This window comes from Ictalurus furcatus, chromosome 17 (genome assembly GCF_023375685.1).
Source record: "Ictalurus furcatus strain D&B chromosome 17, Billie_1.0, whole genome shotgun sequence".
NCBI classification, from domain to species: Eukaryota; Metazoa; Chordata; class Actinopteri; order Siluriformes; family Ictaluridae; genus Ictalurus; species Ictalurus furcatus.
This window is the reverse complement of record NC_071271.1, coordinates 258,579-330,667: the sequence shown is the minus strand read 5'-3', so window position 1 is coordinate 330,667 and position 72,089 is coordinate 258,579. Positions and strand designations below refer to the sequence as shown.

The window sequence follows — 72,089 nt, the reverse complement described above, 5'->3', positions numbered from 1 at the left end:
AATAATAATAATAATAATAATGAACAGAAGACGTCCCGTGGTTTATTTGGTTTGATCAAACCGTCCTTCCACATTTTCCACAAAACACTGCGAGAACTTTATCCATCTCTTGATCTACTTTATTTCTATCATTTTATTTTTACTGAAAACCCAGCTCTCCAGCATGAAATTCCAGGGAGCGCATTGTGATCATCTACACAAGTTGATGTTTGGTTCTCTGATGATCAGAAAACACCTTCATGTTATAACGGTACAAAAATGAAGTGCACATGCGCAGAAACCCACGTTAACACCAGCACGACACGCTGCTGCGTGATTCGCGCCGCGCTTCCCAGTGGGTCACGCAGGTATTTGGTCCCGCGCTGCGCGGTTCTTCCGAGTTGCCCAGTTTAGACTTCCCATAGTTATCAGAACACCAGTTTACTTATGACGTCACTGGTGTTAGGGGTAGACTCGGTACAGTGGTGGAAGTCTGTCTCCGTTCTCAGTGTACAGTGTACTCACAGCAGCACATCACATCAGTGTTATACTCGTTTCACACACACACACATACACACATACACACACACACACAAGCAGATCAGCTGAAGCATTTTATATTTAAACATTTTACAATGATAAATTATTTAACAAGAAACAGGTGGAAAATATTAAAAGATGAAATAAAAAGGTACAACAGTAAACAATCAGCTTCAGGTGTGTATCTATCATTTACAATGTAAATGTGATCATTTACATTTCCATAAAATATCCAGCTGGTCAGTGATGCATCATCACTATATCGGTATTATACAGCCCAGTCTTACTTATTATACAGCTGCAATCATGTGATTCGACCCCCATTGCAAATCAGGTTTATTGTCAAAATGTACAGACTTTCAGCTGTTTGCGATGAACAAATCAAACAAAAGCAGTTGAAATAGTTCGACACACCGAATGCTTCAAGCGGTTTCCCCAAATTCAACTGAAAATGCAACTTCTAATGATTTCTCCAGTTTCAAAAGTTATTCACCCCTTCATGGCGAGCATCTTTAGTACTTAGTAAAGCTCCTTTTGATGTTCTGACCTGCTGCAAACAAGATGCAGAGCTTCTGTCAGCGTTCCTGAGGAATCTTCTCCCGTTCCTCGTGAGTAACGGCCTCCAGTTCAGTAATATTCTTGGGTTTGCGTGTTGCAACCACCGCCTTCAAATCCCACCAGAGATTTTCTATGGCCTTCAAGTCAGGTGACTGTGATGGCCCTGTAGAATCTTCCAGGACTTCTTCTGCAACCAAGCCTTAGTGGAATTTGAGGTATGCTTGAGATCATTGTCCTGTTGGAATGTCCAATGATGCCCAAGCTTCAGCTTCCTCATAGACGACGTGAAGTTTTCTCCAAGGATTTCCTGATACTTCAATGAATCCATCTCGCCTTCCACACGCTGCAGGTTTCCAGTGCCAGAGGATGCAAAGCAGCCGCAGAGCATCACCGAGCCACCACCATGCTCGACTGTGTACAGAGTGTTCTTTCTTCATTCTTCTTCCTCCAGACATACCGCTGATCCGTCCTGCTGAAAAGTTCCAGTTTTGTTTCATCGCTCCACAGAACAGAATCCCAAAACTTCTGTGGATTATTTATATGATTTTGAGGTGACTTTTCTTGTGCTTTTGGGTCAGTAGTGGTGAACGTCTTGGAGCTCTGTCATGGAAACATTCTGTGTACACGCCTTACTGTGCTCACTGAAACTTCACTGCCTGTTACACCAAGTCTTGCTGCAGGTCTTTTTGCAGTCACTCGAGGGTTTTTCACATCCTGCCTTCTCAGAAATCTGCTTGCAGCCGTTGATAGCTTCCTTTTTCTGCCCCGTCCAGGAATTTCATGTACTTTCTGCCTCTAGCCAGTTCAGGTATTTCATGCGTTTTCTGCCTCTAGCCAGTTCAGGTATTTCATGTGTTCCAGCTCAAGCACACCTGCTGCAACTAATTACACCAGGAAAAATATTCATATTAATATTATAGGTTTAACCCATCTTTATAAAAGTAAAATGATTATAATGCTGTTTACTGTGTAACACTGAATTATTTAATTAATGTGTAAAGTTGTGTTGTAGTTTCAATCATTCTAATATCAGCTTTAATTTATTCTGTAATGATCTCATTCTTTGTGTTTAAATTTGCGATGGGGGTTGAATCATTTTGACTGAAACTGTAACAATTCATGTTGGATTAACTTACTGACATTAACAAATATTAAAACAGTATAACATTAACATTAACTTTATATTATGAGTAATGTTATGTAATTCTACTCTTATTAATAAATGAATCATTGATTGTTTTGTTGTTCAGAGGTTTAAACACAAAGAATGAGATCATTACAGAATAAATTAAAGCTGATATTTGTCACGTATCGTGACGGAGCGGAGATAGGACGGATGCAAGTGCAGTATGAACAGATGTTTATTTTAAAAGAGAGACAGGCAGACAAATCCAAAACGTGATTCATAAACATAATCCAAAACAGGCGAAGGTCAGGCGATCGGCAAACAGGCATACACAGGGTTAAACATGAATCAAGGTCGTGGTCACGGAAAACCGGGTCGATAAACAAAACGAGAAACATGAACTATGACGAGGAACTGAGAGCGGATAACCCAGCGTGAACTAACTCTAAACATGGAACGTGACTATGACTACTCTCCCTCTCTTCATCTCTCTCTCTCTCCATCAGTCCCTCTCTATCTCTCTCCATCAGTCCCTCTCTCTCTAACTTCGTCAGTCCCTCTCTCTCCACCTCTCCCTCTCTTCCTCTCTCTCTCTCCATCAGTCCCATTCTCTCTCCCCATCAGTCCCTCTCTCTCTCCCCATCAGTCTCTCTCTCTCTCCCTCCACATCAGTCTCTCTCTCTCCCTCAGTCCCTCTCTTTCTCCATATCTCTCTCTTGCTCTTCATCAGTCCCTCTCTCTCTCTCCCTTTATCTCTCTCTCACCCCCACCCATCTCACTCTCCCCGTCTCACTCTTGTCATGGGTGAAAGTGGTCCAGTCCTCCTGTGTGTCCTTCACTTTCTTCATCACCACCAGTTTTCCCGCCTCCACGTCCACGCTGAGTGTGTTTTTCTGACTCTTCCCTATTTTAGCCAGTTCAGCCAGGTACATGTCCGGCTTCACCTGACACACACACACACACACACACAGACACACACACACACACACACACAGACACACACATACACACACATACACACACATACACACACACACATACACACACTCCTTGTGAACAGCCCAGTGACATCTGTGGGACATGTTTTTGGTCTCACTTTGACAAAAGTGAGGTACAGCAAGCACCACAGTGCTGTGTGCATGTGCAGGTGTGTGTGTGTACGTGCAGGTTACCTCGAAGGCCTGGACAGGAATGGCCTTGCTGTGGCGTGTCAGGGGGGTGAGGGGAGAGGACACACTCATATCCTGGAGAGCCTTCAGAGCCTACAGACAGACAGGGGGACAGGGAGAGGGAGTGCAAGAGACAGAGAGACAGACAGGTAGACAGAGCTTAGTAATCACTTGTCAGCTAAAACAGGTTTTAAATAAATGAAAGCGAGGGAGCTGGTACCGACTCTGGAGTAGGAACTAAAATCAGCCCTGTAATGGAAACACCTGCAGTGGAAGCCGACTCCCACTGTGGCTCATGGGAAAATAAAAAGCTGTTCTAGCTTTCAGGTGCCAAAACCTGTGCCACTGTGTGTGTGTGTGTGTGTGTGTGTGTGTGTGGGTGTGTGTGTGTGTGTGTATACCTTCTTCTCTATGGAGGACAGTAGGTCCTTGAGGATGGCCAGTTTAGTGACGAGATTCTCCAGTTCCTGATCTCCACCCTGACTCACAGACTGTGTGTGTATGAGAGAGAGAGAGGGAGAGAGAGAGAGAGAGAGTGTACGTACTCCCAATGTACTCCCAATTCTGTTGTTGTCTTAAAAACACTTTTAATTTATTAAAGATATTTGTCCTATCATCCGCTGTATTAGGTGCATAGATATTGACAAAAACAAAAGAAAACCCATTAGCCTCAGCTCTAACTGCGAGTAGTCTCCCTGGTTCAATTTCCTTTTCAGACAGAATTTTTACTTTAGAAGATGAAGTTTATGAAGGACCTGGATTGTGAGATTACTCTCTCAAGCTAGGTGGGGCTTAGTAAGCCCCAGAGGGGGAAAATATATTGAAAATACCTATGAAGTGTAATCAATATGTGTAACTAACATTTGGATATGAGAGAGAAATAGTTTGTATATATTGTAACCTTATTTTTGACAGGTCTAGGTCAAATGTCAAAAAGATACATATTCTTACTCTCTATATATAGGTCAAAGGTCATGATCATAAAATATATATAGTTATGTTAAATCCGGTTCACATACATTCCAGACACATATGTTCCCATACATGGTATGGTCATGTCGGTTCCCATGCATTCCAGACACCCACACACGTAGCACACATGTTCTTTCCATTCACATAGAATATGAAGCATTCCGAGGTAGGTCTAGGTCATAAAATATATGTATAGTTATGTTAAATCCGGATCACATACATTCCAGACACATATGTTCCCATACATGGTATGGTCATGTCGGTTCCCATGCATTCCGGATAAACACAGACACACATGTTCTTTCCATTCACATAGAATATGAAGCACTCCGAGAGTCAGGCCTAGGTCAACGGTCAACACCGTAAAATCCCCGTTCCGATGCATTCCCGCACACACACAGACACACACACACACACACACACAGAGACACACTCGCATGTATACGAACCTGTCTATGAAAGTTGAGCACTTCGAAAGTTTGAAAATCGGCAAAGGTTCGATAGAATTTCCAGAGTCTATCCTCCAATACTTCCAGACACCATGGATTTCTCAGCAGGTAAGAATATGTATTTTAAACAATTAAATAGTTAAATATAAATTGAAATACAATGTTTATGTAATTATCCATTTGACAATGATATTAATATAAACTAAAACTAATCTTTCTGAGTACAACAATCATCATCCTTATCTGGTCATTATGTAATCTGGTACGATACTTTATCTAAAATTTTAATATTCATTACATTTATATTACAGTGCAAGACCGAGTTAAGCTCATCTTATTCTAGTGTATAGGTAATTAAAATTTGTCTCTTAGATCTGTGTAGTGATCTAAAAGGGAAATATTAAGTTATTAAAAGTATGTTTTATTTGTTTTACTGTTTTATTGACAGCTTCATGATTATTTCTGATGATGAGATTCCCGAAACAACAACTCATGACCTTTTGAATCTGAGCTCCACATGTAAGTCATAACATAAAATCATGAATGTTTCATGCTGTAAAGTCTTTCATACGTAATTATAACATTGTTTGTATCATATTCAGAAGTTGAGGGAAACGTGACTAACAGTGCTTATGACGAGATATTTCAGGTGAGTTGACGTATATTTTACCTTCTATTTACCCAGCACAAAAAATAAAACAAAAATAAATAAATAAATAAAAACTCTTTCACATGTTCTGTGACTTATAGATACGAGTGATGCAATAGAAGACCAAGAGGAAATCATCTCGAGTTATTACAATTACAAGAGATCTGTGCAGCGTGGCGTGAATTCTTCGACGCAAAGACTGATTTATTGGAAAACTTTGGACAGATTGATTATACACTTGAATCTGGTCAAGTTACAGATTTTGTCCCTTTACTGTACAACACACTTGAAAATGTGAATAGATGCCTCTCGGTGAACATAAAGTTGATTAGAAAATTGTATGATAGATATGGCGCAGAAACGACCGAAATGCAGTTCGGATATAGAGACTAAAAAAAAGAGAACCGAAAATTCTCCATTATCCCATGATTTCTTTTATGATGGAAACTAGAGTTCTTCAAATGGTCCGTTATATCATGATCTGTACACAACCCTGAACCCATGTTTAACTGAAGCGATCAACTGGCTGAATGAAAGTTTAATTCCGTCACACCAGGATGTTAGTGAGAGAACTAATCAGAGTCCAAATTACGACGTATCAAACACATCGATGACGCCAAACCATATATTTTCTGAATTAAATCAATGTCTGCTAGAGTTACATAATAACCTAAATGAACACGGTCATTCAGTACAATTAAACCCTGATCTAATCGATGCAGTCAATCAGTTGAATGAAAATTTAAGATCGTCAGACCAGAGCAATACTCAAAATGAAAACCCCAGCCGAAATTCCAGTCAAACTGTATCAAGTACGCCGGTGACGTCGCATGACATATTTTTTTAATTGAATCAATGTCTGGTAGAGTTACAAAATAACCTAAACGAACAAACAGAATCTATGCAGATAAATCCTTGTTTAATAGATGTGGTATATCAATTCAATGAAAATATGTCACTATCTCCCGTTCAGAATATCGTCTCAACTCCAGAAAACGCTCAGGAACCTAGACCATTATCTTCTCATGATATGATATACGAACTTAATCAAAGTCTTATGAGGATAAATGATAGTCTGGTTAACTGTCAATATTAAGAGATTTTGAGAAAATATCGAGTAGAAATGAAGCGTTTTTGTTATACAAACAACAGACATGCAGTCTCGCTGAAGATAATAAGGCTGGCAGCGTGGTTCACAGGTGCCATATATATATCATGCGACATGCTTAATTGCCACGTCACCTGATCAATATTCCACAAAATTCGGAAAACGATAATGAGTACAACCATCCAATGGAAAACATGCACTCGCCCGATATCCAAGATTCTCAAATGGAAAACATGCAATCGCCCTATATCTAAAATTCTCAAATGGAAAACATTCAATCGCCCGATATCCAAGATTCTCAAATGGAAAACATGCAATCGCCCTATATCTAAAATTCTCAAATGGAAAACATTCAATCGCCCGATATCCAAGATTCTCAAATGGAAAACATGCAATCGCCCTATATCTAAAATTCTCAAATGGAAAACATTCAATCGCCCGATATCCAAGTTGAGCAATGAGCAAGATGGTGATGAGCAAGATGGTGATGGATTAGATCCTAATATTAGAATAATTAATCGGGAAAGATTCAACAACACTGAGCTTAGGAGAAGAGTGAATTTTTCTTCGATCGCTAATATCGACAGCTTTGCAGATTTTTATAATTATGTTTTAGAGATTTTAAACAGTGTGATTGAAATCACTAACAATTTAATTTCTGCTAAGGATGTAGTCACCGTTGAAATCAGAGGTGATACGATCAATGTTTCATCATGCGTTCAATTAGACAACGGTGTCATCGATTTACATTCTTTTCTGACCATGCTCGAAAATGCAATTCAGAGTGGTGGTGGAATTAGAAGGAAAATAGGCTATATATTCAAATCAGAAACCATACAGAAGAAAATGAAGCATCTATACATTTTTCACAACAGAGACAACACGCGTTTCACCTTGTGTGTTAGCCAACTTTTGAATCGTGAAAAAAATGATTTTGAAACCGAACAAATCGCTAGAAAATTACAACACGATGTGGGATTATCCATAAACACCGCAGTCAGCTTCGCTGACGCACCGAGATTTGAGAGACATTTGAATTGTAAAATCGTAATCGTACACTGTTCTGCTAGCAAAGCCGGATACTCTTTCTTTCAAACTAGCAAGACTCCCCACAATAAAAAAACGATTTACTTGTTTTTGCATGACAACCACTATTATGGGGTTACAAGTATCACCGGACTTTTAGGAACGAGTCATGTTTGTCATTTCTGCCACTCGGGGTTTGACGATTTATGGAAACATAAATGCGCTTATAGCTGCAACGTTTGCATGATCCCGATTGTTACAAACATCCTAAGAATGTTACTAAATGTCCAGAGTGTCAGAGACTGTGTAGCTCACATTACTGTTTCGAGAGGCATAAAGCAAAGATTCAATCGCTCAAAGGCGAATATTCTATGTGTGAAACAGGATTCTACTGCGGTAAATGTCAACGCGTGATACGGGATAAACCTTCTAATCGTGAGAATCACGTATGTGCACATTCCAAATGCATACTCTGTGGCCAAAAACTCGACGAGGATATCGAGCATAGATGTTTTATACAGAGGGCTAGGAACGAATGCAAAAATACGGATTATGTGTTTTACGATTTCGAGACTAGGCAGGAAACAGGAACTCATGTAGCCAATTTCATATGCTGTATTGATTTTAAGGGAGAGGAGTGGGTGGCTGAAGGGGATGATTGCGTCAGTGCCTTCTTTAAGAAGTTTCAGTGTAATACATACAACGGTTATATGTTTATCGCACATAACGCTAGAGGGTTCGATTCATACCTTTTGTTAAACCATTTGGTGAAAGAAGGAATCACACCCGAAATCATAGCGCAAGGTGGTAAAATTTTGTGTTTCATCGATACCGCGTTTCGCCAGTCCTACATTGATAGTCTATCGTTCTTACCCATGAAGTTGAGCAGCATCCCAAAAGCCATGGGGTTTTCGGAAAGCAAGAAAGGCTATTTTCCCCATTTCTGGAACACTGTAGAACATCAGGATTACGTAGGACCGTATCCTGACCCTAAGTTTTACGGTGTAGATGGCATAATGCCTAAGGATAGAGAAGAATTAATTAAGTGGTACAGAACGGTTTCTGACAAAGTCTTTGATTTCAAGAAAGAGATGGCCGAATACTGTATGAACGACATATAAATTTTGAGAAAGGGCTGTATAGCTTTCAGAGAAGAAATTCTGGAAATTACAAAGGTCGATCCTTTTAAATCCATAACGATGGCATCTGTGTGCATGAAAATCTTTAGAACCAAGTTCCTGCGTAAAGACACTTTAGCTATTCCGCCACTTGATAATTACATCACCGGACAGAAATCTTTCTCAACACCTTCCATACAATGGCTCGAATATGTTTCAAAAACGCAAAACCTACCCATTCGCCACGCTTTGAACGAAGGTGAAGTCAGGTTTGGCACCTATTACATAGATGGTTACTGTGAGGCTGGGAAAACCGTAAGGTTTTTGAGTTTCTTGGATGTTTTTATCACGGTTGTGAAAAGTGTTTTCCCTCAATGACCCCGCATCCTCTTACCAAATCAAACGCAACCTTCGGAGATATCCGTCAAAAATCGATGGAGAGAATTAAAAATTTGCAAGACACTCTCAATTTGCAAGTCACTCTGATGTGGGAACACGAGTGGAATGAAATGAAGAAAAACGACAACCGTGTGCTAAACTTTCTAAAAGACTTTGACTTTCCTGAGCGTTTAAACCCTGGTCTTTACGGCGGTCGAACAAACGCGTTACCGCGGTCGAACAAACGCGTTACATTTGCATTATGTAGCTCAACCCGGTGAGAGAATCGATTATTTCGATTTTACTTCTCTTTACCCATTCAGAAATAAGACAAAGACGTACCTGATCGATCACCCTATCATCATTTATCGTGACTTTCAACCTCTGAAATATTATTTCGGTATCATTAGAGCAAAGGTATTACCGCCTATGGGTCTGTGGGCACCTGTTCTACCATTCCGTGTAAAAAGCAAACTCCTCTTTCCTCTATGTAGAACGTGCGCTGAGCATCAGCTAAAATGATGTGATCATACGGCTCAGGAAAGAGCTCTTACCGGAACATGGGCATCTATCAAAATTGAGAAAGCTGTCGAAAAAGGTTACAAAAGTCTAAAAGTGTTTGAAGTGTGGCACTTTGCTAAAAGGTCTGATAAGCTTTTTACGAGATACATTAAAATGTTCCTCAAGACCAAACAGGAAAGTTCAGGTTATCCGTCCTGGGTCGTTAATGAATCCTCTAAGCGTGAGTACTTTCACAGCTATAAGGAGAACAAAGGGATTACGTTGGATCGGAAATTTATCACCGTTAATCATGCCAAAAGATCAGTGGCTAAACTCGCACTAAATTCGTTGTGGGGTAAGATGTGTCAAAGACCAGACACATCAAACACGACCTTAATTCGCGATCCTGCTGAGTTTTTACAGTTCATGTTCTCCGATATTTATAATGTGAGTCAGTTGTCTTTTTTGAATGAAAAGGTGGTGATAGTACAGTAGCGTTACGCAGACGAGAGACTGATTAAACCGCTGAATGCTAATGTATTCATTGGCATTTTCACTACAGCATACGCTAGACTTGAGCTGTACAATTTGATGGATCGATTGGATCAGCGTTGCTTGTACACAGACACTGACAGCGTCATTTTTAAAAGTAAAGAAGGTGACTGGATGCCGCCCTTAAGCGATTACTTGGGTGGTCTTACCAGCCAACTAGATGATGGCGATCAAATCGTGGAATTTGTAAGTGCAGGTCCTAAAACCTATGGTTACAAAACTGTAAAAGGAAAAACAACCATGAAAGCTAAAGGCATTACTTTAAATTGTATCAATTCTGAAATTGTCAATTTGAAATCACTGACAGAACTGGTGGACGAGCGAGTGCAAAATCTGGATCAAACCGGTCAACTCGTAACCACGCATAACCAAATCGTGAGAGATAAAAAGGGTTTTCATTTGAGAAACAAATCACAGTTGAAAAGGTTCAGGGTTGTGTACGATAAGCGTGTTCCCTTTCAAAAGGGCCGAGACGTTGCATTTAGCATAACAGTATGGGACCGCCTTGCGTGCGTGACCAGTATCTGAAGCGTGTGTAAAATCATGCCTCTACTTATAGGCCTGCCATGATCAGGTGACATGGCAATTAAGCACGTCGCATGATATATATATATGGCACCTGTGAACCACGCTGCCAGCCTTATTATCTTCAGCGAGCCGAAGCGAGTCTGGTTTCAGAGCCTCGCGGATCTGGGCCAGCCGCTGCCGAGGCAGCCAGCCGTCTCAGGTTCGGGGGATCTCTTATAGATCCGGAAGAGGAGCCGGAGATGAGTGCTGCTCTATCTCTTGCTTTGTCTTCCGGGTTCGGCTCTCCGCTGGATTTTGGAGCTTGCGTCGCGACTCCTCCTTCCGCTATGGAAAGCCAAAAGGTAATAATTCCTCTCTGACTCCGAGGAGTTAGAAGGATGTGTTAAAAAATGAGAGCAGCATATAAAGAGCTGCTTGAAGTGATTACTAAGGCTGGATGAGCCAGTGAAAGTAAATCCCTCACACTGCAGAAACTCCCCTGTCTTCCAGAAGTGCATGACAAAATATCAGGCTTCTCGGGGAATACCATGCATAAGCCATTGTTGTGGATAAAAATGACATGAAATAAACATGAGGGAGACCTAGTATCCAGTAAAGGGGAGAAGAAGAAATGACGGGCACCTAGACACACAGAAGCGGTATTAGGCGGATATTGACGAATTGGATTCACACTTTAAATATCTTTTAAGAGTAATACACTATGGTTTATTAGTCAAAAAGTCAAAAAGAAGTATAAGAGCTGAGGAGTGCTAACACACACACACACACACACACACACACTCTCGTACAGTCAAGGGCGGGCATGTAGACATAACACACACACACACACACACTCTCTGTCTCTCTCTCTCTCTCACACACATAATATTATAACTTTATAAGAATAATAAAAAGGAGTATTAAGATATTATAAGGGTAATATCTTATAATAATAAAATATATACTCTTTATAAAAATAAAGAGTAGTAGGATATGTAGGATAGTAGAAGGGTAATATAATGATATTATGAAGTAGGAAGTACAGTAAACCATTTTGCAAGCAGTATAACTATATATAAAATAGAGATATAGAGCAAATATGAAAATAAATTATAAACTAGAAATACAGAAAAATGTAACTTACTCATAATTCAGACGGTGAAGATTCTTGTCTCGCAAGGAAGGCCTTAATTTTAAGAGAAAACCATGAGGAGCCATTTATAAGGGTCGCTGAGTCAAGCTGCCACCCCCCCCCCCCCCCCCCCCCCCCCGCGAGATAATATTGAGACCAAGGTCTTTCTAAATTGTTCTGTCTCTCCACTTTTGAACCTAATGGTAACTTGGAAAGTCCTTTTTCAAAACATAATGGTAAACTGGAAAGTCCTTTTTCAAGACACAATGGTAAATTGGAAAGGCCTTTTTCAAAACATAATGGTAATGTAGATGAGCTCTTTTTTAACCCTATTGGTATTGATATCATAGTCTTTCTGAAATATATTGGTTATCTACTGTGTAAATACAGTATAAATACTGGAGCTTGAGCTCCAGGTGTCAGATCACTTCTGAGAATTCTCATTGGTGTGGATCTCGTGTGGTGGAACGGAATCAATAAATCTGGACCCTTGCTTCTTCTCACTCACGGCTGGTGTCTTTTTTTCTGTCTCCAACTGGGTTCAGAGGTAGATGTGAGTATTTGCTTCTATGTTGAATTTTAAGTGTTTTTGGGTAATAGGCTAAATTTGAGCCAGCACCATATTCATAACCCCACGATGTTGGATTATTCGGCCATTGTGGGAATGAACGGCATGGCTATTTAGCTACGCTGAACGTGGAGGAGGCGCTTGCGAGCTACCGCTCTCCATCGATGGCAGGTAATTACGGTGGCCGGCTTTGCATCCAAACCACTGCATATGGCCACTGTGGCATTGGTGGGCAAGCCTATGCAGTAGTAATCTTGCTTGTGGGTCACTGCAGACAATGACAGTGTTGCAGGCCTACCAAGCAGACCTGCTGAGTGAGCTCAACATATGGCGGCATTCAAAAAAACCAATTCCTTCCCTGTTGTCTCGAGCTCACCCAGGCGTCCATGAATGGAGCCTGGGCCAGCACTAGTGTGAGGGAGACCCAGAAGGCAAGTATGGCAGCCCGCCAACCCCCGTAGACAGCCAGGGGAACCGCTCAGCCACAGTCGCGGTCTGCTACTAGGACTGATCTGAGAATAGTCATAAAGGCCAAGCAGGCAAAGAAGAGCGGTCCTGAGAGGCCGTGGAGGGATGTATCAGGGGACATGAGGTTGTTAGGGCAGGTAGCCCCCAGTGCTACTGTAGGGCCTCCCCTAGCCAAGGCGGTCCCTAAGTTTTCATTGTTCTCTCAGCCTCAGTGTTCTCAGCCTTCCCTCCAATAGAATGTGGAATAGTTAACGTCACTAAAAGACCATCGGGCTGGCAGCGTGCAAACTACTGCCAAATGTGTCTCCATGGGTTCTGTCTTCCGTAGAAAAGGTTACCGGGTCCAGTTTATAGCTCGACCCCCCCGTTCACAGGTGTGCTCATCACAGTAGTCAGCACAGACCAGAGCTCGACATTAACGCAGGGAGTAAGTTCCCTTTTGGACAATGGGGCCATAGAACATGTACCCCGTTCCCAAAGGGAGGGAGGTTTACAGCCATTATTTCCTGGTCCGCAAAAAAGATGGGAGTATGCGGCCAATTTTAGATCTGCGTCATCTGAACCGTACTCTTCGGACATACAGGTTCAAGATGTTGACGCTCAAACTTATCGTGCCACAGATTCAGTTTGAGAACTGGTTTGTGGCGATAGATCTAAAAGGTGCATATTTCCACATAGGAATATCGCTAGCTTTATCCCCTCTCACCTTCACAAAGTGCATGGATGTCAGTCTGGCTCCATTGTGACTCCAGGGCATCTGTGTACCAAACTACCTGGATTACTGGTTAATTCTAGCACGATCCAGGGAACTGGCGGTTCAACATCGAGATGTTGTTCTCGCCCACATGAAGAGCTTGGGGCTCAGGTTGAATCTCAGAAAAGTATGCTTTCCCCAGTGCAGTGGACAACTTTTCTAGGGGTTATAGGATTCTACTACGATGAGGGCGTTTCTATCCCCAACATGCGTAGTGTCAATCCTATCAACACTGAGCAAGATAAAGCTGGATCTTGGGAGACTATTGGGGTGGAGTCCATATGGCGAGGTTTGGCCAAGCGGGATGGTGTGTGTTCGCCTCTAAGGAGAAAACACATGGCCCGCTGTGGTTCGCCCTCACTCCTCCCGCACAACTAGGGCTGGACGCCATGGTGCACATGTGGCCGAGGTCACATCTGTATGCCGTTCCCCCCATCGCTCTGCTCCCACAAGTTCTAGCGAGAGTCTGCCAAGACAGTCTGCTAGTAGCACCTTATTGGCCAGCTCGAATATGGTTCTGAGAGATAATATCCCTGCGAGATGGCACTCCTTGGGAGATTCCCGTCTGCTGTAAACTGCACAATAGCTACAGTCCTGGAGCTCTTACAAGAACATTTCTCAGCGGGGTGGGCTCCTTCTACAATCATTTCGGCCAGCTATGCCCCTGTTGATGGAGCTTCTGTGGGGCAACATCCTCTAACTTCGAGGTTCATGTGTGGTGTCAGATGGCTGAGGCCCATCTGCAGGCCACGCATCCCTTCCTGGGACCTTTCTGTGGTCTTGGAAGGTATGTCAGGGGCCCAATTTGAGCCCTTAGAATCAGCCTCTGAGAAGCTTCTGACTCTAAAGTTAGCTCTTTTACTGGCCCTGACATCTCTCAAACGAGTGGGAGGTCTACAAGCTCTCTCTGTTGCCCCTTCCTGCCTTGACTTTACCCCTGGATTAGCCAAGGCCTTCCTGTATCCTAGGCCGGATTATATTCCTAAAGTGCCTACATCGGCTGCCCACCTTGTGGGGTTGCAGGTTTTCTGCCCTCCTCTGTTCCTCACACCGGAACAAGAGAGGATGCACCTGCTGTGTCCAGTAAGGGCTCTCTGTACTTACGTCCACCGCTCCGGCCAGTGGCGTAAGTCGGAGCAGCTACTGGTCTGCTTTGGCAGCGACAGGAAAGGTGATGCTGTATCAAAGCAGCGCATCCCTAATTGGATAGTGGAAGCAATCTCTAGGGCTTAAGACACGTGCGGTCTCGCCACGCCTCTGGGCATAAGAGCTCATTCTACTAGGGCGGTCGCCCCCTCGAAGGCTTTGTCCAAAGGGGTATCCTTGCAGGATGTGTGTGCTGCTGCAGGGTGGTCTACACCACACACATTCATTCATTACTACAGCCTGGATATTCATTCCACCCCGGGCTCGAGTGTCTTGCAGTGACCCTCGGGCTTGGGTATTTTTGAACAGGCCGTACCCTCGGTATGACGGAGTGGGTATTCCTGTTCCCATACTTTTATGCTAAATGCAACATCGAAGTTCCCTTTGAAAGGGAGTGTCGAGGTTACACATGTAACCCTGTTCCCTGAGAAGGGAACGAGACATTGCATAGCACTGTCATACCAGGGCAGGCCTGTGAATTGCGTCTTCGCTTCAGATAATAGAGGCTGGCAGCGTGGTTCACAGGGAACAGGGTTACATGTGTAACCCCGACATTTTATTATCTGATTTTACAACTCTCCCTTACGGATATTAGACTATTCATGTATATATGTGTATATAGTTTCTGTTGATGTGTTTTGTAATGGAAAATATGAACGTGACTGCTTTTGATGCTAGGATGCAACTTCCCTTTTCATGAATCGTATGTGGACTGAGTAATAGTGGAAAATCTTATTTTATCAAAATGTTGTTGGAAAACTGTAAAGAGGCAATGTCGGTAGTTCCCGAAAACATTGTCTGGTGTTAAACATGTTGGCAACCTCTGTATGATGAATTGATGACCAGAATAAATATAAAATTTCTTGAAGGAATCCCTGATTCTTTGTGTGATGACAAACTATTTTCTTCCAATAAAAAAAAACTCGTTGGTAATCGATGACTTGATGGAATCCGCCAGTAAAAAAAAGGCTCTTACAAAATACACACACCACAGAAATCTGAGCGTCATCTACCTCGTTCAAAACTTGTTTTTCAAGGCAAGACCAGTAAAACAATCAACCTGAACACCAACTACATGGTTCTTTTTAAAAACCCTAGAGATAAATTACAGATCAGCATACTGGCTCGTCAAATGTATCCGGGTAACAGCAAACATTTTTTAGAATGCTTTCTCGATGCCGTCTCTAGATCTTACGGGTATTTATTTGTTGACCTGAAAGCACAAACGCCAGAAGAACTTTGTCTCTGGTCAGGGTTGTTTCCGGGAGAGAATCCGGTTGTGGATGTTCCGAAGAAGAAAAAAAAACTTTAAAGTATCGACAACAAATGTCTGATCGATTGACAAACACCCTCCCGTTGCTGATTTCATTACACAGGTCTCCACCCCGAAAGAGAAAAGATATATTACGTGATGCTCCCACAGATCTCAACCTGAGCATATGTGAACTAGCTTTAAACGTACTCAGGGGAAACATACCGCTGACGACAAAACAGTGCCGGGTTTTAAAAAAAACAAAAAAATGGATCAAACTATCTGCGGATAAAAGAGCGTCCGTAGAAAGAAAAAGGAAAGTTATTAATCAATCCGGAGGATTTCTTTTGCCTTTGCTCAGTGTAGCCATTCCTTTTATAAGTAGCTTAATCGCATCACAATTAACATGGAGACCACAGAGAAAACGTATTTAGTCCCTCAACATCAGTTCGATAAACTTAGAAACATCGCCGCAGAGAAGGAAAGCTTAAGAAAGACTGTCGAAAATAACTAGGACGATGCAATACGAGGTATTTTATCAAGGACTGATCTGAACGATTACAATAAGGCGAAACTCTACGCGTTGGTGCTGCAAAATTTTTTAAACTTGGTTAAAGTAGGAGAGCAGGAAACCGCTCAATTGACCCTGTCCCTACCTAAAATATCGAAAAGCAAAACGGAAGCAGCAGTGACCGAACCGCCCAAAGACGAGATCGTACAAGAGGTGTTTGCTAACATTTCTGCGAGAAACAAAAGAAACACTTCATACGTTATGGAAAAACTTTTAAAAGCCGGTGCTTCGTGGAACGATAGCAGTGAATTTATTTTTAAAGGAAACACTATCAAAGGATCTCACATGGTGGAATTAATAAAAAATCTCACTGCCCCTCATCGAGTATCTGACGAATGGAGGCCTTTAGGCTGGAAAGAGTTCTTACAGACAGTAGCCAACCTAAATATACCCTTTTCAGCAATACCTAATGGAGGTGTTCGACGCAAATTATCTGACATAAAAAGATCTAAAGATATCTCTCACCTTGTTTCCCCACCTAAAAGACAAGACTAAGACTCTGAACCAGTTTTCAAATCCCCCGTTTTTAACCATTCTGACTGGTTTGGTTTTTGAAATGACGAGGGACAACGAATGTTATATTGTGTTACCCTTTATTTCAATAAAATAACTTTTGTTTAACAATTTTCTTGTGAAGCATCGTCATTGAACATTCCACTACACATGCAAATGAAACATATCTAGAGAGTTAACACATTGTACACATGTAATTGAATGCTTTTTATTTACTCTAGGGTACATTTTTTTAAACAAAAGACACAACAGCATTATCATTTCTATTTAAATCTTTGCTATACATAGACATAATACGGTTAAACAAATAACCTTTAGCTTTGTGACACAGAAAAAACACAGTGTTGCCCGCAGCAAAATGAAGGAAAGTTTTGAACTTGTACATGGTTATATTTTATTTTACAACAGTTCTTTGTCAAAAAATAATGAATTGATCGAGGAAAGAGTTTGTAGTCTGGAGGGTTTCTGTATGAGTCAAAAAATCCTCCGGTGTTTTTGTCAATAAGGCATAAAGTTAGCCAGTGCTCACCCGGCATGTGTCTCGGATGTGTGTTTACAATGAACAAAGCAGGAAACTTTCCCAGCGTACTCGTAGGTAGCCCGTCATAGGCCATCACGCCGTGAAATATTTGATCTATTTCAGGACAACTTCTCATAACCTCCGTTAGTTCTCTGGTATCCATGAGTTACTGGTAATCGATGAGCACATTTCTTCGATTGTTTATTTCTAGAATACTGTCGAAACTGGTGTACACGATTAGATTCACCGTGCTCGGAAGCACTTGTCGAAATCTGAGTTCCAATCGCACATTTCCCGATTTTATTAATGACAAATGTTGCCCACAATCGTCATCAGGATTCAGGTTGAATGCGAATAAAGTATATCTGTTCAGGTACTCTTCTCTGTATATTGACAAAGCCTGATCTTTCAGCTGCTTTCCTGATGCTAAAATTAAAGAATGGAATTCACGGACCACGTTACCGGACTGAAAAACAGGCTGAAACGGTTTTGCAGGATATTGAGTACTGTCTACGTAGAGCGCAATAAACTCTGCATCGTAATGTTTAAAATTAAAAGGGTTTTTATTGTACGACCTGCTGAAGGCATCGTTGTCTACCATCCCAAAGATAATGGTTTTAGGTAAAGGGCCGAGGAAAAGGTTCTCTCGTGAACAAATGCGGCTCCCTGCAGCTAGACTGAAGGTCTTCAAACAGAATCTTTCGATCGGATACTTGGCTGTGGCGCTGAGAAGAGCTTGTCCGTGACCGATTTTTACAGACGGTGAGATGGTTACTTTCTTCACAAAAAGAGAAGCGTTGAGTATTTTCAGCTTGAAATTTGCATTTCCTTCCTTCATCAAGCAGAATTCAGCTTTGCTGCGAACCATTTTAATCCTCAAATCGATTCTGTTCAGTAAAAGTTTATCCTGAAAAAATATATCCAAGTGAATGTGTCCAATAAGGTCAAAGGTGCTGCTTTCAGAACCGAAACTGGCCCTTTTTTTGAGACCTTCGTTTCGGCAGTCTGGGTCTTTGGCATCCATATGCCCAGCTGTGTCTTTGTAGAATAGCCCGGTGCAAAATTGTGTTTCCAGGGTATCTTTTCCATAGTTGAGAAGACTTTCAAATGTAGCGCGGTATGGGTATGTACTGCTAGATTGAGAAATAAGACGATCCCCGAGCATGACATCCACTTGTGAATAAAGTGAGGCTACCTGATAGTTAACGACCCCAACCTTTGCATCGTTAGCTATATTGGAACTGTCAGGTTTCAAGATTTTACAGGCCAGATGTAAAAAAGTGTTGTTCAAGTCGAGGTTTCCAGCCATGTAAAATGGTTTCCAGCCATGTAAAATTCCAGGGGTCCGTTGTCCGTAAGAGTGGAAAGTGGAGGTATTTCGACATAAGTGTACTTTTCGATACTCGTTTGGGTATAAGGTAATGTGAAAATATCCAATTCTGTCTTGGTACACTCTGAGGATAGACTGTGTAAGAAAGCCATGATGTTAGAAAATGTTCAGCCGCTTTCTCTTGTGAGAGATGGAAGGATGTCTGTTGCCTCTCTGCTCGGTCTTTTTCACACTGGTCTTTATTTTAGTAACCTTACGTCTTTTATTAGGAATCATGTGTCAACGCCCTGGGAGCCTTTTAGATTTTTTATGCGCAATCAACGCAAGCCCCGATCTGTCTTGATTCTGAGTTTGTGTCTTGCTCATAATGTTGTTCACTACGTCGCTTACGACACCTTTAGCCGCTGTTTTTAAATGAGGTTTTGCAATAGCAAATCCCCTTTTGAGGAACGGAACCGCCATTCTAAAATGGTGGACATAAAAATCCACGTAGGTCTGCGGATGAACGTAGCCCCTATCCATCATTTTACATATGGAACGAATGCTTAGCGGGTCTAAAGTGTAGTTTAGTTTAGTTATAAATTTCCTGTAACTAAAAGGTATAGGCTTGTTCTGATCCCTTTTGACTTCGATTACACATCGGTGATATGGTTTTTGGTGAGAGGTACATAATGCAGCTTATCATAAGTAATTGTGACGACTTTGTTGTTTTCACCTGTTATATGTACGCATCTCAGTAACAGGGCAAAACTGTCACCAACTCGTTGATACTCGATAACGTCTGTATATAAGCCTGCGTGAATATCAGCGGGATTAGGCGCGTCTGGTTCTCGGGCCGATATCGGAACACCGGGGTTGGTTCATACCGAGCATATATGCTAATTTTCCATAAACTTTGAACGCAAAATGTTTTTGGGATACGATGTGTATTTTCAATTTTCAATTCAATTCAATTTGATTTGTATAGCGCTTTTTACAGTAGACATTGTCTCAAAGCAGCTTTACAGAAATATCAACATGGTATACAGATATTAAAGGTGCAAATTTATCCCAACTGAGCAAGCCACTGAGTGGCGACGGTGGCAAGGAAAAACTCCCTAAGATGTTTTAAGAGGAAGAAACCTTGAGAGGAACCAGACTCAGAAGGGAACCCATCCTCATCTGGGTAACAACAGATAGTGTGAAAAAGTTCATTATGGATTTATATGAAGTCTGTATGGCCTTAGGAGCAGCCGTAGTCCCAGCAGTCTGGAATTAGAGAAGATTTGAGCTCCATCCAGAGGCAGAAAGGATCTGGATCTCTAGTATCTCCATAAATTCGTGTGGGGCTCGGCGAAAGGAGAGAGGGAGAAAAAAGATTATTATGACTGCGAAGTAGTAGAACAGAATCTAGTCAGGGTAGGCTTGAGTAAACAAATACGTTTTAAGCCTAGACTTAAACACTGAGACTGTGTCTGAGTCCCGAACACTAATAGGAAGACTGTTCCATAACTGTGGGGCTCTATAAGAGAAAGCTCTCCCCCCTGCTGTAGCCTTCACTATTCGAGGTACCGTCAAATAGCCTGCATCTTTTGATCTAAGTAGGCGTGGCGGATCATAGAAAACCAAAAGGTCGCTTAGATATTGTGGCGCGAGACCGTTTAGTGCTTTATAAGGTAACAATAGTATATTATAGTTAATGCGAAATTTTACTGGAAGCCAATGCAGTATTGATAATATTGGTGTGATATGGTCGTATCTTCTAGTTCTAGTTAGGACTCTAGCAGCTGCATTCTGGACTAACTGGAGCTTATTTATATTCCTACTGGAACATCCAGACAGTAAGGCATTACAGTAATCTAGTCTAGAGGTGACGAAAGCATGAACTAATATTTCCGCATCATGTAGTGACAATATGTTTCTTATCTTAGAAATATTTCTGAGATGAAAGAAGGCTATCCTAGTAATATTATCTACATGAGCATCAAATGATAGGCTGGAGTCAATAATCACTCCAAGGTCTTTAACTGCTGCACATGATGAAACAGAAAGACCATCCAGAGTAACCATGTGATCAGAAAGATTACTTCTAGCTACACGTGGGCCTAATAAAAGTATTTCTGTTTTATCAGAATTAAGTAAAAGGAAGTTAGTTAACATCCAACGTCTAATGTCCTTTACAAAATCCTCAACTTTACTAAGCTTCTGTCTGTCCTCTGGCTTCGCTGAAACTTACAACTGTGTATCATCAGCATAACAGTGGAAGCTAATTCCATGTTTACGAATAATTTGTCCTAGGGGTAGCATATATAAAGTAAAGAGAAGTGGGCCTAAAACAGAACCCTGTGGAACTCCAAAAGTAACCTCAGTACGCATGGAGAAATCACCATTTAAATCTACGAACTGATAACGATTGGTCAGATAAGACCTGAGCCAGGAGAGGACTGTTCCCTTAATACCAACAACATTTTCTAATCTATCAAGGAGAATAGTATGATCTATAGTATCAAAAGCTGCACTAAGGTCGAGTAACACAAGCAGCGAGACACAACCCTGATCAGAGGTCAGTAGAAGGTCATTTATTACTTTAACTAACGCTGTCTCTGTGCTATGATGAGGTCTAAACCCTGACTGATACATTTCATGAATGTTATTCCTATGTAAGTACGAGCATAACTGCTGTGCTACAACCTTTTCTAAAATCTTAGAGATGAAGGGGAGATTTGATATTGGTCTACAGCTGGACAATTGAGACGGGTCAAGGTCAGGTTTTTTAATCAAGGGTTTAATAACTGCTAATTTAAGTGATTTAGGTACATAGCCAGTGCTAAGGGAAGAATTAATTATATTTAAAAGTGGTTCAATTACTCCAGGACAAATCTGTTTAAACAAACATGTAGGTACGGGATCTAGTATGCAAGTTGATGAATTGGCTGAAGAGATCAATGAAGCTAGTTCAGTCTCTCTAAGTGGAGCAAAACACTCTAAACATTGATCTGATATTGCTACATTGTCATGTAATGGGTTTGTTACAGTACTGTCCGGTTTTAATTTAATGGCCTGTATTTCACGTCTAATATTTTCAACCTTATCAATGAAAAATTTCATGAGATCTTCACTGCTATGTAATGATTGAGTGTTCCTCTCTGTAGTGTAGTGTTTATTTTTCATAGGGTTATAGAATAGCTCTATTCCGAGTTCCAATTTCTTTATGATTTTGTTGATTTCACTAACCACTTCATCGATACTTTTATAATATCCTGGAGTGATGTTAAAGTTACTGTTTTGTGTTTTCTTTCCATCCCTCTGGATAATATGACACAGACTGTCTTCCTCTGTTAACGAGTACCAACTCTGGATATATTGAACCTCCACGAGCGAGACTTCCCATATTCCATTCAAATCGATTGGTTTGGCGAATTTAGTAGTGTAGTGTGCGATCTTATTATTAGGGTAAATATCCAACGACGCGTTGCTTGGAAGGGTCACAAAGAATCTACACTCTTCCGTGGTTTAATGAATATAGTTTTCAGTTTTGTTCACGACGATCCTTTTGTTATGTTAACTACATCTTCGACCGGAACCCAGGAGTTAAATTTATCGGGCCACCCCACCCATTTCACCAGACAGACTTTTTTCCAGTTTCGGGTCTTTTCAGACAAGATTTTCTCGATTTTAAACGCCTTGTCCTTCCCGATAATGATCTTTTGTAACTCAGGTCCATAAAATGTTCCCTCAATTTTTTCACCATCATAGTCTTGTAATTTATATACCAGGGGATCTCTTGGTATCTGTTCGGAGATTGTAAAATATTCATCAATAAAGTTTTGCTCGTATCCTTTTTCAAACTGTCTTTTTAAACGGGAAATTCTAACGAAATCACAGACTTTAAACTTGAATTTTAGTTTCTTTAATTTAGGTGAGAACAGTCCGTAGAGGGTTTTAAATACCCTGAAGGAATTGGCTTCGTTGACCTCGGCGGGTTTCATTTTGATGCTGGAACGGTAATTGTGATTGTATGCTTGAATCAAATCCTGAACTATGTCGATGTATTTTCTCGTGTTAAAAGCAGTAAAATATCTCCATATCCTGGTCTTTAGCGTTCTGTTGAACCTTTCACACACCGATGCCCCGTAACCGTAGCAAAGTGAACAATGTCATGTTTTTTCATTAATGTTTGAAAATTTTTGCTAAAAAACTCCTTCCCTTGGTCAGTTTGTAGTTTTTTGGGAACTCTACCTTCCTTTAGAATGGAATCAAAGGCTTTAGTTACCTGGAGTCCGGTCTTATTTCGTAACACATGTACCCAGGCATATTTGGATAAATTATCTATACACATGATCATAAATTTCGCGTTGTCATTACTCTCTGACAGGTTGCTCATATCGACTAAATCAGCTTGCCATTGTTCATCGATGTCCTTTACAAAAACCTTGTTTCTTTTAAACTTTGTAGTTACTGGTTTATGTAGACTGTACGCATCCTGCTCTGCTAACCAGTTTTTTTTTATTTCAGTATCATTAGCTCTTTTACCTATTTTCTCAACAATAGCTGTTTGCAAAGTCTCAACGCCACCGTACGAACCAGGTTCTGATGGTGTATAATATATATTCTTCATCAGTCGTTCAGTCATTTCGAGTGTCAAGACAAGAATGATCAAACACCAGTGTAGATTAAGCATTTTATCTCAGAACACGTGAGCTTGGTATTACATATTCAATCAAAGTAACATTTTCCATTCTAAACAATTTATATCACACGCAGATTTAGATACATGTTTAGTTTTACATTAAAATGTTTCAGCAATACATGTAAGATAAAACTTGATACACACAAATGTGTTAAGGACACACGTTATTTACGAATGTCTTCAGCATTTTTTTTATTTGGCTTCAGGCTTTTCTCGCAGTCAGAATAGACGTGGTGTCACGAATCGTGACGGAGCAGAGATAGGACGGATGCAAGTGCAGTATGAACGGTTGTTTATTAGAAAGAGAGACAGGCAGACAAATCCAAAACGTGATCCAAAACGTAATCCAAAAACATGCAAGAGGTCAGGCGATTGGCAAACAGGCATACACGGGGCAAGGCAGGAATCTAGGTTGATAAACAAAACAAGAAACGAACTATGACGAGGGACTGGAAGCGGATAATCCAGCGCGAACTAACTTTAAACATGGACTATGACTATGACTATGACTATGACTATGACACGAACTAAACTAACGCTAAGGTATTATTATTAATCTTCCGCCTTGAGTGCTGGGAGGCGCGCAGTATATATGCGGACATAATCAGCGTCTAAACTGCTTGCAGCTGAGAGCAATACAGACCCACGTGAAATCCCAGCCAATGACAGAACAGGGAGGAGACATGACAGAAACATAAACAAAACACACGTGTCCAGATGTCATTACGGTCAACAACGGAAAAGCAGGTGCTCGCGCATTCGCGCTTAGAGCACGCTGCTTAAAGGGGGAATCGTGACAGAACCCCCCCCAAAGGCACCCTCCCGGAGTGCCATGAGTCATCCCATTTAATTGGCGGACCCGGCCCCCTGGACTGAATGTCCCAGGCAGAGCCAGGAAACTGCACGGTGTTCTTGGCGGCGCAGGGAAGCGGAGCGACGTCCTCGGCGTAGCAGGGAAGCAGAGCGACATCCACAGCCGGGCAGGCAGGCTGAGCAAAGTCCTCGGCGGAGCATGAAGGCAGAGCAACGACCACAGCAGGGCAGGCGGGCTGAGCGAAGTCCTCGGCGGAGCATGAAGGCAGAGCGACGTCCACAGCCGGGCAGGCAGGCTGAGCGAAGTCCTCGGAGGAGCATGAAGGCAGAGTGACGACCACAGCAGGGCAGGCAGACTGAGCGAAGTCCTCGGCGGAGCATGAAGGCAGAGCGACGACCACAGCCAGGCAGGCAGGCTGAGCAAAGTCCTCGGCGGAGCATGAAGGAAGAGCGACACCCACAGCAGGGCAGGCAGACTGAGCGAAGTCCTCGGCGGAGCATGAAGGCAGAGCGAAGTCCCCTGTAAGGCCAGGGAGAGAAGCGTGGGTCTCCTTGAAGCAGTAGGGGGGAACGACGTTTGCCATGGAGCCGGAAGGCTGAGCGACGTCCACAGCTGAACAGGGAGGCTGAGCGACGTCCACAGCTGAACAGGGAGGCTGAGCGACGACCTCAGCTGAACAGGCGGGCTGAGCGACGACCTCAGCTGAACAGGCGGGCTGAGCGACGTCCACAGCTGAACTGGAGACTTGGCTCGGACCTCAGGGACTGGAGACTTGGCTCGGACCTCAGGGACTGGAGGCTTGACTTGGATCTCAGGGACTGGAGGCTTGACTTGGACTTGGACCTTAGGGACTTGAGACTTGAATTGGATTTTAGAGACTGGAGGCTTGACTTGGACTTCAGAGACTTCAGAGACTGGAGGCTTGACTTGGACCTCAGGGACTGGAGGTTTGACTTGGACTTGGACCTCAGGGACTGGAGGCTTGACTTGGATCTCAGGGACTGGAGGCTTGACTTGGACTTGGACCTTAGGGGCTTGAGACTTGACTTGGATTTCAGAGACTGGGGGCTTGACTTGGACTTGGACCTTAGGGACTTGAGACTTAACTTGGATTTCAGAGTTGAGCTCTGCATGAAGTTGCCTGTAGTAGTGGGTAAACGGCAGGGCAGGTTCGCCTGCCAGACTTACCCCCCTGAGAAGTTGTTCTAGCTCGTCCTTCGCCTCCGGACCCCCGAATTGCATCATGAATTCCCCCACAAACTGTTCTACACTGTCCAGGTTCCTACAGTGCTTATCAGGTTTGAGCTGCACCCATTGACGGGCCGGTCCAAAGAACCGGGACCACATGAATCGGAGCCATTGGTTCTCCTCTGGCTTAGGGTCTAACAGGCTGGCGAAATAGTATTGACAGTCTACCAGAAAATATTCAGGGGCACCGAAAAATCCATCAAATGGATCAGGAAGCTCCATAAATGTCCATTGTGGGAAGTGGACGGAGTCCATAGCGGGGACGGTTGGCGTCGACTTCCGGGTTCTGCGTCTCCTCCGTTCTCCTGCTGCATCCATGTTTAGGCGGAAGATTCTGTCACGAATCGTGACGGTGCAGAGATAGGACGGATGCAAGTGCAGTATGAACGGTTGTTTATTAGAAAGAGAGACAGGCAGACAAATCCAAAACGTGATCCAAAACGTAATCCAAAAACATGCAAGAGGTCAGGCGATTGGCAAACAGGCATACACGGGGCAAGGCAGGAATCTAGGTTGATAAACAAAACAAGAAACGAACTATGACGACGGACTGGAAGCGGATAATCCAGCGCGAACTAACTTTAAACATGAACTGTGACTATGACTACGATACGAACTAAACTAACGCTAAGGTATTATTATTAATCTTCCGCCTTGAGTGCTGGGAGGCGCGCGGTATATATGCAGACATAATCAGCGTCTAAACTGCTTGCAGCTGAGAGCAATACAGACCCACGTGAAATCCCAGCCAATGACACAACAGGGAGGAGACATGACAGAAACATAAACAAAACACACGTGTCCAGATGTCATTACCGGTCAACAACGGAAAAGCAGGTGCTCGCGCATTCGCGCTTAGAGCACGCTGCTTAAAGGGGGAATCGTGACACGTGGCTTGTTTTGAAGTTTCCCACGTATGCGACGGTTCAGCGGGTTCCAGAGATGAGTGAAAGGTCCAGTAGTCCACAACGTCTTCGGACACCTGCTCGCTGAAAATGTCTTTGGTTTTCTCCTTGACCTCGTTCAACACGTTTTTGATGTGAGGCTCGTCTCGCCATTCACACACAGTGGCTTCAGCAATACCTTGAATTTTTTCCAGGGATGGAGTGTGTTTGATACCACACAGTTTCAGACCTCTTGCCAATGTGTATTTGAACCACGGTTTAAACAGTTTTTTCAGCAATCTGTAGGTGTTTAGGTGCAGATAGTACTCTTCAGGATCGAACAAACACGCGTGTTGGAGTTGACTCGGATGATCGATGGCAGTTGTCCTTCAGATCTTGTTGGATAATTCTGTCCAATAGTTCTCCCGTAACCGCACGTATGATGGCTAGCATGGTGTTGGTTATACACCCGTCGGCTTCATCGTTCGTTGTCAGATAGGTCAGATTTCTTTTTCCTAGGTTTTCGCCGTCGTCAAAACCAGAACTGGTCACATCATCATACAGGGTAGCATCAGAGTTGTAGAAAACGGGGTTGAGTTCACAAGCCATATTGCTTGTTGATGCTCAGAATACTTTGACTCGATATGTATTCAGACTCATTTATATAGTGTGTGGGAGGAGTCTTGGGGAAGGTGGAGTTTTTGTTCAAGAGTAGTATATTGACGATCTCAGAAGAAGAGATCTTCTGGCGTTACTTTTATTTCCATTATTTTTTTGTCTCTTCCAATTTTTTGGAATAATTCATCGATTTGATGGAAGTAGCGTTGTAGATCGTGCCAGCTGGTTCGGTCATACCTCACTTCACAATTCTCTTTGTTATCAGGTGCGTCGTCACCGTTTAAAACAGCAGCACAGTGCAGTGAATCCTGGTTCTTGGAGAATTTTGTTGCACTGATGCAGTATTTGCATTGCAGAGATGTACTGTTCCATTTACGTCTGTACGCATCCGGGGAAAAGAAGTCCATTCTAACGATGTAGTCAAAATCCTTGCACCATTTTCTGAACTTTTTCCAGTCACCCTCGTTAAAAGTTACGCTCTCTGTAGAACAGCTCCAGTGTATGTGACCCAGGACTGAGAACTTGAAAAGCAAAACGGTTCCTTTTTCTGCATCGGAAAAAAATCCGGCTGTACATCCGTTTGACATTACCCAATATTGAATCTTTTCATGATCTAACATTTTTTCCATTCTTCCCAAAAAAGGGTAAGCTTTTTTCGGGGCATTAGGACAAACATCTGCCATGTTGTAAGATCACACATGATGTTCTAAGTACAGAGTATTATAAAATCTAGAGGGGTGCTCGACTTTTATAGACAGGTTCGTATGCATGCGAATGTCTGTGCGTGCGTGCATGCGCGCGCGTGTGTGTGTGTGTGTGTGTGTGTGTGTGTGTGTGTATCTGGAATACACATGACCATAGCATGTATGGGAACATATGTGTCTGGAATGCATGTGAACCGGATTTACCATAACTATATATATATATTTTATGACCTAGACCTACCTGGAGTGTTTCATATTCTATGTGAATGAAAAGAACATGTGTGCTATGTGTGTGGGTGTCTGGAATGCATGGGAACCGACATGACCATACCATGTATGGGAACATATGTGTCTGGAATGTATGTGAACCGGATTTAACATAACTATACATATATTTTATGACCTAGACCTACCGCGGAGTGTTCTGACATGACCATACCATGTATGGGAACATATGTGTCTGGAATGTATGTGATCCGGATTTAACATAACTATATCTATATTTTATGGTCATGACCTTTGAGCTAGATATAGAGAGTAAGAATATGTATCTTTTTGACCTTTGACCTAGACCTGTCAAAAATAAGGTTACAATATATACAAACTATTTCTCTCTGATATGGTAATGAAGTGTAATCAATATGTAACCAACATTTAGAATTATTACTTAAGCATAATCGAATAATCAATATTAGTTAAAAAACATAATCTATATTTATAATCAATAGTTAGAAGCATAATCTAAATCCATAGACCAATGTTTGATCAAGCTAAATTCTGAGTGTGGTTTGAATTAGATGTCTTAAGTGTAAAATACATGTTCTTTTGCATCAGCTGGTATGTTTCTGCACAGCAATAAACTGGCATTAGACATTCGCTTTTGTGGGAGAATAACTTTGAAGCCAGGTGCCGGTTAGGGAGTTGGAAGAGGGCCTCAGGATGAGAGTGTGGTTCAAGGACAGGACACACAAGCCTGAGTGAAACCTTTTTATTGTAAAAAAGGAAGAAACCAAGACCTCATGACATGAGGAAAAATCACTAACTGCGCATGCTCCACAAATTTAAGATAGCACACAGACATGAATAATTAATTAAGGCAATAGAGATTGGTTTGTTCCTAGAAAGAAAAGGTGAATGCCCCACCTAGGGATAATATTACTGTTTCCAAAAAGTATATAAAGACATGTTCGTGTATGTATAATTCGGACTTTCTGCAGACTGTCACACTTTATTGGTTTTCAATAAAGACACGACAAACAGCTCCGGTACAAAAGCGGAGGCTGAAGAACGCCGTTCCTCTGTTTAGTGCTGGAGCGCTGAGTGGGAGAACCATACGCCGCCGCTGGTTAGGTCTTCCCGTGCACGCGCACACGCACGAGTGCACACACACACACACACACAGGCCTTGAGATGAAAAAGATGAGTGACAGACGCGGACCGCCCACCTCACCGCATGCGCGTGCGAGAGATGATGATGACGTGTACAGTTATTATAGACAGCTGCCTGCTACCTGTTTCGTTTGAATCGGATAGTAATGTGAGAAAAGAGTGTATTAAAGAGAAGTGTTTTATACTATATACACCGCCCTCCATTAATATTGGCACCCTTGGTAAATATGAGCTGTGAAGGCTGTGAAAAATTGTCTTTATTGTTGAATCTTTTGATCTTTTGTTTAAAAAAAAATCATAAAAATACTCTGCTCTCATGGATATCAAACAATTACAAACACAACACGGGTTTATCCAAAAAAAATAATGTGTGCGTGTGTGTGTGTATGTATGTGTGTATGTGTGTATATGTGTGCATGTGTTTGTATGTGTGTATGTGTGGGTGTATATATGTGTGTGTATGTGTGTGTGTGTGTTTGTGTTTGTATGTATGTATGTATGTGTGTGTATGTATGTGTGTATATATGTGTATGTGTATGTGTGTGTGTATGTGTGTATATGTGTGTATTTATGTGTGTGTATATGTGTGGGTATGTATGTGTGTATGTGTATATGTGTGTGTGTATATGTGTGTGTGTGTGTGTGTATATCTGTGTATATATGTGTATGTGTGTGTATTGTCGCGACGGACTGAAAGCCGGCGCACATAATAAGAAAGTCGCTCCTTCCCCGACTGCCGCACCGGCACGAAGCGGACAGCCTCGTGCCAAACACACCATCAGCCGGAAGGACCGTCACGGTGGGGCGGGACCGTCGACGCTACACCGGCCGGCGATTGGGGAGTCCGTCGGGGAAATTCCACCACTCAGGCGACGGCGGAAGAGGATAAAAGGACGCCCGTGCGAGGAGAACGGCTAAGAGACAGACTCCGTGCGCGCTCTTCAGCAGCATAGAGGCACGCCAACCTTTAGCACGACGGTATCCTCTCGCTAATGTCTTTCTCTCTCTCTCTCTCTCCTTCTCTCCCCGAAGGTGCGAGTGCGGATGAGACCGCCGGGTGGTGAGATCGCGTTCGACGGTGGATGATGGCACGGGAAACCCACGCACACGTCTCGGGAACCCCGACACACCCTCAAGAACGTCACAACACCAGCCACACCCCCACAAAACCCCTCACACTCACACACACTCATCTCCTCACTACAGACAGCTCCCACACAGACAAATAAAACACCCGTTTTGACTGGACCCCGCACTGAAACACCTGCTGGAGACTAGCATCCAGCAGCAAGCAGTGACACGGGGCACCCGCAACGTTCCAGAGGACATCCTCCTGCGGCCCCACCGCATGTTTGCAGCTGCCTACCTGGACGACGTAGTCATCCACTCCTCCACATGGGCCGACCACCTGTTTCATCTAGGGGAGGTCCTGAAGGTGCTCCGGGAGGCCGGCCTGACAGCCAACCCCAAGAAATGCCACCTAGGGCTGGCTGAGGCCCAGTACCTGGGATACCGCATTGGCCGGGGGATGCTGAAGCCACAGACAAAGAAAATCGAGGCCGTAAAGGACTACCCTCGACCCACATCGAAGAAACAGGTACGTGCCTTCTTGGGGTTGGCGGGGTACTACCGGAGGTTCGTGCCTAACTTCTCTGCTGTAGCTTCCCCCCTCTCAGATCTCACGAAGAAGGGCCAGCCAGACCGGGTTAGGTGGTCAGCCGGTGCAGAGAGGGCCTTCCAAGCCCTGAAAGGTGCCCTCACCAGCGCGCCGGTACTGCGCAACCCGGACTTTGCCCTCCCATTCACGGTGCACACCGATGCGTCCGAGACCGGGCTTGGCGCAGTCCTCTCGCAAACCTTCGACGGAGAAGAACACCCGGTCCTCTATATCAGCCGGAAGTTGTCCCCCGCTGAGAGGAAATACGCAGCCGTCGAGCGAGAGGCCCTGGCAATAAAATGGGCCATCGAGGAGCTGCGGTACTACCTGGCTGGCCGGCACTTCGTCCTCGTAACGGACCACGCCCCCCTACAGTGGATGGCCAAGGCCAAAGACACAAACGCCCGGGTAACCCGCTGGTTCCTCGCCTTACAGGACTTCTCGTATCAGGTTCAGCACCGGGCGGGGGCCCAACATGGTAATGCAGATGGGCTCTCGCGGCGAGACGCACTCTGGGCCCACCACCGAGCGGCAGTAGGGTCGGAGCTGAGGGGGGGTACTGTTGCGACGGACCGACAGCCGGCACACATAATAAGAAAGTCGCTCCTTCCCCGACTGCCGCACCGGCACGAACCGGACAGCCTCGTGCCAAACACACCATCAGCCGGAAGGACCGTCACGGTGGGGCGGGACCGTCGACGCTACACCAGCCGGCGATTCTGTCGGGGAAATTCCACCACTCAGGCGACGGCGGAAGAGGATAAAAGGACGCGCTTCCGCCCGTGCGAGGAGAACGGCTAAGAGACAGGCTCTGTGCGCGCTCTTCGCAGCAGCATAGAGGCACGCCAACCTTTAGCACGACGGTATCCTCTCGCTAATGTCTTTCTCTCTCTCTCTCTCTCTCTCTCCTTCTCTCCCCGAAGGTGCGAGTGCGGACGAGACCGCCGGGTGGTGAGATCGCGTTCGACGGTGGATGACGGCACGGGAAACCCACGCACACGTCTCGGGAACCCCGACACGCCCTCAAGAACGTCACAACGCCAGCCACACCCCCACAAAACCCCTCACACTCACACACACTCACCACCTCACTACAGACAGCTCCCACACAGACAAATAAAACACCCGTTTTGACTGCAACCTGTCTCTTGTGGGTCTGTGCTCCGCCCTCCCCCGGGCTAATTCTCCTACAGTATGTGTGTATGTATATGTGTATGTGTATATGTGTGTATGTGTTTTTGTGTGTATGTGTGTGTGTATATGTGTGCATATGTGTGTGTGTGTGTGTATGTGTGTTCGTGTGTATGTATATGTGTGTGTATATGTGTGTGTGCATATATATGTGTGTGTGTGTGTGTGTGTGTGTGTGTATATATATATGTGTATATATATATATATGTATGTATGTATGTGTGTATATGTGTGTGTGTGTGTCTGTGTCTTTCTTTCTTTGAGTGAACTAACGCTCGTTATCATTAAGGCCTTCACATTTGTCCTTGGTGTTCTCCTGGTTATTCGTCTTTCACTCACTATTTTTTTATTTGTTCATTTCATTAACTGTCCGTCCTCACGCTTCAGTCCCAGTCTCCTAAAAACTCTCAACTCTGATTAAATTGTGCAAACTGACATGTTACTGTGTGAATAGCTCTGCAAACATTGCTACAATGCTAGTGTCAGTGAACGAGAGCTAGCACTATAAAGCATTATAAAGTGTGTACCTTTAATCTCTACCCTTACTGTGATCATTTTCTTTTTCCAGTTCCCAAATCTCAACCTTCTGCCACGTGCACAACTCCACACTGATTCCACATTGAGATAAACAGGGCTAACGATTTAACAATGCTAATCCACAAAATACTGATAACTAGTGCAACTAGCCACGAGCAGAGTCGCTGAATGCACTGAGAAACCTGGACTTATAATCACAGCGTGTGTACTGTACAGTCCCCCTCCAGTCCCCCTCCAGGATCCCTCCAGGATCCCTCCAGTCCCCCTCCAGGATCCCTCCAGTCCCCCTCCAGTCCCCCTCCAGTCCCCCTCCAGGATCCCTCCAGTCCCCCTCCAGGATCCCTCCAGTCCCCCTCCAGTCCCCCTCCAGGATCCCTCCAGGATTTAGCAATTTTGCGAACGCAGAAATTGTGACGTTATCACAACACGCGTTCAGCCAAATCTGTCTTTGATTCATGTGAGTCGAACGTGATACAGCTAAAAGGTCTCATTTACCAACACACATCTCTGTGAAAGACTGTGCACAACTATTTCCTGCTGCTGCAATTTCACCACAAGTAGTTTTCTGCAAAAAATAAGCACAAATCTGCAATTTGCATCACAAATGTTGAAAAATGCCACAGCAAAATCAATCGTTTTTGACCGCAACAATTTCAAAAATACTCTGCGAAATCCTGTACGAACTGAATGAAGAGAATAAAAGAGAATGAAAACAAATCCAAGTGTGTGTGTGTGTGTGTGTGTGTGTTTGTGTGTGTTACAGTAAAATACTGAGTGACGGGGTGGTGTGATGAAGTGGAGTTACTGTATCATGCTGAAATTGATTCTTTTTCTATAACAGCACGTCCCCAAGTGTTTTATTTATCATTTTACATACTTTTAATCCATTTATAGTTACATTTAATGTTGGTGCAATGAGTCACTTCCTGTTCTCACTTATGCTACAGCAGCTATAAACAGTGGTTCCCTCACCAGCCTCTCTTTTTTTCTTCCTCTTGCCTTGAAGTTAATAAGATGAAAGACGCAGCTCGTCACTTTACCAAGAAACCGTAAAGTGTAAACTCCTCTGTCATGAAGATGTCAGAAAACTGTTAGAAAAGTGCTGACACTGGAGACTCCTTCCATAAACATTCAATAATTCATTTGTTCATTTTTAAATTGTCAATAAAAAATCATTTTACTCAACCAAAATGTAGTCAATCAGATAACCTGTGCTGTGTGTAAAGTGGAAAATTATGTACTGTTAATATGTTGCTGTTGTAGTAAACATGGAGCCTGTTCATTCAACATGGTGTGTAAATACAAAGCAGTAATAAGAGTGATGTCACAGGGACGGGGACGTGGTGAGTGTGCATGGACATTTTCAGTTTTATATATATATATATATATATATATATATATATATATATATATATATATATAAGTCTCCACATATACCAAATGTAACTTTATTTAAAAATCATCCTGTACATGTACAACCATTTCTTTATAAACACACACGCAGTTGTCTCTCACACTCATGATGAATTACGTTAACATATCTTGTGTTCTGTATGTAACTGCATGTCCATCACAACCTTGCGATAGCTTCCTGATGCAGCCATGACAACGATTTCAATACGTACTTCTTTTGTCAAAGCTGTTCTTAAAGATTATCTGAATAAAATATTATGTTTTTTTCCACCCCAAGAGGAGTTCAGGCCGATGAAACTGGATCGGGGGATGCCGAAGGAGGATCAAGACTCCGGGCCTGCCGGAGGGGGCCCCCACACTTCAGACCCACCGAAACCAGCCCAGCGAAGAAAGGAGACCCCAGCCCGGCCGGCCTACATGGCCCGGGGCAAGAAGAACGCCCCGGCCGAAGGTAAGTCACACACACCCCCTAACCCACTCTCGTCTGTATTTCAACAGGTGAGCCGGCAGGGGAACTTCGGCCAGGAGCAGAAAGAGGACGACCGCCTGAAGCATTGCTGGGCCAAGGTGCGGCAGATTGATGGGGTCGACCATAACCCAGAACACAGGTTAGCCACCTACTACTTTCTAGTCAGGGGAGGCCTGCTATATCCGGTTAATACTTTGGCATCACAACTAGATCAATCTGATATCCCCTTCAGACTGAGCCCCTCTGGCTTTAAGTATTTAGGAATCAATATAACCAGAACTCTAACTTCACTTTTCTCTGCTAACTTCTCCCCGTTAATGTCTAAAATCAAAACTGAACTTCAGCGATGGAGGTCTTTACCTCTATCGCTTATAGGAAGAATTAACACGGTAAAAATGAATATCCTGCCTAGGTTCCTCTTTTTATTCCAATGTCTCCCTCTATTCTTATCAAAACGTTTTTTAAGACTATTGATCGGGACATTTCTAACTTTTTATGGTGTGGAAAGGCACCCAGAATAAGTAAGCCAATGCTTAAGAGATGTAAACTCAATGCTGGCCTATCTCTCCCAAATTTCCAGCTGTATTACTGGGCATCACATATTCATAAAATCTTATTTTGGTCGAGACCAGCGCATTCCCCATGGTGTACATTAGAGGTACATTCATGTGGCTCATCCTCTTCATTGGCTCTGCTTACCTCATCTATTTCCACCAACTTCTCTGGCTTTACTGATAACCCAGTGGTTAGTTCAACTCTAAAAATCTGGTACCAGTTCAGGAAGAATTTTAAATTTGTTTCCGCGTCTACCTTAGCGCCGTTACTGAAAAATCACTCATTCCAATCACTCAAATACAAAATCACTCTGACCCCACATTTACTATCTGGCATGACAAAGGTCTCAAAACCTTCAAAGATCTCTATAGGGATGGTGCTTTTCGTAGCTTTGCAGATCTGTCAAGTGAATTTCAGCTTCCACCGTCCCATCTTTTTCGCTATTTCCAAGTTAGACACTGCGCAAAATCATTGTTTCCTACTTTTCCCTCCTCACCCCCAAATCAACTGTGGGATGATTTTCTCTCTTCTGACCCTCTTCAGAAATCTCTTATTTCAAGAATTTATAATAAACTTTTATCCTACGACAGCTCACCTATCACTAAAATCAAGGTTGCCTGGGAGGGCGAATTGGGGTTGACCCTACATGAAGCCTGGTGGGACGTTGCCCTTAACAAGATGCTCGTCTCTCTTTGATATAGTTCAAGGTATTGTACAGGATTCATTTTTCCAAAACACGTCTGTCACAGATTTATCCCACTGTCATTGACAGCTGTGATAAATGTCATGCCTCTCCCTGCAACCTAACCCACATGTTCTATTCCTGCCCATTATTATTCTCCTTTTGGCAGAAGTATTATGATAGCATCTCAAAAATACTGTCTATTACCGTTAAACCATCTCCCCATATAGCCATATTTGGGTATCAGGAGGATTATAACAGGTACAACTCGAACCAATTAGATCTCTTGGCGTTCACTTCCTTGTTAGCAAGACGGCGCCTTCTTTTCCATTGGAAATCCATAAAGCCTCCCTCTAGCACTCATTGGCTCAGGGATGTAATGTCTTTCCTAAAATTGGAAAAGATTAGGTACTCTCTAAGTTTTACAGTAAGTGGCAGCCTTTCTTAACCTTCTTCAAATTTCTGCCATTTTTGTCTCCTGATTGAGGGAACCCCCCTTATTTTAGTTATTAAAATTTTATTTAGTTTATTCATTTATTTTAATTTGTATTTATTTCTTTCTTTTTATTATTATTATTGTTATTATTTTTTTAGCTATTGATATTTTTTAACCTGGTATGTATGAATGTATGAACGTATGTTCTAATCTGTACACAAAACAAGTATGGCTCCCATTTTGTTGATTCACAGAGACATATGAAATAATGTCTGTAACATTTTTTTTGCTCTCCTTTTGTAACTGTGGATCTAATTGTACTGAAGTGTTTTTTTTTCTTCCAATATGCCATATCTTTCAATAAAAATATTTATAAAAAATTTTTTTTTTTCTAAAAAAAGGGTACCTTGGTAGAATTGGGGGAAGATCTTACCCCCACACAAAGACAGGAGCTAACTGAGTTGGTGGACCAATTCTCTGATGTGTTTTCTACCTCCCCAGGAATGACGCAGTTGGTCCACCACGAGATCAAAACCCATCCAGGAGTAGTGGTAAGACCATGTCCCAGAGGCCCGGAGCAAGGCTACTGAGGAAGAAGTTGGCCGAATGCTGTGGGACCACATCATAGAGGAGTCCAACAGCCCCTGGTCCAGCCCCATCATCGTCATGCCGAAGCCGGACGGAAGTATGCAGCTTTGTAACGACTTCCAGAAGCTGAACCAGGTCTCCGAGTTCGATAGCTATCCCCTCCCCCAAGTGGACGACCTCGTGGAGCGACTGGGGAGGACCCAGTTCATATCTACCCTAGACCTAACGAAAGGCTACTGGCAAGTCACGCTGGCACCGGACGTGAGAACGAAGACTGCCTTCAGCACGGCCACCGGTCACTGGCAGTACCAGGTTCTCCCCTTCGGGCTACATGGGGCACCCACAATGTTCCAGCGGCTTATGGACTGTAAGGCATTATGAACTGTAAGACCACATGACTGGTGATTAGAGCCGCCTCTTTGTTGTGATTGGTCGATGTGGATGTTGATCCTCATCATGTGTTAACAGTGAGCTGATATTTGATTAGGTCACTGACTATGTTTACATGGACAGCAGTAATCTAATTATTGACCTTATTCTGAATAAAACATGTAATATTGTGATTAAGGTGTTTACATGAGTTGCTTTTAGAATATTCCTTTCATGTTATAGAACATAGAGCGATTAACAGCACTCGTCATTACGTCCCTCCAGAATTTCACGTATCGACATACGGTTGGTCTTCATTATGGGACCGTATACAGTTTTGGGTGTTTTTATCTTTTAATTTTACGAAAGCTTCAAGTGCAGTAAATTATTTGTCGTGCTATACGTGCAAATAGACGACTGCTTGAAGCCGTGGGCTGCGTCCCAAACCGCGTACTTACCTTCTGTATAGTAGCTGGAATGCGTGTATTTCTCCTACTATATAGCAGGTAAGTACGCGGTTTCGGACGCAGACGTGCTCTCTTGTTTGGAGTCAAACAGTTGAGCACTGCTGTGTGTGATCGTGTCCTTCGCACAATGCGGTGAAAACTCCCACACAACGTTAATAGTGTGATTAAGGTGTGTACATGTCTGTAATACACGTTGATAATGTGACTAAAACAGGAATACTCCACACGTCTTAATTCCATTTGTGTTTATATTGAGTATGACTTTAATCAGATTAAGGTCATCAATAATCTCTGTTTACATGCTAGTTTCTTAATCAGAGTATCGTGTTAATCGGGTTCATATCGGATTATTGTTGTCCACGTAAACGTACTGAGTTGAGTTAGTCTAATCAGTCTATCTCACCTCTCTGATGTACAGACGAGCAGAAACTAAAACAGACTGTTATTTGATTTTCATCAGGTGCGTTTGTGGTGCTGATCAGATTGTTCACTAGAGTCAATCCCAGAACAAATCAAATTCCTGTTTCTCTTTAAATTGAAATCAAGGTGCAGTTTTGTAAATGACTTTTGCTGCCCATGAGTTTGAGGAGAAATAAAATGATGTAAATAAAACAAAATCCTGAAGGAGCAAACCAAAGTCCAGCCGTATGTTATCCTGTCTCACATTACAGAAGAAAACTGCGCCGATGTCCACTTCATGCTGTCTATAAACTCATTAAAATGGCCTTGTTGTGAAAGAACATGTGCTTACTGGAGATTTATTCCTCTTTTCTGTCATTTATAGTTTTCTCTTTGTTATTAAAGTTTGTCATGTATTTCACTACAACAACAATCTGAATCAGGAAAGAGAATTCAACATTTCATTCAGTTTTATTTTGCTGGATTTGTGTTTGAGTATTTTTTATGTTTAAATATAATCATGTTATAATTTATGTTGGAAATCTGATTAAAGTGTAGAGGAGGTGAAGCTGCTCTGTGTGTGTGTGTGTGTGTGTGTGTGTGTGTGTGTGTGTGTGTGTGAGCAAAGCACTGACTAGTGTTTTTAGAGAGCGCACTGCGCCACCTGCTGGTCACCAACACACACACACACACACACACACACACACACACACACACACACACACACACACACACCTAAACACAGACACTCGAGTGAACACAAACACACACACACACACACACACACACACACTTTGAATGTAAACATAAAGGATGTATGGCCATGTACTCAGTGGTGTTTTGTTGTTATTAAAACATATTAAAAGTTAAAGAGAACTGCTGTTGTTTTCTTGGTCAAATCGCGTCACTGTAGAAACGTCTAGAACGCGCGCGCTGATTGGCTGAGCGGTGCGGAACTCGGTCTCCCATGATGCACTGCGTGTCGGTGACGTGTTCCACGCGCTGCGCTCGGTTCTTCGTGTTTGTCCGGGTCTGATCTGTCACCGTGTTTCTATCATTCATTCCTCACAGATTACCGGAGACTTTCCGCGCTCTCTACCTGCACTGATCTCCCGGTAAACGCGCGGCTGTAGCTCGGTATCCTGAGTAACGCGCGAGATGTTGTTGTCCGCCGTGCCGAAGCGTTTGCTCATGCGCATGTCGCGCAGCTTGTCACCCTGTCGCGCGCTTCACACCGAACCCGGCGAGTCCAATGTGCACGAGCTTGAAACGGCTGTAAGGAGCTATCCGGTGATTTTCTCGTCTCGCGCGTCCAGAAAGTGTGCGCAAATGAAGGAGCGCGAGGAAGCGTGTAGCAGCAGTGATAACCTTCACGCGCAATACCGCCAGCTGGCCAGCAGGTGGCGCACGAGCCTGGAGAGTCGGAGGAGCTCGTGGGCAGCGCTGGTCACCGCAGGACACTCCGGGACTTACCGGGAGGAGATCTGGGGGCAGGACACCGAGGGGCAGAGCACCGGGGGGCAGAACACCGGGGGGCAGAACACCGTGGGGCAGAACACCGGGCCCGGGGGGTGGAGAGGAGCAGCTTCGGCAGGAATTCTGTCCACTGCCGCCCTGGCCTTCTGCTTCAACAGAGACAACCACAGCAACACCGGTAAATACATAAACAAACACAACACATTCATATCTTCATCTTCATCTTCATCTTCATCATCATCATCATTCATACATTTTCAATTCAGTTTTATTTATGCAGCATTTTAACAGTGAACATCACCAAGCAGCTTTACAGAAATCCAGATGTAGCTTTCAATCCCTAACCACTTTAACCTGGTCAGGATGACGGGGAATCCGGACTTTATCCAGGGATACTGGGCTGAAGGTGGGAGAATTCACCCTGGATGGGATGTCAATACAACACACACACACACACACACACACACACACACACAAATTTAGAATATCCAATCCACCTGCACAGGTTATTGGGAGTTGGGATGAAACCACTGAACCCAGAGAAAGCCCCACAGACACCGAGAGAACATGTGAAAGTCCACACAGATAATAACCTGAGACCAGGATGAGACCCCGGAGGAGACTATACTACCTGCTGTATTACCCAATAATAATAATAATAATAATAATAATAATAATAGAAATAATAATAATAATAATAATAATAAATATAAATATAGCTGCAAGCAGCAATTACAGGGCCAAGCACAACAGAAGCAAAGTAGGAACTAAGCAAGCATCAGAGCATGACCAATGGTTCGGTTTGGTCTAAACATGAAATCCATAACTTATTGCTGTCATGGAGTGAAGATGGTCTGAGTCGAATTTGGTGAAAATAGGACAAATGGTCTGAAAAGCAAAAATATGCATTTTTCATATCCTGTGAGCACTAGGTGGAGCTGTTCCGAAATTGCAGGTATCCTCAAGTCGTGATGGCTATGACATACACTAATTTTGGTCTGAATACGCTGAAGCGTAACGGAGATATAGCCTCACGTCCATTTCGGCGTGCTCATCATCCAGTTCGTTTGCACGGTATTTGAGAACGGTTTGACTAATCAACGTGAGCTTTTTGTCGACATGCTCTAAATATGATCTGATTCAGTTTTCAGGAAAACAGTCTGGGAGGAGTTTGAAAAAGTGGGCTTTTCAGAAAATTCAAAATGGAGAAATCATTTCCCATCATAGCAAAATATCATGCGCACAAATTTGAGCTGCTGGTGGCGCTAGAGGGTTTGAACTAGCAATACCAAATTTGCTATGGTAACATTTCAGACTGTCCCCTAAGTGTGTGTCAAATTTCATAACTTTCCTATGTATGGTTCTATTGGATGCCATGGACTTGTAGAGTGGAATAATAATAATAATAATAATTTTATTTTACTATTTGTGGAGTAAAAAATAAGGAACTAAATGAAGAGAATTCCACGTTTGATTTCCTTTATGACTTGGTCATGACTGTACTCTCCTCCCTTTGCAGTGCGCACTCTGTAGGGTCCCTCGTTAGGGAGTGAAAATAAGTACCAGTCGTTCAGAGTGCACTTAAACGTAACTTTCAAAGCTGAAGTGTCTTGTGTTATATGTATTTATTTATACAGGTTGTTGTAGTTTTGACTTGCCGTGCAGTCTGAGGTTGATATCTCTCCCTGCAGCGTGTGAACAGAATCTGGCCTCGATTTGAGGCACAGCCTTTAATAATGCTGATTATGACGGGTCACGTGATTCTCCTCTGGTCTTCGCAGGTGAAGCTCTTTTGGATGCAGCCAGATCTAACAACGCTGAGGAGGTGAAAAGGTAAAGAGTCAGCGGAGACACTGACACACGAGTTCTACAAGAAATAGAAATACATTCCAGCTCCACTGAGAGACAAACACACAGAAAATAGGCGTAACTTAGTATCTCTTCCTGTTAAGGCATCATAACACTTTGGAGAATAAAATAAACTGACAGCTAGCATAACTTTAGTATTAGTTTATGTGAGCTCACGTGAGGAAGACTGAGTACACCTCGGAGGTGCCTGAGACGCGGTTTAATTCAGATATTTAGGAAATAATGGAGATTAAAAATACTCTGACCAGTTAAAAGCATCAAATTTTTTTAATAGTTTTTCATTTATCTGAATGTATTAAAGCCTGAAAGTGCTTGGTCCCCAGATTCACTTTTAATACCTGAACAGTCAGTCAGGTGTGTGGTGCAGTGACCAAATCTGTCCACTAGAGGGCAGAAGTGTTTCAAAACTCTGAGAGAGAGAGAGGCAAGGGGCAGATGAGCAATGAAACACAGTCTGTCACCATATGAAAATAATATGGACACACACACACACACACACACACACACAGATGGGGCTAACAAGCTGAAAAACAAACATGCCAAGTTTGTCAGTGGCCTCAAATTTAAAAAAAAAAAAAAAACTTCTGTGTGTGTGTGTGTGAGAGAGAGAGAGTGTGTGAATGTGTGAAGCATGACACCATAGTGCACCATCTGCCAAGTGTGTGTGTGCTTTAAATCTGAACACACAGTCAGCTATAGCACACTTTTTAATAACAGGTTATAATTTAGGTACATTTTATTTAATTTATTCTAATTTGTATTAATTTTGTGTCCATTTATAATCAGAATTCGCACACACACATGCAGACAGACAGACACGCGCACACACACACACACACACGCACACACACACACACACACACACACACACACACACACACACGCACACACACACGCACACACGCACACACACACACACACACACACACACACGCACAGAGACACAGCTGTCATACATACCCGAGTTAAGAGGTGGCCTGGTGAGGCGTAGTGTTAAACAGTAAAGTCTGTGACATCCGAGAGAGAAAGAGAAAGATTGTGTGTGTGTGTATTACACAGTGTTTTAAGATAGCCTGGGGCAGGTGTACAGATGGTTTCACAAAGTGTGTGTGTATGTGCATGTGTGTGTGTAAAAAGACAGCAGATGTGTTAAGTTAGAGTCCTGCACTAACACAGGAGGTTTTGTTTACAGTAAACTCTCTCTCTCTCTCTCTCTCACACACACACACACACACACACTCTTCTCCAGACAGACGGCAGCAGGACAGTGTCTCCTTTTCTTTCTGTTACTTAGTGCTCACCTTTCCCCTTCACCTGTCTCTCTCTCTCAGGTTGCTGGCAGATGGAGTTGATCCAAACACTCGTCACCGTCTCGGCTGGACCGCACTCATGGCCGCCTCCATGAACAGACAGCACAAGTAAGTGTGTGTGTGTGTCTGAATTGCACACATTTGTACATTTAAAAGACACAAAATGACAACACGCAGGATTTTTACACGAATCTGCTGAAGTGTTAATTTTAATGTTTTATCACTGATTTTATTTTGATTTATATTTGATTTTTTAAAATTTATTTTGGAAAATGATTTCTGGATGAAAGATCCAAAACAAATCATAGCTCAGGTTTCTGCTTTTTCATTTTTTTCTAGTAACAGTTAATGATGTTTATGTGTCCCATGAAAATTGAACATAGAAGGTGTGGAACATTTATTAAAAATAAAAAGTGTAAAAGATCCGATTCGTTTTTTCAGATGTAAAAGACACAAAGCCTGAAACAAAAATGACGTTTACTCGCATTTTGCTTGAATTCATTATTAGTTTAATGACTATTAGTTGTAAATAATTTAAATAACAAGAAACAAGAATGATTTTGATCTTGATTATTTAGATTGTTTTGTTGTGGAATTCAGTTTTCTCAGAATCCTGTCCACAGATTTTCACGAAAATCACACGAATATATCATTAATAACTTTTTCACCTTTATGTTAATTAGTTGTTAATGGTAATTATATGTATGTGAATAATCAGGTTATAAAACACTTATAACAGGACATCTGAAAGTGCACAATGTATTTGTATGAGCATTCAGTGTCCTCCATTAATATTGGCACCCTTGGTAAATATAAGCAAAGAAAGCTGTGAAAAATTATGTTTATTTTTTAACCTTTTGATCGTTTGTTAAAAAAATTCACAAAAATACTCTGCTCTCATGGATATCAAACAATTTCAAACACAACACAGGTTTATCCAAAACTACATCTTTGTTAAATATAGGTGTGCAACAATTATTGGCACCCCTATGAATTCATATGAGAAAAATATATTTGATGTATATTCCCATTGATATTTTATATTTGTTTTAGTACACCTGAGTGACGAGGAACAGGAAATTGTTCAACCATGACTTCCTGTTTCACAGGGGTATAAATATGAGGTAACACATAGGCCAAATTCCCTTAGTCATTCATAACAATGGGTAAGAGCGAGGAATATAGCTGTGGTGTGCGGCAAAAAGTTGTTGAGCTTCACAAAATGGGGCGTGGCTATAAGAAAATAGCACACGCATTGAAAATGTCCATTTCCACCATCAGGGCAATAATTAAGAAGTTCCAGTCAACTGGAAATGTTATGAATCAACCTGGAATTGGACGTGTGTCTATATCGTCTCAACGCACTGTGAAGAGGACGGTTCCAGTGGACAAAAAATCTCCAAGGATCACAGCTGGAGAATTGCAGAAGTTAGTTGCGTCTTGGGGTCAGAAAGTCTCCAAAACTACAGTCCGAAGTCACCGACATCACCACAAGTTGTTTGGAAGGGTTTCAAGAAAAAAGCCTCTACTCTCATCCAAAAACAAACTCGAGCGTCTTCAGTTGGCCAGACACTACTGGAACTTCAAATGGGATCGGGTTCTATGGTCAGATGAAACCAAAATAGAGCTTTTTGGTAATAAACACAGAGGTGGTTTTGGTGCACACAGAGAGGTAGCCATATGGAAAAGTACCTCATGCCCACGGTTAAATATGGAGGTGGGTCTTTAATGTTTTGGGACTGTTTTTCTACCAGAGGACCTGGACATTTTGTTAGGATACATGGCATCATGGACTCTATCAAATATCAACAGATATTAAATGAAAACCTGACTACCTCTGCCAGAAATCTTCAAATGGGCCGTGGTTGGCCCATTTGAAGATTTCCAGCAGGACGATGATCCAAAACATACATCAAAATCAACACAAAAATGGTTTACTGACCACAAAATCAAGGTCCTGCCATGACCATCCCAGTCCCCTGACCTGAACCCCATAGAAAACCTGTGGAGTGAACTGAAGAGGAGAGTCCACCAGCGTGGACCTCGAAACGTGAAGGATCTGGAGAGATTCTGTATGGAGGAACGGACTCAGATCTCCCACCATGTATTCTCCAACCTCATCAGGCGTTATAGGAGAAGACTCAGAGCTGTTATCTTGGCAAAGGGAGCTAGCACAAAGTATTGGCTAAAAGGGTGCCAATAATTATTACACACCTATATTTAACAAAGATATTTTTGTTTGATAAAACTGTGTTGTGTTTGTAATTGTTTGATATCCATGAGAGCAGAGTATTTTTGTGAATTTTTTTTTAAAAAGTTCAACAATAAAGACAATTTCTCACAGCCTTCTTTGCTCACATTTACAAAGGGTGCCAATATTAGTGGAGGATACTGTAACTCAAATATTTGAATACTACGCTCATTATTTAAATGTTTAAATCTATATGATAATATTTAGGTTATTTATTTGAGTAATGGAGATTTTTCCCCTTGAACTATCACCTGTATTTTGAATGAAAATTGCTAATTAGATTTCAGTTGATTATTTGTCTGCCTTGTTTTTGACTTGAGGTTTTAATAAAGGTATTAAATCAGTAATAAATGCAGTAACTTTGATAAAGGGTTTTGAGATTTCCACTGCTGTAATTATATTAAAAATCCTGGAGCCCAGTCAGAGAACCATGGCCTTCAGACCTGATCATTTTCTTTTATTTGAGGTCATTTGTCATTTGATGATAAATATCAACATTTTTACTTCCTTTTTCATGTCATTTCCTTTAAGAATCAGGAAAATCTGTGTTGGTGCAGAATTTAAGTGTTACTACATCATCAGATACAACAGCCAATAGGGTTCCAGTTACTGGAGACTTTTAACTATTTTTCACACGACTGCTTTCATCATCATGAGAAATTTTAGCAGTGGTGTGTTGTTACAGAGCTGTAAAAAGATGGGTTTTCTGTTAAAAAGTATCACACAACCAACCAAACACTCTCATACACATACACACACACTCACACACATACACACACACTCACACACACACACACACTCACACACAAACACACTCACACACACTCACACAAACACACACACACACACACACACACACTCACACACACTCACACACACTCACACACAAACACACTCATACACACTCACACACACTCACACACACTCACACAAACACACTCACACACATACACAAACACACACACAAACACACACACACTCACACACACACACTCACACCCACACAAACACACTCACACACACACAGTAACTAGTGACTAGGAATGAAATGAATGTGTACTCTTTCCATTTGTTTGCACTTTATTACAGTCGTTAGTGCAGCGTTTCAGTTTAGCAGGAGTTTAATTGTTTTCTTAATAGTATTACATTCAGTTTAATAACGATCATTCATGTGTTGATGTTAGAGAGGAATTAAAACAGATTATGAATGGCCAAAAACAGCTAAAAGAAATAATAAGATGGAAATGTCAAAGAGAATGAAACCCGTACAGTCCTGCTTTAACACATTATACTTCACTGTACTGATGTCAGTATTTAATGTTTGTTTGTAATTCATTTCTAACATTCAGACATGTCAAAGCTTCGATTCAAATATTCTATTCATTTGTACTCTTCTGACAAATTTTTTATTTCAATCTCGTTCTGTTCTAGTGGATATGTGTGCGAAATCAGATCTACATTTTATACCGAACAGTAGAACAAGTAGCTTTTTTTAATAATATGCCACAGAAATTTACATGTTGTGTGTGAATCCCTTCATGTTTCAGTAGTAGTGTTGACTAATTCATTAACCATCACAGTGTATTTACACTGAGCATTAGCATTAGCATGTACATCAGTTTGATGGTGTGCTGAGATGAGGCAGTGTGAAGATAACGTCATGCTGTATGTGGACAGATGACGGGGTATATATGCTATATATGGTGTATATAGTGTATATAGTGTATATGGTATATATGGTGTATATGGTGTATATAGTGTATATGGTGTATATAGTGTATATGGTATATATGGTGTATATAGTGTATATGATATATATGGTGTATATGGTGTATATAGTGTATATGGTATATATGGTGTATATAGTGTATATGGTATATATGTGGTGTATATGCTGTATATGGTGTATATAGTGTGTATGGTGTATATGGTATATATGGTGTATATAGTGTATATGGTCTATATGGTGTATATGGTGTATATAGTATATATGGTGTATATAGTGTATATGGTATATATGGTGTGTATGGTGTATATGGTATATATGGTGTATATAGTGTATATGGTATATATGGTGTATATAGTGTATATGGTATATATGGTGTATATAGTGTATATGGTATATATGGTGTGTATAGTGTATATGGTATATATGGTGTGTATGGTGTATATGGTATATATGGTATATATGGTGTATATAGTGTATATGGTATATATGGTGTATATAGTGTATATGGTATATATGGTGTATATAGTGTATATGGTGTATATGGTATATATAGTGTATATGGTATATATGGTGTGTATGGTGTATATAGTGTATATGGTATATATGGTGTATATAGTGTATATGGTATATAGTGTATATGGTGTATATAGTGTATATGGTGTGTATGGTATATATAGTGTATATGGTATATATGGTGTATATAGTGTATATGGTATATATGGTGTATATGGTATATATGGTGTATATAGTGTATATGGTGTATATGGTATATATGGTGTATATAGTGTATATGGTATATATGGTGTATATAGTGTATATGGTGTATATGGTATATATGGTGTATATAGTGTATATGGTATATATGGTGTATATAGTGTATATGGTGTATATGGTATATATAGTGTATATGGTGTACATGGTATATATGGTGTATATGGTATATACGGTGTATATAGTGTATATGGTATATATGGTATATACGGTGTATATAGTGTATATGGTATATATGGTATATATGGTGTATGTGGTGTATATAGTGTATATGGTATATATGGTGTATATGGTGTATATATGGTATATATGGTGTATGTGGTGTATATAGTATATATATTTTGATGTAATAATGACAGGACAGAAAAGTCTTTATACCAGTTTTGAAACACGATCATTCATAAGAGATTTCGAGTGCTTTAAGTCCAACTTGCAGACGTTTTGGTCTGAAAACCAATTAGATCCTCAGCCATGAATGTTGTTTTAATATTTTTCCATGTCCTGTTATAAATGGAATATGGAGTATGCGGTGTGTCGTTAAGCCGTTCCCTTACCCAGAATGCTGAGTGAGAAATCACGGCTTTCTGAGAGCCACGATGTCCCTCCTTACTAAATTCAATTAAAGCTTCACAAACACACCCACAGCCAGAGGAAAAAGTGTGTGTGTGGAGGGGGGGAGGGGGGGGGTGCGGCGTCCGAATCCAATTTAGAGAATCGCACTCTGTGAGGTCACGCCCTCGCTTTTGAGCCGAAGTGAAACAGATGCCGTAGCGAGCGAGCAAACAGAGCTGAGAGCTGAAAGGTTAAATCTGAACTCTGTGCTGCTGTAACACTTTACTGACTGTTTCATCATTATTTACTGATTATTTAACAAGCCCTTATTTACAGTTCACACACATGTTCTGTAATTCTATCGCAATATCCAATTTCATTCTTTTTTTTTTGGCGGGGTGGGGGTGGGGGGTGGGGTGTTGTAAAACTGTAAATTTTATTTAAATAATAATAAAAATATTTTTATTCTACAGCGAATAAAAATATACTTACTCCCTCAGGAGTAAGTTTGTAAAACTTAATGTTCAGTACAGATTGTATGGAATGTGATTGATGTTTATTATGAAGACTTTTGGCACGGCAGTGTTTTTGCTGAAGCATCTCACTGTTCTAACGCTGTAGTGTAAACGCCTCTGTCCTGAAGATGTCAGAAAACTCCTCTGACTGTTACGGAGCACTGACGCTGGAGACTCCTTCCATAAATGTTACATAAATGTCTCCTTACAGAAAACTTCACTACATGAGGTGTGTCTGCTGTACACGTCCCTATGAATGATCTGTTACTATAGAAACGATAACGTATTAGAACGAGTGCAGTAATATAAACCTGTGATGTGCAGCTGCACTACTGTCAGAGCTGCTGTTACAGAAAATGAATCAACACCTCCTGACCAATCAGGATCCAGCATTCAGCATCGGTGCTGTAGTGTAAATATTAATAAGTTGTTTAAATTGTGTAGATTTGAAATAAGCACCATTTCCTGTGGACATATTTGGAATATTTATGGAATATTTCAGGAATAATTTGAGTGATCTTTATGAAGCTTACTGTCAGTGTGTATCTGTGTGTTTTGTTGTCATCTGTTTATTGACGTTATTCTGAAATCATACTAAAAAGTCTCTATCAGTTTCTTCCACATTTAATTGTTCTTCATCCACAAATCAGATTGGTTATGTCCTGTGTCCTGCTCACCTAGAAGAGTTCACCTCCATTTTATTCAAAATTTCAACACGTGTGTGTGTGTGTGGATTATAGGTCGGGGTGTGTGTATGTATGTGCCATGTTAAGTGCGTGTTCAGACAAATGCCTTTGCGTAAATATTTATGACAAAAAATAATAGGTGTCTGTTTATCATTATGAGTAAACATGTTTGTCTCTCTCTCACACACACACACACACACACACACACACACTCCAGTGAGATTAATGACAAAAAACTTCTCAGCCACTGCACACTGCTCCCGGGTGTGTGTGTGTGTGTGTGTGTGTGTGTGTGTACGCAGCACCAGTTATGAGTGGTATAACTCATGATTGCCACAGCAGTGTCTCTGTCTTTCTGTCACTCAGACCCCCCTGTGACCAATCAGAGCTGCGGGGTGAGACAGAGACACACAGAGAATGTCTCTCTCTCTCTCTCTCTCAGTGTATCTCTTTCAATCTGTCTCTCTCTCCCTCTCTTGTTGTCTCTCTCTCAATTTGCCTCTGTGTCTCTCTCTGTCTCTCCCTTTCTCTCACTGTCGCTCTCTCACTGTGTGTCTCTGTCTCTGTCTCTTTCTCTTTCATCCTGTCCATCCCAGGTTCTCGTCCTGCTTCAGTCCTTCTGTTTCATTTGTGTTCTGTTTAGTTGGTTTCTTCTCATGTCACAGCAGTAAATTATTAATGAATGAAAGGATGGATGGATGGATGAATGAATGAAAGGATGGACGGATGGATGAATGGATGGAGGAATGAAAGTATGGATGGATGGATGAAAGGATGGATGGATGGATGTATGGATGAAAGGATGGATGGATGGATGTATGGATGAAAGGATGGATGGATGGATGGATGAAAGGCTGGATGGATGGATGAAAGGATGGATGGATGGATGGATGGCTGGATGGATAGATGAAAGGATGGATGGATGGATGAAAGGCTGGATGGCTGGATGGATGGATGCCATTCAGACGATGATTTGTAGATGATGGGTGTGATGAGCTGTGGAACACATGAGAGGAGTTTGAGGAGATGAAGCAGTGATAATGTAGGTGTAATAAGGAGTAATAATGACTCCCACAGTACTCTCGGAAAAGTGCACGGAGACAGAATCCATAACAGCGTCATTATCACGTCATGAGACAACTTTAGCTACAGCAGAACAATTCTCTCTGTGTAGGAAGTTGTTTCAGGAAATCGTTTAAAATGAAAAAATGTTATAATCTTTAATCATCATGTTTAGGAATGAGTGCAGTTGATTTGGCGTGAGCTCTTAGAGTTAGAGGAGAAATAACCTTTACTGCACCTCGAGAAAGAGAATTCCAGCTCCTAACTCTAAACCAAAACTGCGTTGGTATATCTGTACAGATCCAGTCAGGGAAATGGTTTAGTGGTGAACTTCATCATTTCCTGAGCATCCTCTTCGGTCTTAGCTAGAAGGATGGATTGATGGATGGGTTTGTGGATGAACAGAATTGTGGATGGGTGAAGGATAAGTGGAAGAGGGTGGATGGATGAAAATGATGGATGGATTCAGTGTTGGCAAAACTAGTTTTGTTTTGTTTTGTTTTTTTCCCAGGCAAGAGGAGAAAATCAAACAATTGCTCAATAAAAAAAGAGAGATAGGGCGGTATTGATCAGTTACTTTATTCTTGTTTATTTGTTGGTTTTGTTCCTGTTTTATTTCATCATTACAATCCCCTGATTTTAACATTAAATTGTGTTTGTAAAGATTTCAGCTTAAAAATCACAGTAAATATAGATACACCACTATAATGTAGGCACTAAACTCAGCTGATTTCATCATTATTTTTACTTTAAATCTTGTTCCTGTAATTCTGCTGATTTCCCCTTGAAAATGTCCTTTAAGACAGATTGGAGCCTTTTAAATCCGAGCAGAAAGATTTCAGCATTCCAGCGGCCATACAAGGCCCGACAGAGAGACAGACAGAGAGACAGACAGACAGAGAGACAGACAGATCAAGGTCTGAGCAGTAACACTGAACAATGTAGCTGCTGTGATGTTTAAAGAGCAGCGTTTGGTCAGAAAGTGACGTGTATTTGCGTAGCTTTGATGTGTGTGTGGACTCTTAACCCACGCTCTCCCTCGCCCCGAGGGTTTGTCCTTTCACGTGGACAATAAGCAGCGATGGACTGGAACCTTGTTGACCGTTTCGCTGAGGCCTCTCACACACAGAGAGAAAGGAAAACACCAGCACTAAAGCTTTTTCTCCTTCCAGAAAGAGAGAAAAGGAGGTGGAGTGGAGAATCTAGACGAGAACCTTATGTGTCTTTTAGGAAGGAGTGGGGGCGAGTCAGTGGGAAACGTTGGGGGATTATATTGGAATGGGTGGGAAAAGGACATCTACTGCTAATGAGGGGAACAGGAAGAGGTGACGATGACTGAAAGGTCAGGATGTCGGAGACAGGAAACTTACAGCAAGCTTATGGACTGATTCACATCGGCACATATGTACCTCATCACTGAAGTCTCTTTCATCATTAAAACTCTAACACTTTATCATCATTTATGGATGATGGTTTCAAAGTATGTTTAAAAACTGTATATACATTTTAACTAATTATAACCTCAGCAGGAATCACAGTTTATTCACTTTATTCATTTCCCACTTTTACCCACAACTTTCATACATTGTACACACACACACATGCACACAAACACACCCACACGCGCACACACACACACACTCACGCACACACACACACACACACACACCACCTGAGCAGGGTATAGATGGTCAGCACTGGACAGCTGGACACCTCTGTATGTAACAATGGAGGAAAGAAGAAAAGAAGCAGCACTTCCTCTGAAGTGTTTTGTAAACACAAGTCAGATAGCTGTGGCAGGAAGCAGCTGTAAGAGGAATGAATCCAAACACCACAGAAATATGAAGATGCTAAAATGCTGATTTTATATTTACTTTATTATTTTAGATTTCCAAAAAGCACATTTCCTAAATCTACACTGTTCCTCACTGTCTCATTGTTCCTCACTGTCTCATTGTTCCTCACTGTCGCATTGTTCCTCACTGTCGCATTGTTCCTCACTGTTCCTCACTGTCTCATTGTTCCTTACTGTCTCACTGTTCCTTACTGTTCCTCACTGTCTCATTGTTTCTCACTGTCTCACTGTTCCTCACTGTCTCACTGTTCCTTACTGTTCCTCACTGTCTCATTGTTCCTCACTGTCTCACTGTTCCTTACTGTCTCACTGTTCCTTACTGTTCCTCACTGTCTCATTGTTCCTCACTGTCTCACTGTTCCTCACTGTCTCATTGTTCCTTTCTGTTCCTCACTGTCTCACTGTTCCTCACTTTCTCACTGTTCCTTACTGTTCGTCACTGTCTCATTGTTCCTTACTGTTCTTCACTGTCTCATCGTTCCTTACTGTTCCTCACTGTCTCATTGTTCCTTACTTTCTCACTGTTTCATTGTTCCTCACTGTCTCGCTGTTCCTCACTGTCTCGCTGTTCCTTACTTTCTCACTGTTCCTCACTGCCTCATTGTTCCTTACTGTTCCTTGCTGTTCCTCACTTTCTCCTTGTTCCTTACTGTTCCTCACTGCCTCATTGTTCCTTACTGTTCCTCACTTTCTCCTTGTTCCATACTGTTCCTCACTGTCCCTCACTGTCTCATCGATCCTTACTGTTCCTCACTGTCTCATTGTTCCTCACTGTCTCATTGTTCCTTACTGTTCCTCACTGTCTCATTGTTCCTTACTGTTCCTTGCTGTTCCTCACTTTCTCATTGTTCCTTACTGTTCCTCACTGTCCCTCACTGTCTCATCGATCCTTACTGTTCCTCACTGTCTCATTGTAACTCACTGTCTCATTGTTCCTTACTGTTCCTCACTGTCTCATTGTTCCTTACTGTTCCTCACTGTCTCATTGGTCCTTACTGTTCCTCACTGTCTCATTGGTCCTTACTGTTCCTCACTGTCTCATTGTTCCTTACTGTTCCTCGCTGTCCCTCACTGTCTCATCGATCCTTACTGTTCCTCACTGTCTCATTGTTCCTTACTGTTCCTCACTGTCTTTGTTCTTTACTGTTCCTCACTGTCTCATTGGTCCTCACTGTCTGATCGTTCCTTACTGTTCCTCACTGTCTCATTGGTCTTTACAGTTCCTCACTGTCTCATTGTTCCTTACTGTTCCTCACTGTCTCATTGGTCCTTACTGTTCCTCACTGTCTCATTGGTCGTTACTGTTCCTCACTGTCTCATTGGTCCTTACTGTTCCTCACTGTCTCACTGTTCCTCACTGTCTCATCGATCCTTACTGTTCCTCACTGTCTCATTGGTCCTCACTGTCTCATTGGTCCTTACTGTTCCTCACTGTCTCATTGTTCCTCACTTTCTCATTGTTCCTTACTGTTCCTCACTGTCTCATTGGTCCTCACTGTTGTATTAGTCCTTACTGTTCCTCACTTTCTCTTTGGTCCTCACTGTCTCATTGGTCCTTACAGTTCTTCACTGTCTCATTGGTCCTCACTGTCTCATTGGTCCTCATTGTTCCTCACTGTCTCATTGGTCCTCACTGTTCCTCACTGTCTCACTGTTCCTCACTGTCTCATTGTTCCTTACTGTTCCTCACTGTCTCACTGTTCCTCACTGTCTCATTGTTCCTTACTGTTCCTCACTGTCTCATTGTTCCTCACTGTCTCATTGTTCCTCACTGTTCCTCACTGTCTCATTGTTCCTTACTGTTCCTCACTGTCATATTGGTCCTGACTGTCGTATTGGTCCTCACTGTTCCTCACTGTCTCATTGTTCCTCACTTTCTCATTGTTCCTTACTGTTCCTCACTGTCTCTTTGGTCCTCACTGTCGTATTAGTCCTTACTGTTCCTCACTGTCTCATTGGTCCTCACTGTCTCATTGGTCCTTATTGGTCCTCACTGTCTCATTGGTCCTCACTGTTCCTCACTGTCTTATTGTTCCTTACTGTTCCTCACTGTTCCTCACTGTCTCATTGTTCCTTACTGTTCCTCACTGTCGCATTGTTCCTCACTGTCTCACTGTTCCTCACTGTCTCATTGGTCCTTACTGTTCCTCACTGTCTCATTGGTCCTTACTGTTCCTCACTGTCTCATTGGTCCTCACTGTCTCATTGGTCTTTACAGTTCCTCACTGTCTCATTGGTCCTTACTGTTCCTCACTGTCTCATTGGTCCTCATTGTTCCTCACTGTCTCATTTTTCCTCACTATCTCACTGTTCCTCACTGTCTCATTGTTCCTCACTGTTCCGCACTGTCTCACTGTTCCTTACTGTTCCTCACTGACTCATTGTTCCTCACTGTCTCATTGTTCCTTACTGTTCCTCACTCTCATTGTTCCTCACTGTTCCTTACTGTTCCTCACTGCCTCAATGTTCCTTGCTGCTCCTTACTGTTCCTCACTGTCTCATTGTTCCTCACTTTCTCATTGTTCCTCACTTTCTCATTGTTCCTCACTTTCTCTCTGTTCCTCACTCTCACTGTTCCTCACTGTCTCACTGTTCCTCACTGTCTCACTGTTCCTCACTGTCTCATTGTTCCTCACTGTCTCGCTGTTCCTTACTTTCTCACTGTTCCTCACTGCCTCATTGTTCCTTGCTGTTCCTCACTGTCTAATTGTTCCTTACTGTTCCTCACTGTTCCTCACTGTCTCGTTGTTCCTCACTGTCTCATTGTTCCTTACTGTTCCTCACTGTTCCTCACTGTCTCATCGATCCTTACTGTTCCTCACTGTCTCACTGTTCCTTACTGTTCTTCATTGTCTCATTGTTCCTCACTGTTCCTCACTGTCTCATTGTTCCTTACTGTTCCTCACTGTCTCATTGTTCCTCACTGTCTCATTGTTCCTTACTGTTCCTCGCTGTCTCATTGTTCCTTACTGTTCCTCACTGTTCCTCACTGTCTCATTGTTCCTTACTGTTCCTCACTGTCTCATTGTTCCTCACTGTCTCATTGGTCCTTACTGTTCCTCACTGTCTCATTGTTCCTTACTGTTCCTCTCTGACTCACTGTTCCTCACTGTCTCATTGGTCCTTACTGTTCCTCACTGTCTGATTATTCCTTACTGTTCCTCACTGTCTCATTGTTCCTTACTTTCTCACTGTTCCTCACTGTCTCACTGCTCCTCACTGTCTCATTGTTCCTCACTGTTCCTCACTGTCTCACTGTTCCTTACTGTTCCTCACTGACTCATTGTTCCTCACTGTCTCATTGTTCCTTACTGTTCCTCACTCTCATTGTTCCTCACTGTCTCACTGTTCCTTACTGTTCCTCACTGCCTCATTGTTCCTTGCTGCTCCTTACTGTTCCTCACTGTCTCATTGTTCCTCACTTTCTCATTGTTCCTCACTTTCTCATTGTTCCTTACTTACTCTCTGTTCCTCACTCTCATTGTTCCTCACTGTCTCACTGTCTCGCTGTTCCTTACTTTCTCACTGTTCCTCACTGCCTCATTGTTCCTTGCTGCTCCTTACTGTTCCTCACTGTCTGATTATTCCTTACTGTTCCTCACTGTCTCATTGTTCCTTACTTTCTCACTGTTCCTCACTGTCTCACTGCTCCTCACTGTCTCATTGTTCCTCACTGTTCCTCACTGTCTCACTGTTCCTTACTGTTCCTCACTGACTCATTGTTCCTCACTGTCTCATTGTTCCTTACTGTTCCTCACTCTCATTGTTCCTCACTGTCTCACTGTTCCTTACTGTTCCTCACTGCCTCATTGTTCCTTGCTGCTCCTTACTGTTCCTCACTGTCTCATTGTTCCTCACTTTCTCATTGTTCCTCACTTTCTCATTGTTCCTTACTTTCTCTCTGTTCCTCACTCTCATTGTTCCTCACTGTCTCACTGTTCCTCACTTTCTCACTGTTCCTCACTGTCTCATTGTTCCTCACTGTCTCGCTGTTCCTTACTTTCTCACTGTTCCTCACTGCCTCATTGTTCCTTGCTGTTCCTCACTGTCTAATTGTTCCTTACTGTTCCTCACTGTCTCGTTGTTCCTCACTGTCTCACTGTTCCTCACTGTCTCATTGTTCCTTACTGTTCCTCACTGTCTCATTGTTCCTCGCTGTCTCATTGTTCCTTACTGTTCCTCGCTGTCTCATTGTTCCTCACTGTTCCTTATTGTTCCTCACTGTCTCATTGGTCCTTACTGTTCCTCACTGTCTCATTGTTCCTTACTGTTCCTCTCTGACTCACTGTTCCTCACTGTCTCATTGTTCCTCGCTGTCTCATTGTTCCTTACTGTTCCTCGCTGTTTCATTGTTCCTCACTGTTCCTTACTGTTCCTCACTGTCTCATTGGTCCTTACTGTTCCTCACTGTCTCATTGGTCCTTACTGTTCCTCACTGACTCACTGTTCCTCACTGTCTGATTGTTCCTTACTGTTCCTCACTGTCTCATTGTTCCTTACTTTCTCACTGTCTCATTGTTCCTTACTGTTCCTCACTGTCTCATTGTTCCTTACTTTCTCACTGTTTCATTGTTCCTCACTGTCTCGCTGTTCCTCACTGTCTCGCTGTTCCTTACTTTCTCACTGTTCCTCACTGCCTCATTGTTCCTTACTGTTCCTTGCTGTTCCTCACTTTCTCATTGTTCCTTACTGTTCCTCACTGTCTCATTGTTCCTTACTGTTCCTCACTGTCCCTCACTGTCTCATCGATCCTTACTGTTCCTCACTGTCTCATTGTTCCTCACTGTCTCATTGGTCCTTACTGTTCCTCACTGTCTCATTGGTCCTTACTGTTCCTCACTGTCTCATTGTTCCTTACTGTTCCTCACTGTCTCATCGTTCCTTACTGTTCCTCACTGTCTCATCGATCCTTACTGTTCCTCACTGTCTCATTGTTCCTCACTGTCTCATTGTTCCTCACTGTTCCTAACTGTCTCATTGTTCCTTACTGTTCCTCACTGTCTCATTGTTCCTCATTGTCTCATTGTTCCTCACTTTCTCATTGTTCCTTACTTTCTCACTGTTTCTCACTCTCATTGTCTCACTGTTCTTACTGTTCCTCACTGTCTCACTGCTCCTTACTTTCTCACTGTTCCTCACTGTCTCACTGTTCCTTACTGTTCCTCACTGTCTCATTGTTCCTCATTGTCTCATTGTTCCTCACTTTCTCATTGTTCCTTACTTTCTCACTGTTTCTCACTCTCATTGTCTCACTGTTCTTACTGTTCCTCACTGTCTCACTGCTCCTTACTTTCTCACTGTTCCTCACTGTCTCATTGTTCCTTACTGTTCCTCACTGTCTAATTGTTCCTTACTGTTCCTCACTGTCTCATTGTTCCTTACTGTTCCTCTCTGACTCACTGTTCCTCACTGTCTCATTGTTCCTCGCTGTCTCATTGTTCCTTACTGTTCCTCGCTGTTTCATTGTTCCTCACTGTTCCTTACTGTTCCTCACTGTCTCATTGGTCCTTACTGTTCCTCACTGTCTCATTGGTCCTTACTGTTCCTCACTGTCTCATTGTTCCTTACTTTCTCACTGTCTCATTGTTCCTTACTGTTCCTCACTGTCTCATTGTTCCTTACTTTCTCACTGTTTCATTGTTCCTCACTGTCTCGCTGTTCCTCACTGTCTCGCTGTTCCTTACTTTCTCACTGTTCCTCACTGCCTCATTGTTCCTTACTGTTCCTTGCTGTTCCTCACTTTCTCATTGTTCCTTACTGTTCCTCACTGTCTCATTGTTCCTTACTGTTCCTCACTGTCCCTCACTGTCTCATCGATCCTTACTGTTCCTCACTGTCTCATTGTTCCTCACTGTCTCATTGGTCCTTACTGTTCCTCACTGTCTCATTGGTCCTTACTGTTCCTCACTGTCTCATTGTTCCTTACTGTTCCTCACTGTCTCATCGTTCCTTACTGTTCCTCACTGTCTCATCGATCCTTACTGTTCCTCACTGTCTCATTGTTCCTCACTGTTCCTAACTGTCTCATTGTTCCTTACTGTTCCTCACTGTCTCATTGTTCCTCATTGTCTCATTGTTCCTCACTTTCTCATTGTTCCTTACTTTCTCACTGTTTCTCACTCTCATTGTCTCACTGTTCTTACTGTTCCTCACTGTCTCACTGCTCCTTACTTTCTCACTGTTCCTCACTGTCTCACTGTTCCTTACTGTTCCTCACTGTCTCATTGTTCCTCATTGTCTCATTGTTCCTCACTTTCTCATTGTTCCTTACTTTCTCACTGTTTCTCACTCTCATTGTCTCACTGTTCTTACTGTTCCTTACTTTCTCACTGTTCCTCACTGTCTCATTGTTCCTTACTGTTCCTCACTGTCTAATTGTTCCTTATTGTTCCTCACGGTCTCATTGTTCCTCACTGTCTCATTGGTCCTTACTGTTCCTCACTGACTCACTGTTCCTTACTGTCTCACTGCTCCTTACTGTTCCTCACTGACTTATTGTTCCTTACTTTCTCACTGTTCCTCACTGTCTCACTGCTCCTTACTGTTCCTCACTGTCTCATTGTTCCTCACTGTCTCACTGTTCCTCACTGTCTCATTGTTCCTTTCTGTTCCTCACTGTCTCACTGTTCCTCACTTTCTCACTGTTCCTTACTGTTCGTCACTGTCTCATTGTTCCTTACTTTCTCACTGTCTGATTGTTCCTTATTGTTCCTCACTGTCTCATTGTTCTGTACTTTCTCACTGTTTCATTGTTCCTCACTGTCTCGCTGTTCCTCACTGTCTCGCTGTTCCTTACTTTCTCACTGTTCCTCACTGCCTCATTGTTCCTTACTGTTCCTTGCTGTTCCTCACTTTCTCATTGTTCCTTACTGTTCCTCACTGTCTCATTGTTCCTTACTGTTCCTCACTGTCCCTCACTGTCTCATCGATCCTTACTGTTCCTCACTGTCTCATTGTTCCTCACTGTCTCATTGTTCCTTACTGTTCCTCACTGTCTCATTGGTCCTCACTGTTCCTCACTGTCTCATTGGTCCTTACTGTTCCTCACTGTCTCATCGATCCTTACTGTTCCTCACTGTCTCATTGTTCCTCACTGTCTCATTGTTCCTCACTGTCTCACTGTTCCTCACTGTTCCTCACTGTCTCATTGTTCCTTACTGTTCCTCACTGTCTCATTGTTCCTCACTGTCTCACTGCTCCTTACTTTCTCACTGTTGCTCACTGTCTCACTGTTCCTTACTGTTCCTCACTGTCTCATTGTTCCTCACTGTCTCATTGTTCCTCACTTTCTCATTGTTCCTTACTTTCTCACTGTTTCTCACTCTCATTGTCTCATTGTTCTTACTGTTCCTTACTGTCTCACTGCTCCTTACTTTCTCACTGTTCCTTACTGTTCCTCACTTTCTCATTGTTCCTTACTGTTCCTCACTGTCTAATTGTTCCTTATTGTTCCTCACGGTCTCATTGTTCCTCACTGTCTCGTTGTTCCTCAATGTCTCATTGTTCCTTACTTTCTCACTGTTTCACTGTTCCTCACTGTCTCGCTGTTCCTTACTTTCTCACTGTTCCTCACTGCCTCATTGTTCCTTACTGTTCCTTGCTGTTCCTCACTTTCTCACTGTTCCTCACTGTCTCAATGTTCCTCACTGTCTCATTGTTCCTTACTGTTCCTCACTGATCCTCACTGTCTCATTGGTCCTCACTGTCTCATTGGTCCTTACTGTTCCTCACTGTCTCATTGGTCCTTACTATTCCTCACTGTCTCATTGTTCCTTACTGTTCCTCACTGTTCCTAACTGTCTCATTGTTCCTTACTGTTCCTCACATTGTTCCTTACTGTTCCTCACTCTCATTGTTCCTCACTGTCTCACTGTTCCTCACTGTTCCTTACTGTTCCTCACCGCCTCATTGTTCCTCACTTTCTCATTGTTCCTCACTGTTCCTCACTGTCTCATTGTTCCTCACTGTCTCATTGTTCCTTACTGTTCCTCACTCTCATTGTTCCTCACTGTCTCACTGTTCCTCACTGTTCCTTACTGTTCCTCACTGTCTCATTGTTCCTCACTTTCTCATTGTTCCTTACTGTTCCTCACTGTCTCATTGTTCCTCACTTTCTCATTGTTCCTTACTTTCTCACTGTTTCTCACTCTCATTGTCTCACTGTTCTTACTGTTGCTCACTGTCTCACTGCTCCTTACTTTCTTACTGTTCCTCACTGTTCCTTACTGTTCCTCACTTTCTCATTGTTCCTTACTGTTCCTCACTGTCTAATTGTTCCTTATTGTTCCTCACGGTCTCATTGTTCCTCACTGTCTTGTTGTTCCTCACTGTCTCATTGTTCCTTACTGTTCCTCACTGTCTCATCGATCCTTACTGTTCCTCACTGTCTCATTCTTCCTTACTGTTCCTCACTGTCTCATTTTTCCTTAATGTTCCTCACTGTCTCATTGGTCCTCACTGTCGTATTAGTCCTTACTGTTCCTCACTTTCTCTTTGGTCCTCACTGTCTCATTGGTCCTTACAGTTCTTCACTGTCTCATTGGTCCTCACTGTCTTATTGGTCCTCATTGTTCCTCACTGTCTCATTGGTCCTCACTGTTCCTCACTGTCTCACTGTTCCTCACTGTTCCTCACTGTCTCATTGTTCCTTACTGTTTTTCACGGTCTCATTGTTCCTCACTGTCTCACTGTTCCTCACTGTCTCATTGTTCCTCACTGTTCCTCACTGTCTCATTGTTCCTCACTGTCTCATTGTTCCTCACTGTTCCTCACTGTCTCATTGTTCCTTACTGTTCCTCACTGTCGTATTGGTCCTCACTGTCGTATTGGTTCTTACTGTTCCTCACTGTCTCATGTTCCTCACTTTCTCATTGTTCCTTACTGTTCCTCACTGTCTCTTTGGTCCTCACTGTCTCACTGTTCTTCGATTTACCTCATGATCTCAATGTACCTCACTGTACCTCAGTGTCTCATTGTTCCTTACTTTCTCACTGTTCCTCACTACTGTCTCATTGTTCCTTACTGTTACTCACTTCTCACTGTTCCTTACTGTCTCATTGGTCCTTACTGTTCCTCATTGTTCCTCACTATCTCATTGTTCCTTATTGTTCCTTACTGTTCCTCACTGTCTCATTGTTCCTTACTGTTCCTCACTGTGTCATTGGTACTCACTGTCTCATTGGTCTTTACAGTTCCTTACTGTCTCTTTGGTCCTCACGATCTCAATGTACCTCACTGTTCCTCACTGAATCACTGTGCCTCACTGTTCCTCACTGTACCTCACTGTCTTATTGTCTTACTGTTCCTCACTGAATCACCGTGCCTCACTGTTATCTGCTAAATAGTTCAATCGTGAACAAGTTTTCTTTATGTTCCTTTTACCTCCTCACTGCCCACCACATTCTGTCTTTCCCACACACATTTGTGTTTGAGTTTGAGCTTGTCAGGGTCTGGGTGACTTTTGACCCCAGTCTTAAACATACAGTGACAAAAGGAGGCTCTGCAAAACATAACCTCTCTTTTATAGTCACAGCAAATCCCTTCTCTTTACGAAAAAGCATCACCCTTAATTCTGAGGCGTTCTGAATGGAACCCCGAGTTACTGGTTCTCCAGTATTTATGTTTAATAATTCTTTAAAAATGTGAAATTCTTTCTTAAGCTTGACTTCATGATAATAATGTAGTTTTTATTTATTATTTTTTTTAAATAAATCTCCACTGCTTGTAACTTTGACCATGTCATTTCTTGCCCATGTGCCATAATCATGTTGTCAGGTGCAACACCATCTTTTACTGACTTCTGGGTTCAGTAATGTCTCCATCTGTTGTTCCTCTTTATCTCAGATTCTCCACAGTGTGGTCTGTCATGTTCCTTCTTGTCTGTGTCTGAATATAGGCTTCTTTGTCCATGTGGTACATGCGTGTCAAATGCATGAAGAAAAAATCTAACAGAACCTTTTTTTGACCAGATCTCAACACTTCCTGGTGCTTGCTAAGCTGAAGTTCTGATATAAAGGAAAAGGGGTACAATGGATGTCCTGAAGATCAATCACTGATCTTCTTTAAGGAACCCTGATCGCTGATCTTCTTTAAGGAACCTTGTTCACTGATCTTCTTTAAGGAACCTTGATCACTGATCTTCTTTAAGGAACCTTGATCACTGATCTTCTTTAAAGAACCCTGATCACTGATCTTCTTTAAAGAACCCTGATCACTGATCTTCTTTAAAGAACCCTGATCACTGATCTTCTTTAAAGAACCCTGATCACTGATCTTCTTTAAAGAACCCTGATCACTGATCTTCTTTAAAGAACCCTGATCGCTGATCTTCTTTAAAGAACCCTGATCGCTGATCTTCTTTAAGGAACCTTGATCGCTGATCTTCTTTAAGGAACCTTGATCGCTGATCTTCTTTAAGGAACCTTGATCACTGATCTTCTTTAAGGAACCCTGATCGCTGATCTTCTTTAAGGGGCACTGATTGCTGATCATCTTTAAGGAACCTTGATCGCTGATCTTCTTTAAGGGACCCTGATCACTGATCTTCTTTAAGGAACCTTGATCACTGATCTTCTTTAAAGGACCCTGATCGCTGATCTTCTTTAAGGAACCTTGATCGCTGATCTTCTTTAAGGAACCTTGATCGCTGATCTTCTTTAATGAGGGCTAGGTTTTCTGTGTGTGTGTGTGCGTGTGTGTGTGCGCATGTGCATGCATGTCTAGACTCTCAGTTAAGTGCACATTGACAATGACAGTGACTGGGTAAACATAACATGTCGGAAGTCGGGTACCTGAAGCTCGAATTCGTCTCTCAGGGTTACACGCTTGTTTTGACTCTTTTGGTGCGTGTTGTTTGGGTGAATTTTCCGGAAGATCGAAGCATATGTTTGCTCCAGAAGAGCAGTGGAGCATGGGAAGTGTGTACTAAGGTGGACAGGCAAGACGGACATCACCACGGCAACAGCGGAGACTCCCTTGTTTGGCATGTTGGGGTCTATTTCTATGATAATATCGTACAAGTTAGGATGAAAAAAGAGTTCTATAGTGACAGGTCAGATACTTTGGTCATTACGATCTTAGTTGATTTTGTACTCAGTAGCACATCAACATAGTACACCTCCTACCATAACGATGGTAACCTACGGTGACATTTTGGATGTGACGCGTGAGATTTGCTTCTGAATTTTTCATTTTATTTGTTCTCTTCAGTATTCAGTTTTCACTTTAAACTCGGAGATGTGTGATGTGGAGAAAGATGACTGCCTCCTTTTCTTCTTTGTTTGGAGCTTCTCTTGATGTTTCCCTGAGCTGTGAGTGGAGCAACCGTTAGTGATGTGAAGTGGGCGGGGTAATTAATGTGAAAAAGTGAACTGAGACCAGTGGGAGTGAGGAACAGGTGGTACGGTGTTATATCAGGAACATGTTTGATTTACAATCAAAATAGGTGAGACGTCAATTTTATACACTAGACGGCCAAAAGTATGTGAACCCCTGACCATCACGCGCATATGTGGTTCTTCCCGAAACTGTTAACACAAAGTTAGAAGCACACGATTGTATAGAATGTCTTTGTACGCTGTAGCATTACAGTTTCCCTTCACTGGAACTAAAGCCACTTTTCCACTGCACGGTACAGCTCAACTCGACTCAGCTCATCTCGCTTTACTTTTCTGGGCTTGCTTTTCCAGTGCAGCGCTTTTCTCAGCGTAGGTGCCATCTTCCACTCGCCTTCACGCATGAATAATGATGTATTATCGAAGCCCTGTACAGATACACGCTCAGGCCGTATTCCAAATGCCTTTCCTGTTCACTGAACACGGACCCTATTAAGGATGTAAAATAACGGCGCTCTAGAACCTACGTAGTGCTCGATGTGACTAGGTTAGATTCAGCCGTGACAGGAGAGACTTCGGTAAACGCCTGTTTGGAGGTCGGTAAAAAGCGAGATGTAAAAACCTAAGACAGAAACTTTGTTGTAATCTGTGATCTGTAATGAGATAAATAATGCATCATTTTCAATTAATAGAATATTAATATAATATATATTTATTAATATTTATATATTAATATTAATAGAATATTAATAGAATATTACCTTACGCAAAGTAAGGTAATATTTAATATATTAAATGACACACATTTATTCAGGCAAAATACAGAACTGCTCGTTAAGGAGAATTCCCTACTCCTTCAGTGCGTGGCTCACATTCAGTATCGGCTTGGCTCGCTCGGAACCTTGACCGAGGTGGTACTGAAAAAGTACCAGGTACCGTTCACGGTGGAAAGCCCCCAAAAAGCGAGCAGAGTCGAGCCGTACCGTGCGGTGGAAAAGTGCCATGAGAGGTCCAAACCTGTTCCAGTATGACGACACCCCTGTACACAAAGCGAGCTCCATGAAGACATGGTGTGTTAAGGCTGGGCTGGAAGAACTCGAGTGTCCTGCACAGAGCCCTGACCTCAACCCCTCTGAACACCTTTGGGATGAGTCTGAAACACCAACTGCACCCCAGACCTCCTCACCCAACATCAGTACCTGACCTCACTAATGCTCTTATAGCTGAATGAACACAAATCCCCACCTCCACGCTCCGAAATCTACAACAGTGAAGAGGGGATAAATCTGGAATGGGGTGTTCAACAAGCACATATTGGTGTGACAGTCAGGGGTACACAAACTTTTGGCCATATAGTGTATATCACTACCAGTCATCACGTCATCCTGCACTCTCAGAAGATGATAGTGTGGCTGTAACCAATCAGATTACAGATGTGTGTTCAGAAAGATTTGGAGCTGGGCTTGAATCGATGTAAAACGAATTAATTACATTCACATTCATTCACACATTCCTTGAGGCGTTTTGATTGATCAGAGCTCGCGCACTCATCGTTAATCACAGCACGAGTCACTGTTTCTCAGGACACGTGTTCAGACGTGTAGCGACAGGACCGTCAGCACCTCAAACATGTTCTAGAACTATAATCGATTGAAAATAGTGCCACGAGATGACCATAAATCAGTCTCACTCTCTCCGTGTCTCTCAGTGTGGTGCAGGTTCTGTTGGAGTCCGGCGCTGATCCGAACCTCGGGAGACGACTTCAGCAATGTTTATGGAACTGCACGGGATAAAGGCATAAACTCACTGGAGGGTAAGACACAGAGTGTGTGTTTATACACTAACGCTCTACTGAAATGTACTGTATGATTACTGTTCCACACTCATTCCTTTTCTTCTTACGCTGTGGTACAATAAGTTCATATTTCCTACCTAGAGTGTGAATCTTTTACTTGTGTGTAGTTTACCTTTCAACCATCACATTAAAAACTACTTCCAGTTCAGTTATGTGCCTAGAAAGGTTTTTAAAAACACTATATTCATGTTTCTAGGTGAAAATACATCATGAAAATTTACAAAATAATATTTTATAACTAGCAACAAGGAAAGCTACAGTTCAGTCCCTTATATCTGAGTGTAGAGTTCATTATGTTTATCGAAACCCAAATCATTCCTGAACTTTTTGACTAAGTGACTAGATGTAATTTATATAAAGTTGTAATTATAATGAAAAACCTTTAATTATATAGAGAAATGAATTTAAACGTGATATTAAATGTAAGTAGTTTACAGTAAGTAGGCTCTTCTTCTGCGTGGTGTTGGGGTTCTGTTGGTTCTGTGCACTAGAGAGGGGTCTAGATAGGGTTCTGTACCGTATGTAGTGAGCATATATAGTGAACAGGAAGTTTGTTTGGGATTCGCTCTCAGTGTGTTTGTGAAATAGTTTTATGTAGAAATCAGTGATAAGAACATGTGTCTGCGAGTAGAGACAAATCAAATAAAAACAAATCAAAAACATTCGTATTTATTCTAAAACCATGATTGTTGCCTCCTAGAAAGAGAGCGAGTGAATTTTCACCTCCTGTGGTTGATTGTGTTGCGCTCTGTCATTAACGCAGTCATGTACTTAGACATGTTAAGTAATTGGAATGAGAGTAATATTTATAAGTAAATGAACAGCCAGATGTTCTGTCACTCATCAGCATCACGGGTTCATCTTTCCCACACAGCCGAGAAACTTCCTTTAAAATAATCATAACATAGAAGGGAGTTATTCTTCTCTACCCTCCCTCCTTCTGTGTGTGTGTGTGTGTGTGTGTGTGTGTGTGTTTATTACAAATATCAATTCACTCACAGACAGCGTTATTAAGGCCATCTAAAACGCACTCACACACCTTATTTGCATATATGTAATCGTCTCATGTTTATTTTTTATTTATTTATTTATTTTTTCATAAAAAACCCACCACACACACCCACACATGCGTGCACACACACACACACATTGCAGTAGGAGACATATTTTATAATGATATGTATATTACACACATTTGTATTGTTGGCAGTTTTTTGGGCCGTCTGGGAGGCCGCCATCCCAGATGCACTATGATGGATGGGCGAGCGAGAAGTGTGTGTGTGTTCGTGAGTGTGTGTGTGAGTGATTCGGTGAAGACTGCTGCGACTGCTGCGTGTGTGTGTGTGCACGTGTGATGGATGGCGTGCTCCTCTCTCCATGACGCTTTATTGAGTTAGCCGTGATTATCCGGCTCTCAGACATTAGTTACCAATGACGACCGGACCCTGACAAGGAGAGAGAGAGAGAGAGAGAGAGAGAGAGAGAGAGAGAGAGAGAGAGAGAGAGAGAGAACGTGCAGGAGGAGAGTGAAGGACAGGAAGTATGTATGTATGCGGTGTGTGTGCGTGTGGTGTGTGTGTGTGTGTGTGTGTGGTTGTGTGAATACCTAATAAACAGCTTCACACTGTTAGCTCTGTTTATCAGCTTCACACATATTTAAAATTGTATGTGTTTGTTGTTTTATGGATTTTAATGCTCGGAGGTTTTATATTTCTCCTCCTGACGCTAGATGAACTTCCTCCTTTATTCACTCACTCCATCTCTTTGTTCTCCGTTTCTCAGCCCAGGTTCTATCTCTGGTTCTATCGCTCTCTCTTCTTTCTCTGTCTTTCTTCTCTCACTCTCTGTTCTCTCTCTATTCTCTCACTCTCTCTCTGTTATGTCTCTATGTCTTTGATTCTCTCTCTGTCTCTCACTCTTTCTTCTCTCTCTGTCTCTCACTCCTTCTTTCTCTCTCTGTCTCTCACTCCTTCTTTCTCTCTCTGTCTCTCACTCCTTCTTTCTCTCTCTGTCTCTCACTCTTTCTTTCTCTCTCTGTCTTCACTCCTTCTTTCTCTCTCTGTCTCTCACTCTTTCTTTCTCTCTCTGTCTCTCACTCCTTCTTTCTCCTCTGTCTCTCACTCCTTCTTTCTCTTCTGCCTCTCACTCCTTCTTTCTCTCTCTGTCTCTCACTCCTTCTTTCTCTCTCTGTCTCTCACTCTTCTTTCTCTCTCCGTCTCTCTGTTCTTTCTATCTCTCAAACCCTAGTCAAAGACTAGGGCTGCACTGATACAGATACAGGTATCCGGGTATCGTCTGATACTGTGCTCATTTGCTTGTACTGATATCAGGTGACATTGATGAACAGACGACTGTGAAAAAGTATTTGCCCCATTCTGAGTTCTGTTTTGTGTACATCTCATACTAATTGTTTCAGAAAATATAACAACATCTAAGATAAAACAAATGTTATTTATTGAAGCAAAAAATTATCCAATACTAACTGGGCCTGTGTGAAAATGTATTTGCCCCCCGTAGTTACTTATTCTCCAAATCTATGAAATGCATTGATAATGAGTTCAGCTGGACTAGACACAACCAGGCCTGATTACTGCAAACCCTGTTCATCACATCTACACTTAAATAGAACTTTTTTCAACTGGCATGAAGTTGGTTAAAGATCTTATCTAGTACACAGTGTGGCAAAGTGAAAGAAATTCCCAGAACTGATGAGGAAGAAGGTGATTGAATACATCAGTCTGGGAAAGGGTTACAAAGCTATTTCAAAGGCTCTGGGACTCCCAAAAGAACCACAGTGAGAGCCGTTATCTCCAAATAGATAAACTCGGCACATAGAGAACCTTCCCAAAGTGTCGACCTTCCAAAATTCCTCCAAGAGCACAGCGACGACTCATCCAGCAAGTCAGAAAAGAGCCAAGGACAACATCAAAGGACCTACAGGCCTCTCTTGCATCAATAAAGGTCACTGTTCATGACTCCACTATCAGAAAGACACTGGGGGGGAAATGGCGTCCATGGAAGAGTGGCGAGGTTGAAAACCACTGCTAACCCAGAAGAACATTAAGACTCGTCTGAATTTCACCAAAACACACCTTGATGATCCTCAACCTTTTGGGAGAATGTTCTGTGGACTGATGAGTCGAAAGTGGAATTGTTTGGAAGACAGGGGTCCCGTTACTCTGGCGTAACCAGACACAGAATTCCACAAAAAAGAACATCATACCTAAGTCAAGCATGGTGGAGGCAGTGTTGATGGTGTGGGGATGCTTTATGCTTAACTAATAGTATGAGTTAACACACACACACACACACACACACACACAAACAGAAGAAATCAGGCTATACTTTTTATCAGCAAATACTTTTTCACAGCACTGTATATATTCATTTTTAATGCAAATCAGACCGCGAACTGTGAAAATGTCCAGACGAGGAACTACATCACCTTCCTACAATATAAATAACCTGATAAAACATGTTTGTTGTATGGAGTTTAAACAGTGTAGAGTGTGTGAGGACCGCCGACCTGAGAGCAGAGCAGAGCAGGATCAGAGAGTGTAGGGATGAAATATGAGCACAAGTTGTCCTGGATTGTAGACACAGAAGGTATTCCTGAGACACAGAGAGACAGAATCTGTCACACTAAGAGAGAGCACTTCACTTCTTTCAGCACTGAGACACGCCCACTTCAGGTCTACTTGCGAGACGAGCTGAAATTCACGGCACGCTGCGCTCATGTTTAATGACCTTCTCTCTCATACTGCTCTGCACGCTCAGGTCATGCTCAGCCTCAGTATCAGTACTAATCAGTATCCAAAACAAAACACGTCCCCATACTCAGTCTGAAGAGTAGTATCAACTCATCACAACACATCAATAACAACACTAATACTATCAGTTACAAGACTAATACTGTAGGAATAAATAATAGATGTTTCTCTCTTTGTCTGTCTCCCTCTCAGTGTTGGTGATGAGGGAGGACAAGTTCAGTAATCGTCTCAGCACTCGGGCCAGTTTCCGTGGTTGCACATCGCTGCATTACGCTGTACTCGCTGATGACCTCCGCACTGTGCGCATGCTCCTTGATGCAGGTAAGGTCAAAGATCAGGTCACACCTGGCCGTACCATACAGTGCGAGCGCACACATACACACTCCTTAACCAGTAGATAATGGCTCCTTAAACAAGTGACCCCCGTCGCCGGACGCAGTTAGGCTCAAGTTGACCTTTAACCCCTGGGATAGAAGAGCCACGGGTCAACTGACATGCTCCAGAGGGTGCCAGGAAGTGTGTGATGTGAGTGTGTGTGGTGTGTGTGTGTGCGCGTGTGTGTGCGCGTGTGTGTGCGTGTGCGTGTGTGTGTGCGTGCGTGTGCGTGCGTGTGCGTGCGTGTGTGTGTTTTCTGTTATTCTGTCCTGGAAGCTGTATCAGGTTAGATATCTCGGTAAAGATAGCAGCATCGTACTGTTATTTTTTGTCTCCATACAATATGCAAACACTCCTCCTGAGTGAAAAATGAGGGAAATGATGTGAAATGAAAAATTGCGTACGTCAGACGGGACACTCTGCGTGTCAGCCTCGTCTCAAATCTCTGTCCAGAAATGAAATGGTTCTCCTCAGATATTAAATGCATCTCCAAATAAAATGGAGAACTTTACATAAATAGTTTTTTTATATCAAAAACAATCAGATTAGTGATTAAAAAGCCCATTACCCAGAGTCCTCGGCAGCAGGAGGCCACGCCCTGGCAGACAGAGCAGCGTCAGATGTCAGGAACCATCGATCAGAACGATGACATCATCACCGCGATGATGACTCCAGTAAAGTGCACAGCAGAGAGAATGGAATATAAATGTTATTTTCCTGTGGAACTGCAGTGTGTCTGATACACCGCGTTTACCCAGCAGCACCGGCTTTCCTCCGCATCACACTACGTTCAATATCAGATCGCAGGATAGAAGAACCGTCACACCAGCATCTGTTTTATTTTTCATTCGTGCACAGTAAAGTTTTATCAGTGCAGAGATTACAGAGATTACACACTGCAGTTTTATCATTCCACCACAAGGAGACTTCTTTACACACAGCACCAAATCCACGTGTTTTCCCGCCCTCTTTAATCTCCTCCGATCGTCGGATGTTTTTTAAACTATCGGCCGATAATCGGTATCATCGGTGCATCTCTAATATAATATATATATTTATCATCTGGCTAAAATGTCTTCCTGTATAATAATATACTGTATTGTAGTACACTCTTAAAGTGTGTTATTAGTGCATTAAATATGTTTTACAACATCTTGCTGTTGCATTTGGATCCTGATTGGTCAGGAGGTGTTGATTAATTCTCTGTAACAGCAGCTCTGCCAGTAGTGCAGCTGCACATCACAGGTTTATATTACTGCACTCGTTCTATAACCTTATCGTTTCTATAGCAACAGATCATTCACAGAGACGTGTACAAGCGGACGCTCCACTGACAATAAACTAATGTTTAAAAAGAAAACCGTAATCGTTGATAGGGTGAAGTTTTCTGTAAGGAGATGTTTCATGTAACGTGTATGGAAGGAGGTCTCCAGTGTCAGAGCTGTGTAACAGTCAGAGTAAAAGCTGGAAGCTGGAAGTTGTCCCAAATCTTCAGGACAGAGGAAGTTTACACTTACCGGCTTTGTGCATTTTTTTTGTCTTTGTGTCATGTCTGGTCACTCGTCTGCCGGTTTCTAGATGCTTTTAATAACCCATAGAACATATGAGTGCCATCATACCTGCAGACTCTGTGGTGTCTCTGCGTTCATCACACACACACACACACACACACACACACACACACATGACCCAGGTCTTGGCTGATGGCTGGTCACACCTTATTTCCCCTATGAGTGGACAGACATTTCCTCCTCGACCCTCCATTCATCACCAGCCTGCAGGACGTCCCCCTGGTCTTGCGCTACTCCTGGCCCCGGGCTCGGCTCACTCTCGCTGGGGAAGAGAGCAGCGCCGGCCCTTGGCTTCTCCACCGCTCAGGGCCATGTGAGGTGACTAATCACCCTAACCATGACCTTTGAACCCTGACCCTCAGGCAGAAACAGGAAAACCACCAGCTGAAAAGGGAAAGACATTTAACAGAGGCTGGTTTATCTTTAAATCTGTGTGTGTGTGTGTGTGTGTGTGTGTGTGTGTGAGCACGCATATATATCCCTCCAAGGGTTGGCTAATCATTAGTAGTGATTGTCTTTAACGCTCATGCCCAAAGGGGTGTGTGTGTGTGTGTGTGTGTGTGTGTGTGTGTGATATTACAAGGCTAAATGATGCTATTTATTATCTGAGAGTGGAAGGAGGGAAGTGTAACAGGAGGACAGGGAAGTGTTTCTTTATTACTTTTCTCTTTTTATGTCGGCTGGCTATCGATCGGTGTTTCTCTGTTTGTGTTCAGAGTTTTATTGACGATATTTTGAGATTAACTCCAGTCTTTAATCAGGACAGGAAGGAGATCTTTACTTAACACATGGCTGTTAGTTAACGTGTGCTTCGGGTAAGTGTTTAAAGCTGATGTTAGGAGTGAGTTAAAGGCTGTGTGAGATTTTCAGTAAACACTCGCCATGGTGTAGAGATGAAGTGACGCTGTGGAAGAGTTCCTGTGTAAAGTGATGCAGGAAATTACACTTACACATCAAAAGTGACGGAAATGAAAAGAAACAGAGCTCTGAGATTTGCTTCATGACCTAAATAATTTGTTCGTATCGTCTAAAATCTTTGCACGTCTGTATTTATTGTGTTTTAAATGTGATGAGTATGAGCACATTCTGTGTATCGACACGTCTTTGCCTCGGGCAGTGCAGGTCAGGCAACAA

General features: G+C 42.4%; 1 protein-coding gene and 1 long non-coding RNA gene across 2 annotated transcripts; one reads left to right on the top strand and one right to left on the bottom strand.

Moving 5' to 3' along the window:
• Positions 1-2,420: 2,420 nt before the first annotated feature.
• On the bottom strand, positions 2,421-10,923 carry LOC128621676 (uncharacterized). Its single transcript, XR_008388301.1, has 4 exons — positions 10,745-10,923; positions 3,774-3,863; positions 3,376-3,465; positions 2,421-3,147 (listed from the first exon to the last, which is right to left on the bottom strand). It is a non-coding gene; the product is annotated as an uncharacterized LOC128621676 (long non-coding RNA).
• Positions 10,924-38,943: 28,020 nt separating this feature from the next.
• Positions 38,944-69,489, top strand: LOC128621674 (caseinolytic peptidase B protein homolog). Its single transcript, XM_053647623.1, has 5 exons — positions 38,944-39,629; positions 41,233-41,284; positions 42,652-42,738; positions 65,093-65,197; positions 69,202-69,489. The coding sequence occupies exons 1-4, from the start codon at positions 39,134-39,136 to the stop codon at positions 65,175-65,177; spliced, it is 720 nt and encodes a 239-aa protein (XP_053503598.1). The 5' UTR covers positions 38,944-39,133; the 3' UTR covers positions 65,178-65,197; positions 69,202-69,489.
• Positions 69,490-72,089: the final 2,600 nt, after the last annotated feature.

Bases quoted from the DNA above. Each gene is read 5' to 3' on its own strand.
- LOC128621674 (XM_053647623.1), top strand. From the start codon at position 39,134: ATGTTGTTGTCCGCCGTGCCGAAGCGTTTGCTCATGCGCATGTCGCGC. The intron at 41,285-42,651 runs GTAAAGAGTCAG...TCTCTCTCTCAG, and splicing joins AACGCTGAGGAGGTGAAAAG to GTTGCTGGCAGATGGAGTTG. The intron at 42,739-65,092 runs GTAAGTGTGTGT...CGTGTCTCTCAG, and splicing joins TCCATGAACAGACAGCACAA to TGTGGTGCAGGTTCTGTTGG.